Raw genomic sequence first — 60,948 nt, 5'->3', positions numbered from 1 at the left:
AACTCTTTGCTGTGCTGCAACCAATACCTCGCCTGACCCAAAACATTCCACAGTTAATTAGTTCCTGCAGATTCCTTCGGATAACAGATAAAGTTCAAGGTGGAATTTGTGTGGCAGAACGCGTGTATTACAACATACTTTATGGCTTTTATAATAAGGCAAATATGCAGATAAGGAGAAGGCTTGCAATTATCTCTCTGAATAGCTGCAAGGCATTCTCTTATATTAAAGGAAATGGGAAAAGACTCGATAGACACGCTGGTTCTGCATTCTTTCTTTATGGTTAGCACAGTTCAGTAAGTCACTGTCTAATTTTCCCCTTTTGTGGAGAGCTGCAGACATGGTTTAGGCTGTGGGATAAAAAGGAATTTATTAACTTTGTGTAATTTTAATTTTTGCATGACTATTTTGGAACCTTGGGATATCCAGTTGCAAATTTTGTGTTTACGGGCACTACTCGGGATGCGGGTTTTTGTGTGAAAACTCAAGCGGCACTCATCACGTCTGCTAATTCTACCCGGCGATGTGGTTTGGCACCTTCCCCAAGCCTCTTCTAGCCACCTCGGTTTCCACCTCTGGAAACCATCCCTTGGCAGCAGTTGCATCCAGGGCATCGGGCTTGGTGGGACAAAGCAACCGGCTCCCGAGATGAAAACAAATCTCGTTCAACTCTGAGACGCGCTTCCCACAGCGTTGGTGAGGAGACAATGCGTCCCCGAGCCCACACACTTCCTTCAGGCTTCCAACAAAATTGGTGCTTAGAAAATGTTTTTTTCCAGATGGGACCTGTAAAACCTGGACCCAGAAATAGCGGGTGTGGAGAAGGTGCTGTTTCCAGGCTTTTCCTAGAGAAGCGGCAGGGCCACGCGGGGCCGAGGCCCTGTCAGGCCTCACAGGGGGGGACGCTGAACACGGCTGGAGGAGGAAGCTCGCTGCGTGCGAGCCACCCGTCCACCCGCAGCGGAACTAGGGAAGCCGGGTTTCCTCAGAACCACCTCGGGCTTTATTCGTGAGCACCGCACACGACGGAGGAGCGGGCAACCCGCTGAGGGGGACCACGCTCCCCTTCCCGACCGTTGGGGCCGTTAACCGCCGCCTCAGCCGCGCGCACCCCTCCCACCCCCCGCGACCACCGGACCGTCCGCTCCACATTCTCCCCCCCCACGTGCCTCCCGCCGTCCAATCAGCGGCGACAGCGCGGGGAGCGGAGCGGCGCCGCTCCTCCCGCCCTCCCCGCTCGGCGCTTGCGCGCTCCTGGGCGGCGGCGGCCGGGCCCCGCCCCTCCCCGTGCTGTGCCCGCCCCTCCCTTCCCCTCCCTCCCTCCGCGGCGGCGGGGCGGCGGCAGGTGGGGATGCGGCCGGGCGGGCGCCCCGCGGGCGGCGGGGGCTGAGCTCGCTGCCATGGCCGCGCCGGGGAGCGGCGGCCGGGAGGAGCCGGTCCCGGTGGCGGCGGCCCCGCTGTGGACGGCGCTGTACGACTACGAGGCGAGCGGCGAGGACGAGCTGAGCCTGCGGCGGGGGGACGTGGTGGAGGTGCTGTCGCAGGACGCGGCCGTGTCCGGCGACGACGGGTGGTGGGCGGGGAAGATCCGGCAGCGCCTCGGCATCTTCCCCGCCAACTACGTGAGCCGCCGGCCGGGCACTGGCGGAGGAGGAGAAGGAGGCGGAGGGGAGGCGGCGGCGGCGGCGGTGGGGGGCAGCCCGCCCGAGATCGACTTCGAGCACCTGCAGCTGCGGGAGGTGATCGGCGTCGGGGGCTTCGGCAAGGTGTACCGGGCTACCTGGCGGGGCCGCGAGGTGGCCGTGAAGGCGGCGCGCCGGGACCCCGACGAGGACATCACGGCCACGGCGGAGAGCGTGCGGCGGGAGGCCAGGCTGTTCGCCATGCTGAGGCACCCCAACATCATCGCCCTGCACGGGGTGTGCCTGCGGGAGCCCAACCTCTGCCTCGTCATGGAGTTCGCCCGCGGAGGGTCCCTCAACAGGGCCCTCGCCGCCGCCGCCGCTTCCTCCTCGTCTTCCTCGTCCTCGTCTTCCTCCTCGGCCGCGCCCGGGGCTGCCCGCATCCCCCCGCACGTCCTGGTGAACTGGGCGGTGCAGATCGCCCGCGGCATGCTCTACCTGCACGACCAGGCCATCGTCCCCATCCTGCACCGCGACCTCAAGTCCAGCAACGGTGAGTCCTGCTGCCGGATGGCCACAGGCCTCCGGGCATGGCACTGCAGTCGCTTGCCCACCAAGCTGGCCTGGGCACAGTTCCCCCGTCCCACTTCTCCCAGAGAGGTGTCACAGCCTGGGGGACTCTGCCAGTGCTGTCCCAGAAGCTGGCTGCAAACCCAGCCGGGTAGGTTGAGGAGAAGAAGGACTCGCTGGAAAAATACGCGGAGCAAAGTCCTGGTCTCTCGGGCGGGAGCTCGCTCAGAAGGGAAGCGGGATGCAATCTTTGCACAGTCACGGCTGCAGATTCACGAGACTCCTTTGCTCGCTCGCACACGTTTGGTACTTCTGCTTTCACAAGACCTTGGCTTACTATAACTTCTGAAGGCAGGTTTCACAAAGTTATCGCTTGTGAACACTTGCACGTGTTTTGTTTTACGTTCTGTGTTTCTAGCTTTGATAAAACTCACCTGCATAGGGAGCGTTGACACAGAAGAGACAGTAGCTTAAAAACAGTAGAAACTTTTGTGCTGTTGCCAGGTTGGCTTTCAGCCTCTGGCATGGACAAGAGCACCTGAAAGAGTGAGGGAGTTACTCAGTTCGTGCCTAGTGAATCCTTCATCCAGCTGCTGGAGCTGAGACAGGAGCATCTAAGAGAGTTGTGCTTGAACAGTGGTTCGCTGGGATAGAGGTGTTTATGGCTTGCCATTACAGTTGTTTCAAATTAGCTACCAGAAAGTAGAAATCGTAGTCCGTACAGAAATGGCTGAAGCAGTCTCTGCTGCCTTTCCTTTTTGTTCTGAACAGCCCAAATGTGCGGCAGTGTTACTTTTTTTTTTCAGTTGGGCATCCTTAAGTAGTTAAGTCAAAATGAAAAAGCTTCATTCAAGTTTGAAGCACTTTGTTTAAAAGGCTTTTGCAGTATGCCTTGAAGGTCATCATGCATGGGTTGTTAAGACAAGGCTCAGTCATGGGACTGTTCCCGAGAGTACTTTCACTATTTGTTTGATAAAGAAAGGACCTAGCTCAGCTGTATTTGTGGTTCTGTTTGTAGTGCAAGATGATGAACTCCTGGAACATTGCTTTAGGACCTGGCAGACGTCACGACCAACGCCTTAAATCATATGCAGCTGACAGCAGGCAGCTTGTGTCCTCCTAGTTTGCTGCTGTGCTCAGTCTGAGCTGTTTCTCCTTTCGTATGTCTGCCTCTCCTTAGACAGAATGGGTTGCTATACGCTACCCTCCTAATTTGACGGTGGCAAAGTCCGTATCTGAAATGCATAACCCTGTGGTTTAGCATAGCGCTTAGAGCTGAGCTGGTGACTGCTGTGAACTGATTACCATTATCATCTATGTGCATGTAGATAATGGCAGAGCATTTTAAAAATGTGCTTTTAATTACAACCTCAGTATACGCGCTTATTCACTTCTTTCATTATTAACCACTGTTGCACATGCAATTAACTTTAGCCACTTAGTTTTCTCACCCACGTTTCTTTATCTTGGTGAAGCTTGAAGACAGCCTTGATCATCCACCTAAAAGATAACACTGGAAGTCAGTAGGATGCTAGTGATACTGTAGTCATTACGTTCAACAATTTTAAATGAAATTAAAACGACTGCGAGTCCTGACTGTGTACTGCTACATCCCTTGTCCTTTCATCCAGGATTTCACTTGGTTCTGTTACCATCACCTTTTCCAGCCTTACATGCTGGGAGTAGAAAGCTGCAGAGGTGACTGGCTGACTTGCCTGGCATGGATGGCAGCGGCTTAGCGATGGCTGTAGCCACAGGCAGGGCTCTGCTGCAGGATCTGGCTGCTCATCGCTGCTTTCTGTGGACTGCTAGACGTGGGGTTCAGTGCTCTCCATTAGGTAATGCCAGGTACTGTGCCAACATGTCCATTTCGTGCTAGCTTACTGATTTCCACTGAGAAGGGATTTTTTCTTCCCTTGACAAGAGATTGGAAAAATGAACTCCCTTAATATGGTGTGCTACAGGATGCTCACCAAACTCTTTCACTACCAAATAAGAACTATGTTTTCTAGCCCCTTCCATCAGTGTATTTGATCCAGAAAGGATATATGTCTGGACTTGTGGTTGGAAGGCAACAGACAAAGGCAAGCATGTGATTTCTCTCCAAGCCATTTCCAGGATTTGGGATCTGTAGGACAGTATATCTAGTGGTGTTCACTGACACCAAACTGACACGACAGTTTAGAGAAGGTGCCATAGTCTTCATAGTAGTAATAAGAACAGCAGATTTTTATTACTTATATATCTTAGACATTAGTGCCCAGCTAGGTTAGTATACACAGGTTTCTTTGGGGTCCCCTTAGGAGATGGGAAAAGGTTTTTGTTTCTGTCAAAGCAATAAATGAATACACATGCAAATGTTTCCAATATTTGGAATAAAAACTAGCAAGGTTCATGAGGGCTGAACAAGGGATTAAGGGGGTAACTCCTGGCTTTTGTTAGTATCAGAGTTTCCTCAGTTCTGGAGTTCCTTACTTAGTGGTTATTCAGAAGTAGACAAAACAAAGATGTAAAGACCACTCAGCTTTTAATAGGTCTGATGAAATTAAATATAGTAAGCATAGACGTGGCCATTAATGGTGATTTGCAAATTAGTTGTGGGTGCTCTATAAAAACTTGTGCAGGTGACAAGGTGAGAAGTTTCTCTGGAAAAGAACAGAGTCTATTTTGAGAACATAGTCTATGTCTTCCTAATAAGCAGTTCTTATGTTCTTAGATATAGTTTACAGGTTACGGAGATGATCTAAAAGAAGGGTGAAAAGGAGAACTTTACCTATCCAAAGAAAAAAATTAAAGGAAAAACTGAGGTTTTCCAAATGAGCATTGATAGTCAAGGAATTCTGAATTAAAGAATAAATTGAATGAAATACAGGTATCTTAAGCTGTGAAAAATACAAAAAACTTGAACATTCTTAACTGTATCTCCTAGGTACAAGTATAATCTCAATTAAGTGTGCCAGTTGATCATGAAGAAGTTGCTTTACTGAAAATAAAATCACTCATGTACAAGACTGGATGCTAGTAGTAACATGGGGATTGTTTTGGAGGGTTGCACTTCTCAGTGGGTTTGCTGACTCTTTCAAAGGGCAACTTTTTTGTTAACTGGGGTTGTTTAGAGACTTGGTGCCACCTCTTCTGATGCTTTTCTTGGAGTTTGAATAAAGCTACTGGTATGTTCAGGTAAAACGAGCTAGGCTTCACCTTCTGAAATGTAGCATAGAGAATGCAGAAGTTTGTGGTTTGGGGATTGATTTCAGATTGTGCAGTACTTCTGCCTAAAAAATGTGTTTTATCTCTAGTACAGCAGCTTTGTGTACTTGCAGAAAGCATTACAAAAAGTTCAGAATATCTTGGTTATGGCATGGACACATCCATGAGTACAAGGTAAAGCACGAAGTTGATTAGGTGCGGATTCAGTGTACTAGCATAATACTGATAAGTCCTCTGTATTAGTTTGTTATAGATGGGTATGAAAGGAAGGTTTGGTTTGCTGTGACTTCCACTAGTGCTTCCAGAGTCCCAGGGTCCACTGCAGTCCTCGCTTCTCTGAAGTGTGCTGTGTTTGTATTGCTTTTAGAAACGTCAAGAACAGCTTGATTTGCAAGGATTATTGAATAAGGCTGTGGATGTGACAGTGCTAATGAAAGCAGTACTTGAAATCTGAAGGAATCAAATGTACAACAATAGCGAAACTGCAACCGGACAATCCACTTTAATGTAGCATTCTTCAAACTAATCTCGTGGAATAAATTTGATGAGGGAAGGTGTACTGGAATTTGAGGAAAAGCAAGGACGAATAACCTCTGGTTCTTTGTTATAGGTTATTTACAGTGGAATTGCTTGCATCTTGCTGCTAAAAACTCCCTTAAAATAAGATGGAGATGTTTTCAAGAATCTGCAACATCTACTTTCCCTTTAACTTTATCCAGCAATGTTATGCTAGCTGCTGGGTGAGGGGATGAAAAGCTTTACATCAAATTTCTATTTGGTATCTTAATCAATTTTATTCAGAAATCATTGGGGTGCATAATTTGTCTCCTGGCTCTGTTTTGAAGAGGGAAGGCTTGTGACATCACAAGTAAAGCTGTAAGGATTGCTTATACATTAGAGTGCTTGAATATGCAGTGTCTTCTAAGGAACAGTTACGAAGAAAAATCCAAATGAAATTATTATAGCTGGTTCTGGTAGTTTTGAGGGAGAAGAGGACTCTTTTCTGCAGATTCGAGCTTCAACCCAACTTTCTATGTCTGGAAATAAAGTCCCAAGATGTCTTCTAATGCCAGCAAAACTTGGAGTTGTTTCTGTCTTTAGCCATGAGCCAATTACTGCTCACCTGATATATTATGTTTTTTTTTTTTTTTAAAGTGGTTTTGAGTTTTCTGTGGGCATGTGCTCTCCATCTCCCTCACCTCCCTGTGATGCTCTCAGTCATGGTAGTTTTGCTCCTCTGCTCCCTGGGATTTTCTTGGTGTCCCTGCTGGGCTAGCCATAGCTGTCACAGGGTACGAGGGCCTTCCTGCTGCCTCCTGTAGCAGCCTGCATCTGCTGTCATCAGTTTGAAAACACCTCGTGTAGCCTTGCTACCTGCTCAGCTGGCAATTCTGGCTGGCATCTGTCTCTAAGGTCTGGAGGGGAAAGAGCATTTCTCTGGTGGACTTGATGGATGTTCCTGTTCCATAAGATGGCTGACGTCCATGAAAACCCAAAGGGACCTGATGGCTCCAAGAACATGGCTGTGCTTTCAGTATTTTATCTGACAGGCAAATAAAATAGTGGGGCCAAAAGTTACTGGGGCACGGGGGAAGGACCAACAGATTTTTCTTCAGGAATGCTGGCATAAAGAAGACCCTTAGCGCACAGGTAGTGGTCTGCTGTTCCTAGGTCACGTGCTGGATCGTCCTCTGGTTAGGAAGATGCTCATTATATAGATACTTCTGTAGATGCTTTGTGAGCCACTTATTTGTTAGCAGTTTAAAATTCTTCTGCCTTAGTGTTCAGTGCTGTGCTCATATAGGAAGTCATGGTAATTAAATGCTACTGTTCTTAATTGCTTAAATTACATAAAGCTTAGAAACTGTTCCAGGTATACCAGCTTCCTAGCCCATCTGTATGAGCTTAAGTAGCCCTGCCTTGTGCTGTGCTGTAAAGATAATGCTGCTGCATTGCAACAGAAAAAACTGGTCATGCATCCTGGATATGTGGAGCAGGAAGGAGCTCTGGTTTTAGCAATCTTGTCTGATTAAGTATTCTTAAAAAATACCCTCGTGCAAACTGTAGGATTGCCGGATTTCATCAGCTTTGAAAACAGCATCTCTTTCGAAGGTTATGAACTATAAAAGTTAGCGTGTCATTGAATTCAAGTTCGTTTTTCTCTTTGGTATCGTTGTATCGATTGAAAGCGTTCTGCTTTGTTTCATAAAACCTTGCTCCCAGTATTCGATGTGCTCTGACTGTTGTAGATAGGGATTTTATTTTCTGTATTTTTAGAGGACCTGATGGCCTGCTGGGTTCTGTGGGAGCAGCAAAGGCTTAGCAGCCTTGAGACACAGTCTATCAAAAGAAATGTTTTGTGTTATGCCCATTACATTTTCACTTGATACATTTACTTGCCGCATGTAAATACCTTCTATCTTTTGTGTTCAGAAAGAGATACTGGAATTCAAGAAAGAACGATTTTAAATAGCTGGTTACTGTGGCTTTCACCATCTGCAGTAGAAATAGCTAGTGCTAAAATGTCATAGAGGTTAACTTCCAGCTGAAGGATGTGTTTTGGCATTTAAAAATAATAAACTGTTTCTTTCTCTTATTTGGTGTTAAGATTCTGCTCCTTCAACAGGCAGTATAGTTAACAAACAATAATGCTATTTTGATTTCATTCTGCATCTCACTTGGTTCTTCATGGCTTTCTCCTCTCCCTGTCTATTTTCTATTTTCTGTCTCCTGCTGTAAGACACCAGATGAGCTGTTTTACAGCTGTTGAAGTCTTTCTCCTCCTGCTCCTTGTTGGACTCCTCCCTGGGAGGATTCTACAAGAGGCTCATTTGGGCCAAGGTTTCTGGAGACCTCTTGTTGCCCGGCATGGGCAGTCACATCCTAGTCTGCATCTCGCAGATTTTCTGATTTTTTCTGAAATGACTGTTTTGGGGGTGGCATTACATTTAGAGATGCAGGACTTTGAATAACAGTGTTTGTAATAAATACCAGTATATTAAAAAGGACTTGAAGCATTACGTAGCTGGATTATTTTTTTTAAAGCTGGTGCCCTAGGATGTGGTCGCATACCTACCTGTGAAATGGTACTGAGCAAGCAACTCATTTCATTAGAAGTCAGTGGAAAAACAGGCAGCTTAATAGCTCCCATATGATGTTGAAATACTTGTACAATTTTGTTTGTTCCCCTAAACACTGGGAAAACAAATTTGCATGATGAGTGTAATGTTTGTGCGAAGAGGTATTGTATTAAATAAACATAATGCAAAAATGTAACTGAGATTTGGGCGTTGATAGTGTTAGCCAACGTTAGAAACATGTGAGAGGTAACTGAATTTTCAGTTCCAGCTGTGTTTCTCCCCACCGCCTTTTGGGTCTGCAAGCACAGTGCATGTGTTTGGACCCTCTGACTAAATATTGTAAGTTCATAGTTATGTTCTGCAAACTCAAAAGAATGGAGAAGTAACACATCATTGAACTGAACTTGAATGTCGAACGCTATTTTGTGGTTTCTTTGACCTTAGAAGATAATGGCTTTTTGTTTGCAGCCTTTTATTTTTCTTATCAGAAAGCATAAACTTTCTTCTAAACATGCTTCAGTGTTTCAAGTTTTGTGGCCTTGTAGAATGAACGTTTGCAAGGAGTATTTGCAACATGGATGACTTCTGCCCTTGATTTTTTTATTTCTGATTATCTGTTTAAATTTGAAACATTGAACCTCAGTTCAGTGGTCTTCAGTAGTAATGCTTATAAAAAGTGCAGTGATTTGTTTTTTAAGCTTTTTTTTTTCTTGTTAGAGGTAAAATTATGGCATTGAAGTCAATAAAATTGTAAATGAAAGTATATTGAAGACCAAATGACTTATCTGTCTATGGTAGCAGTACCAAACTAATAACTGGTGTCATAAATTTATGTTCCTGGTTGGACTGTTTAGAACTAATTTCACCATTTTTACCTTGCTTCACCATGTTACCAGAGCTTTACTCTAAACCAGTAGCTGCCAGTAAATGGTTTTATAAATTTTGACCCACTTTAGTGCCTCTGAAAGTCATGGGTTTATATATAAAACAAATTTGCATATAAGTATAAATAAAAAATACTGTATAATGTCACCACATAAGTATTCTTCCTGCCAGGTATAACCTTTTTTTTTTTTGTATGGGGTCATAGCTCCAGTTAAATCAATCCTAGACATGCCAGTGTTGGCTATATAATCATGCTTTGTTCTCTTCATAGCTACTAAAATCTGTGTTTTGGCAGGTGTGCTATTAACTTGGAGCTGATAAGCTGGCCCTCCCTCTGAAAAATGCAGGAGTAAGTGCTTTGTTTCTGTGGTTTGTTATAGGACAAAGTAACTCCTGGAACTGGATGTATTTTGGTCCTGTATGTTTGGGTTGTTTTTTCTCTTTCTTTTCTACTAGGATTAGATGTCATTGTTCTTCCTGAAACTAATTGTATTTCTTTTCTCCTATTGTATTATATAAAAAGGAAAAGTTATCATTTTAAACTTGTTGCTGAATCTACACTGAGACAAAAGAGTGGGTTTTCCCTTCCATTTTCTCTTCCCAAGAGAAAGAGTGCTGCCAAACGTGCAAAGTACTCATTTTAAATTACACATTTTGCCTTTACTATTAAAGAAGATTAGAGCTCTTGGAAACACACAGTTGTGAGAGGCTGTTCCTCAGCTCTCAGAAGAAGCTGCAAGGATTTAACAAACACTTGTTATATTTTTTCTGTCAAGTTTTGTATTTAGAAAAATAAAGAGGTGGGCTCAAAAATTCTTTTTTTCTGATTTATTTTGAAACAGGCTGAGTTTAGCAAAAAAAAAAAAACAAAAACCTCTTTCAAATGTTCTTTAAAATAAATTGCTTTAATTCTCAGATGAAACTGACAACCGAAGTCTCAGACCTTTATGGAATGTAGGTTATTAAAATCTCTCATAGAAATGACATTAAAGGGGTTTCATTTGAAGTGATGAGTTTCTCAGGGAACTCAGTGACTACACTTGACAAAGTGTCTACAACCAGAGTTTGTTTGGATTCTTGGACTAATTTTTCATAGTGTAGGCATCTTCAAAGGGAGAGGGAAAAATTATTTTGTCTTGAGTTTATTCAGCTGATTCTTTTCAATAGTAAATTTCATCCAAGATGATTTTATAATAGAATCCAGCTTTGCTGCTTTTTCCATCTTTACACCTTTGAATAAAACTAGTTGTAAAAGAGTTGGATCTACTAACTCTGAAATAGATGAGGGACCATAACTGAAGAGGAGTTTAAGGTATGTATTTTAGTGATAGCTAGTTCTTACAGTCTTGTTTTTGACATCAGCCTACACCCTTATACTTCAGTTTGGTTAGTAAGTCACCTTTATAGATAGAATGTGTTTTGAGTTGATTTATTTTTTAGTGTGTATGTCTATACATTTACTTAAAACTTTTCTAACCAATCTTTGATTTCAAAGTGGTACTTTCGTGCATAAAATATCCTAAAACAAGCACAACAAATGCAACTTCATACGGGTCACAAAAAGTAAAGTAACAAGGAAGTACATAATTGACAAGTATAATGTGTTACAATCAGGAAAAGTATGTCAACTATGTAAATACTTCCATGTATTCAGAAGCTGTGTATTTTCCTGATTAGCTTGAAATAAAATATATAGCAAGTGATCTTCTATTTACTGGAAGAAAATCTAAATCCAAAAGAACTTTGAATTAAATATTCTTGCTTTTTAAAATTAAGTATTGAGCAGGTGATTTGACTAATGATAGCTAAGTTAATTTGTTAGCTTGGTTCTGAAGAAAGGTAACCTCTTGCTTCTGGATGTTATTTCTGAGATTATAAACCTCAGCTGCATTGGCCTTCTGAATTTGGTATGTTGCATAGCATGCATTAGTTTACTTTGAAGGGAATGTCCAGGTCGTGATTTTGGAGTAAGGGAGGTATTAGCACATTCTCTGAAAATTTATTTTGGAGAAAATGGTACCTCATGAATTAAGTACTGTCTATGACTCTCCTTTTGCAGTTTGAGTATAATAGCTCTGGTTTGGCCTTTTTTTTTTTTTTTTTTTTTTTAATAGGAAGGAATTGCTTAAGAAAAATAAAATAAATTATTCACTATTTCCTAACAAAGATGATTATCTTTAAGGAATGCATAATCACCCACTCTACTTTGTAGAGCTTGAAACTAAAAGAATCCTATAGTCAGGAATGACTGATTTACCACCAAACTATTGCTCCTAGTTGCTCTTAACATTTCTTTCTAATCTCCCTGCATTTTGGTCACTGTTTTTATTGCATAGCTGCCTTTTATAAACTAGTAACAAGCAAAAAAGAAAGACCTTAAAAGCTCACTTGAAAACAAAGTAATTGATGTATTTCACATAAGTATGGAATTTGCTGGTAGGTACAGTGTAAATGAGTGCTGTGAGTTTTAAAAGTAAGCTTCAGTGTAGACTGATTTCTATGGAATTATAAAATTGTGGAGGAATTGCTGTAGTGAAGTAACTCTTAAGTGCAAAATTTAAATAGAATTAATCCTGGTATTTTACTAAACAAAGAACTTGAATGTTTAGTGTACAATCTGCTTTTTTTTTTTTTTCCTAGTGCAACATCCAAATCCTCCATTTTCAGAATTTACTTTTTAAACTGGTAATTATTTGAATGTCTAATTATAAATGCTTGTTACCTCTGGTACTTCCTCTTAAGGCATAACAGAAATTTCTGTTTTGTGTTGCAGAACTATCAGAATAGCAGGTAAAGTACAGATGGCAGGCAGGAAAATAACTCGCAGCATCTGCGGTGTGTGCCAATAACTTGTTAAAACTCCTTCTTTCTCTCAAGTTTCCATTTGCCCAAAGTTGCTTTAATAATGGTTATTAAAGACGTGAAGGGGAAGCAAAAAAAATGGTGATGCAAGGTATGTTGCAGCCGTTGAAATCACTTCACTCCTCTCTCTTCTCCTTTCTTCCAGACACTCAGGCGAGTCTTTGTCGTTCTAATGGTTTGCCTGTTTTTTTTGGTGCCACATGTCCCTCTATGGGATATGTTTTTCTTATGTGGTTGGTGTGTATTTGTAAATCCTTGCTATCAAGGACATTTTCTGTCAAGTCAAGTCTTGTTTTGGCTTTCCAGCTGGGAACACTTTGTTCAGGACTTCTTAAATATATGTTGGCTTGTGTGAGGTAGATTTTTCTTTTTAAGCTAGATGTTTTTAAATAAATATATTTAAGAACAAATTATTGAGCTGCTTTCAATTCAGTATGAAAATTAAGAAATTATTAACTTCTTAATTAAAGAATGTATGTAGCGACAAGGCATATAGGATAGTGGAGCACAGTATCCTTATAATCACAGAATCATGGAATGATTTGGGTTAGAAGGGACTTCAAAGACCTCCCAGTTCCAGCCCCCTGCCAGGGGCAGGGACACCTCCCACCAGACCAGGTTGCTCCAAGCCCCATCCAGCCTGGCCTTGAGCACCTCCAGGGATGGGGCATCCACAGCTTCTCCGGGTAGCCTGTGCCAGGCCCTATAAGGGAAGAATTTCTTCCTAATATCTAAACTAAATCTACCCTCTTTTAGCTTAAAATCATTACTCCTTGTCCTGTTATTACATGCCCTTGTAAAAAGTCACTCAGTTTTCCTGTAAGCCTGGAAGTTGAGTGCTGGAAAGCCACTATAAGGTCACCCTGGAGCTTTCTGTTCTCCAGGCTGAGCAAGCCCAACTCCCTCCGTCTGTCTTTGTAGCAGTGGTGCTCCAGCCCTCTGAGCATCCTCATGGACCTACTCTAACAGGTCCACGTCCTTCTTGTGTTGGGGGAACTCAGCAGAATGTGGTACTCCAGGTGGAGTCTCACAATAAGAGGTAGAGAAATGCCTCCTGCATATGTAATCTTTATGTAAAGGATGAAATTATTTTGCTCATGGTGAGCTCTAAACTTTATCCAGTGAGGTGATCACAATCGGACTGATACTGGCTGCAGAGGTGAGGGGCTTAGCTCCTAACAGTTATATTAAGAACTCACAGGAGAAAAGCAAGTTGTCTAAGAAGCAGTGCTGTGTAGACAAATGTATCACCTTTTGTATGCATTGAAGATGTCCTGATCAGTTAATGCTTTCACACTGATAGTTAATTTGCAGTTGAAACACTCAGTAGAGCTGGACATGGCATCTACAAACAGTGCTGAAATTTTAATTTCAAATTGCAATTGGAACCAATTAACAGCTAGAAGGAATGGAGGTGGGTCTCTTAATATTGACAAGGTAGTGTGCTTTATAAGCTGAATATGCAACATGATTAATAAAGATTTATTTATTTATTTATTTATTCTTCTTGTTAATTCCCAGGTAAAGATACAAGGTTGCCCTGCTGGTTTTGATACATGTTGATTTAGTGAATTAACAGGAACCGGATTAATTTACAATGAGATGGAGAGGGAACTGACTGGGGGCATGGGGGGACAACAGTAGCAGCATTGTCTACACAATCTTCACTTAGAAGTGTATACTGCGACCTATTTATTTTCTGTTTTGTATTCTTGAAGAATGACTTAATCGGTGTTAAATATAGTGGCATGTAGGCACTCAACCTGTAATCATATTAACTTAAATAGCTATAATATTAAATAGTTTATATTTGCAAAAAGCATAATGAACTTTTCAGAGAACTGTGGATAAATTGGCAAGACAAGGTGGCAAGTAACTACTAATTGAAGAAAGTAAGATTGCTTAGCACTGTATTCTTAATAGCAACAAAACAGATGCTGAAGAGAGTGTAGTAGAAACTACAAAGAAGGTAAAGAAGATAGGAGTAATCCAAAGAAGTAGAGCATTTCAGGTTATTTTTGTAAATCTAAGCATTAAAAGTGCATCTAAGTTTCCTATGTGTGTTTAATCCTTTGACTTGGCTTCTCTAAGAATGCCTTGTTTAGCACCTTAAACCAATTGTGTAACCCAGAACGGTCTGCTGAAAGTGTTGGAATGCATTATGAAATTAAAATGGATTTAATTGCATAAGTCTTTGGATTTCAAGAAGCTTGTCAAATTCGAGATTGTATTAAATGGGAGCTTTCAGATAGTTAACAAGGTTGGAGAAATATAATGATCTATGTTTAGTAACAAAAAGAAAACTTAAGACTGTAGGAAATAACATTAAAAGAATAGTGTTGAAGATCTTAGTGCTAGGTGGAAGTTTCCTGGTTATGCTGCCAACTAAAAGGTCTGTCCAGGCTTCCCTCAGGCTTGCTTTAAATACTGTTACTTAAACTACATGAATTTAAAAATAAAAAATAAAAAGGGGAGAAAGTGAGCTTGTTGTGTCGAGTTATGCTTTAAACAAAATGCTTGTGATTAAACAAATGGTTTCAATTACTCTTTAGAGTTTCAGCTTAGTACTGGAGGTAGCACTGGGGTTGTTGCCCTAGGTCTGAGTTTGTGTGCACCCCAGGAATCTGACTTGTCTAAATATGCTCTTTCCCATTATTTCTTAACCACTTACAGCCAGTCTTGTAGCCAGGAAGTATCTGATGGCAGTAATACTTGGTGCCTTCAGAAAAAAAAGACCTGGGTCCCTTCTCCCCATTTGTGTAACCAGTTGGTTCCTCTCATGTTCTTTGTTCTTTTTTTAGCATGTAGCAGAGCCCTGCGCCAAACTTTCAGTTCTCTTTTCCGTGGAACACAGCATCTATGTCCTGCCTCACACTTTTTTTTTTTTTCCTCAGAAAGATTTTCAACTCAAGCTCACCAAAAAGAGAGTAGAGCAGAGAAAGCAGCTCTTGTTTAAATGTGGCCAAACCTGGACTGCCACTTTGTGCATCTCTAACTGTTGCTGCTGTGGTTCATGTCTTACCTCTTGCACTCAGTAGATCAAAGCTAGCGTTATCGCTGGAGGTGAGCGAGTTTCAAGATAAAGCAGAGAAAAGGGGGGATGCAGAAAAGGGAATTGGTGAAGGGAAACAGAGAGAAGACTGGGTGCATGTGGGTGGAATGTTACTGGGACTTCTGCCTCCTTTTCAAGCCTGAATTCTGTTCCGTTCCTGATGGATGACAGCTGTATGGGAACAATAGTGGTTCTGTGGAGGTGCTGCCAGTCTATGTTTAATTGGAGAAATGCTGAGCTAGCTGGTGCTTTCCAATTCTGCAAGTCCAGTTATAAAAAGTACAGAACAACTTATCTGCATACTGCTACACCTTGAAATATTTGCAGTATGCAATGAGTAGAAAAAGACTCCAGCTGTAACTATGATAATGCAGAAACCAAGTGGGACAGTTTTAATGGAATTGGTATTTTAGCAACCAGGTTTGACAGGAAGATTGTCAGATATTGTGACTTTTTTGAGGAGCAAGCCAGAAGGGGTTGGTGGGAGAACCGAAGCAATATCTTGGAATCTGGTATGAATCTCTCACCTCCCCTGTAGTTCCAGTTATAAAACTAAGTTTAGTTATGAGCATGCGAGTAAGATGGGCTGGGCAGGGCACCAGGGAGAGCATGGTATTGATAAGAGCACCGATGCTTTAGACCTGCATCCTATTTGTAGACACAGCTGATTTCTGTTCTCAGCCTTGGTTTAGCATAGTGAAGAGGACAAGCTCTGCTGACTTATCTAAATTAAAGGTATTACAGGCTCCTAATTATTCTGTTTTCTGCATCTACCCCAGTTTAGGTTACTGTTGTTGAACATACATATGCAGTTCTAGTCATCCAGTATTTCACGTGAGGTCTTATGCCTTGTACAATTCTAATGATACTTCCCTTTTTTTAGTGCCTCTTAGAATTGCATGAGCTACTTCTGCAACTCTGTGCAGCTGCTGTTTTGGTTCTGCTTCTGTTAGCTAGAATAGCCAGACCTTTCTTCTTCCTTCACCTCTGCTTTATAGCTGTAGAGTTAGGTATCGATCACTTCTACCTTTGTGTGTTTTTCTAGCATGATAACGTGGCCTTCCTCGGAGTGGGGAGTATTTTCTGACTTTGCTGTCCATTCTTGACGTGCACTTTGTATTTTTCATCAGATTGCTAATTGGCACGTGAAGCAAACTTGCTTCCTAATAAATTCAGTGATGACTTCTTTTCATCTTGGTAACTAACCTGTCTTTTGAGATCTTCCTTTATATGGCACTTGTGTAGAATTATTTTATTAGTTCTTACTCTGTCTTTATGATTAAACTTCGTAAAAGGCCCTCACATCTGCTCAGGTCTGCTACCTTATCCCTCTCTTAAAAACTATTTAGCAGGAAAAAAGGGAATTAGCGTGATGTGAGCTGTCTGTAATATAACTGCTGTAATTTTGTTCTGTTCTGTATGCCTCAGTGTCCTTAATTATTGTCCTGAACTAGCGTTCTTCAAAGTCTATTTCAAAATGTCATTTAAGTCAAATTAATGTCTATAGTTGAGCAAATATAGATCTTTACTTTTATTCTGTCATAGACTGCCATAACTTTACAGAGTCATAAAAAGAATTGATGGTAGATGTACATTTTTAACATTAACCCTGCTCTAAGTGGGGCGTTTGACTTTGAGATCCATTTCAACCTAAAATATTTCATAATTCTGTGAGCTACTTCCTTTAGTGATTTAGAATGAGTAATGCTTGGATTTACAGTTTTTCTTTAGTAACGTTAGATAGCTCAAGAGTGTAAGTTCTTCTTATCTGTACGGTTAATTAGAAATCATCTAGGGATGCTGTTACAACCCTTGTGCCTGCTTGCTGCACTGTCAAAAAATTCTTTAATTCTTAGGACATATACTATATCATAGCCTCCAATTTTAATACTGCTCAGCCATGTAGCATTTGTATTTTTTCATTTTTCTCTCTAAGGACTTTTTTGCATTTATCTTCAACCTATTGATTTATATTTCATGGAATTATTGAAAATAGCATGCAGTGACATCTCTGTTCCCCAGCTGTAAATAGTTCTGGGCACGTGCTGTTTCTTATATTCAAGCAATGCCTGGTGTATGGCACCCAAACCTCTGGTGCTGTGATGTGAATAAATTTATTTTCTTCATCATCTCGCTGCAGAAGGGCAAAGTCATGATGGACGGTGTGTTAAACTCAGAATTGAGTTGAAAACACTGTAACCAGGAGGAAAAATATGCAGCTTTAAAATATTTAGTTAAATGTTTATTTCTTTCTGTAGTATGTGTGATGTTTGAATAACAATCCGAGATATTAGTGTGACTGATGCAAAGCGTTCTTACCACATCTGACTTAGTCTCCTTCTCTTAGGTTTTGAATCGTTTGGAAATAGTCACAGTCTCTGGTTTTGCTTGTAAAAGCCTGAACTTTACTCTTTGTGGAAAGCATCAAGTCTGAAAAATGTTAAGCTAGGGAGTGCTAAGCTGGCTGTCTCCTAGCTCCGCATCAGAGGTGCGCAGGAGCCTGGCAGGATAACTTGAGGGGTTTGGAGGAGTGGTAAGCGGGGGCTGCGTGAGCCGGGCCAGCCCAGGGCTGCCCGAGTGACTTCGGACAGACAGACCGGAGGCTGGTGAGGGCTGTGAGGCCGCAATGGACGAGGGGCCGAAGGCTGCCATGCGGGAAGCAGCACGGCTCGGCTGTGCTGCCAGGCTGTGTGCCGTGGGGCTGCTCGCCGGACCCCGCAGGAAACGGAAGCACGGCTTGCTGAGGAACGTGGTCCCTTCCTAGGATGAAACCTGGCCGTCGGCCAGTTATTACCTGTTGCAAGACTGACTGTTTTTGGTTTCGGTCACATTGACTGACAAGGAATGTCAGGAATTCTGCTGAGCATGTTTGAAATGGAAGAGCAAACAATAGGTCTTTCATTGAAGTATAAAAGTTATAAAAACTCATGCATGAATTTAGCCTGTTCTGGAGGTGCTGGCTTTGAGCTCGTGGTTTGTCTGTACCATTTTGGCCTTCATTTCTTCCACTCTGTGTTAAGAAGCTTACTGAAAACAGAATGTGGGCTGTCTTTTTTAATCTGGATTTGACATCATTTTTCTGAAATGCTCGTAAGAGTGCAATTAATCTATACCAGTAAAAACGATTTCTTGCAAATGCAAATATAGGCTCGTCAGTTTTTCCTCTGCAGGGCAAGGTCATTTTTCATCTGCTTTTTCTTAGTGGGTTCCCTTGAACTGTGCTTTGCACTCCATACACTTGTAAAACACATGCATTGCTGATTCTTCTTATTTGCAATTCAACTTATGATCTTTGGCCCAGGAGATCATTTGAGCAGAAAATTAAAACTGAGTTACTACCGTTGATGGTGACAGAGGCACTGAATATGAATTACAGTTGTACTGTGTTAATGATTCCTTTGCACCTATTGGTACCTATTGACTTTCTCTTCGTCAGCTCTAGCACAGTAAACCCATTCTTTCCTTCTAAGGCTTTTTTAAGAAGCTGTATTACAGCGTTGCCAATACTCTTGGTTTAAGATGGTGAGTACACAAGCTGTATGAGATAGCACCAAAAAGAAAGATAATTTGCCAATTCACCTTGAACAGGCATGAAGTTACAGTGGATATAACACAATATGGATTTGATCCAAGTCCAGGGACTTGCAAGCTAACCTCCCTGGTATAATTTCCCAACCTCTAGTGATCTGTGGCCTGGGGATTTCTTGAACCTAAACTCCTGTGTTTTTTTTTTAATGTAATTGCTCTTGATGGAGTTGTCTCTTGTGAATTTGTGTAGGTGCCTTTTAAATGTAAGTGAAATAATAGTATTCACACACTATGCCAAAAATTCCAAAGTACACCTACAGTGTTGTGTGAACAACTGCCGCGTGTGTTTGATTCTTATCGGCTAATTTTGTTTGATGTTGTCCAGGTCTCGTGTTGAGAAGCTGTGAACAATTGTTACCTGTAGCTTGCTTCACTCCCTGACTGTTATCAGAGACTCTTTTCTCAGCTGTTTCTTTCCCCTGCTCACAAGCACCAGTTTATCAACCATCCCTCGTAACTGAGGGCACGCTTCTCGGAGCACCCCCAGTTGCATCTATTTGTGTCTCTCAGTTTTATGACACACTTCTTGAGATGATGAACCAGGATTGAGTGTAGCATTAGGGGTGTATTTTTAATGGTGATATACTGTTTCCTATTTTGTTGAGAAGAATTCTTAACATCCATCTTTGTTTTACTACTGCTGCTGTTTTTACTACTTCAGAATCTTGTTCCAAAGTGAATACAATTTTCATGGCCTGTCATCATCTGTGAGATGGTAGCATTCTGTGCTTTCTTAAACTTAAGTGCTTTGCTTTACATCTCTTTCCACTGGGTTTCATATACTAGCTTAATGTGTACTCACACAATTGCAGAAAGTGCTCATGACACTGTAGGTATTTCTCCCTTTCATTGCTCATAGTAGGTTAGAATTATCAGTAACCTTTTTCATTTTTATATAAAATTGCAGTAATTTCACAGCATTTATATTAAACAGTTATTTGCAAACTTCAAGTTGTATGTGAAATTAATAACAAGACTAGATATGTTGGTTTGATTCCAATTCAACTAATTTACAAACTCCATCTTTTGCAGTTTTGTTGCTAGAGAAGATGGAACATGATGACATTTGCAATAAAACTTTGAAGATTACGGACTTTGGTCTGGCTAGAGAATGGCACAGAACAACCAAAATGAGTGCAGCAGGGACTTACGCGTGGATGGCTCCCGAAGTTATCAAGTCCTCCCTGTTCTCTAAAGGAAGTGATATTTGGAGGTAAGAAGTTCGTCTGTTGAAGACCGTGTTCAGCAGAAATATGTTGATGGTTTTGGATGAATTTTTATTTCATTTTTTTTTCATTGGTTGTTCTAAGTTACTTTCTCATTATATAGCAAGTATAGCTGTTTTAAGAAAAATATTAATATCTCAGCCTGTACTTCACTTCATTTACCTGTGACTTACAAATTTGGAGGAAGGAGAGGGAAAATAAGCAGAAAAACATTTTTTAAGGTCTCATTAAGAGAAGCCTTTTAAAATACCTGTTGGTTAAGATACTCAAGTAATCTATCTGGAGTATTAATATAAAATGCTCTTGATATACTACTGCATGATCAGTTTCATAATGGTATGTTTGCTCTGTATCAGATGTCTGAAAAGTCTCATTGTGCATAAAGAAATGCAACCAGCCAGCTACTACCTTGCCATGTCTGATAAACAAAACTAACTGACAGAACTTTGCCAGATGTTAACTGAAATTAGTGCTGCTTTCTAGGAATCTAGAACATGGTTATGCATAAAACTAACCAGATCTGAGTTTTTATGTTCATAGGGATTTTACTTCCAGTAACTGGAGTGAGGAGAGAGTGTTTTCACAAAACTGTTTTAACCTACTGTATAATTTGGAAAGTGAGGAACTGCCTATGTTAAGTTTTTGAATTTCTCATTACAGACATTATGGTAGATCATTAATAAATAATGTCTCTCAAAACTGATGCTATTTTTGAGTGGTGTATAGGAAACATGTATCACAGAAAGGTGATATAGACTTCAGTTTCAGTTTAGTTTGTGAATGGGGAAGAGTTGTGATTGCACAACAGGCTTTAAAAGCTGCAATGCCTCACCCTGAAAAGTCTGCATTTCTTTTTTAAAATGGTTTCTCTGTGAAGGATCTATGGTAGCTATTTAGGGAAGGAGGGGAGGACTTTAATCTGTTTTTTTATGCCTTTTATGCATGCTCAGTGTTGTATAGTTCTTAAACAGAGTCCTATTTTATGTAGATGCCTGATATTCTACAATATGAAGTAATACTTCTGGTATTCTCAGGATTATTCTGTATCTGCACTGCTGTTTCGTGACAACCATTTGTTTTGACCTGATTTTTCAGCATGTTGTGTACATCAGTCTGAGTTGATGACCAGTTGAGAAACATCATTGGCTTCATTCTTTTTTTCCATTCTTTCTTCCTTTTTTCTCTTTTTTTTTTTTTTGTGGGGTGGAGGTTGGGTGTAGGCGTTTCCCTAATCAGCTGTATTCCATGCTTAATTACAGGTCCTGTCCAGTCTTGTTGCTGTGATTTTAGGTATCTGAGGGGGTATGCTTTGGTGCAATTATTTTATATTCTGCTGCAACATTAGTTTACATTTTTGGAACCTACAGTATTTCTCTTCTCCGCCTTCTCTCCTGCACGCCTCTCTTGTAAAAATGTAAGTATTTAGTTCAATGATGGGCTTCTAACAGGAGAGGTTTTTAAGTATAAAGGCTCTGTTGTACAGTATAGTTTAGTCCTCCTTGGCTTCTAAAGATTTTCTGCTTACTGCACCTTGATCTATTCTGTTGCTTACCTTTACTCTTTCTTCAAAAGAAAACCAAATAATGAATGTTGTAAATCTTGTAATGCTCTGGTTATGGGAGTGTTTTTTATTTTAAAACACATTCAGGTTATAAATTTAAGTCTGTGTCTCTCTACGGCAGTAACACATACTTTGTGAAAGTTCTAAGAAGTTTTACATACTGAGTCTCCAGAAAATGTCTCTATGCCTTTTAATAAAAGAATAAAAAAAAAAAAGGCAGGGAAGAAGTCATGAGCAGTTGAGATGGCTCACCATGATTGCATTTGCATGTAGGCTCTCAGAATCAGCCAGTGCTGGGAATTATTAATTATTCTGTCAGTGTTTTCACGCATAGTCTTCCAGGCAGCATTTTCTCAGGTGTCATCCTAAGTAGCAGAATGGGTGCTTTCTAGGCCCTGCATATGTATCCTTTTGCTTCCCAAACCAGAATTATAACTACTGTTTTTATTATTTTTGGTGTATAGTTCCAAATTCCCAACGAAGAGTTCCACTCCTTCACTCCCACCCCTCCATCATTTATCATGTTTTTCAGACTTGGTATGTCAGTCTTGTTTTTGTGTATGTAGCCTGAAAGTGCAAATGCATTCACAGATTTCCAAGTGATGATGGTGTTCTTCAGCAGTGGTTTTCATAATAACTCATGTCTCCATTGTACAAGCTCTTGACCATGTGAGGAGCACTCGCTGAATAGCGGAATTAGTAGCTGCTTTTGCCTTTCACATTCATATAATTTTGAAGGGATTTGTGTAGTAATGCTTAGGGACCTCTGCTTTAGATGGGTTGTAGAGTAAAATAAACTTTGAGAACTTTACCTAACTTTTGATCAGCTTTTAAAATATGTAAAAACTGCAAGGTATTGCTGTAACGGGATAGAGGAAGGCTTAAATTACATTTGACAGCAGGAGAATAAATTTTAATAATGCAAATATTTAAAGGATATCTTACTGAAAGTGTATTAGGTTATGTGGTCTTACTGTATATTTCAAGCATATAATGCCTGCTTTTTTTTCCCCTGAAGATGTAAAAGGAGATATTTTTTGCTCTTAAAAAAATATATATTTCTTCAAAGCTTTGACCGTATACTTAGGATGGCTATATGTGGGCAGGTGAGATTTAATGCATGAAGTAGCAACATCCGTAGTTGAAAGAGTTAATAAGTAGTTGTTGTCCTACATAATGATAGGCTAGTACCTCTGAAAACCTCCACCACAGTAGGAATAGAACATCTGTAGGGTTCCTTTCCACCCTATACTGGCTCTTGGTACTTGAGGTTAAGACTTTGCATTCATTAAAAAAGGTACTTTAGGCTGTTATGATGTTGGTCTGTTAAAATTTTGCAAGTTCTTCTTTGGTACTGTTGAAAGTTACCTAGCATTAAAGGCCAAAATTGTAAATATAACTAAAGGTAATGTTGTGACACAGGTTTTAATTAAATATTATTTCTTTTTAGTTAGTTTTATTATTGTTCTGCTTAACTTTATAATTCATACTAAAATACATACAGAATAGTCTGAACAAGGAAACTTTGAATTAAGAACAATCAGTGCTTGCAGGGAGAAGCATAAGATCGTTTTTAATGCTTTGTCTAAAAACACAGATGAGATGTACTTAAGTAGAATTCCTTCCTCATATATAAAATTTGTATGTACTGCAGAAATTCATTATTGTCAAAAGTACCACTGTTTTAAAACAAAATAGGAATTTTTGGTTTTATCATCCTTTGAGCGTGCAAGGAAGTACAAAGATTAGACTGAAAAAATTGTGGTGAAGTTATTAAGAAGCCCAAGACTTTTCTATTTCTTTTCAATTTTTAGGAATAGACCATATTCCTTAGCTTTTGATTAATTGTTACAAAACTAATGAATGAATTCACAGTTACAAGATTTTATGATAGGCAAAACTTCTTAGATAAACAATGCATTGGTATTTATTTCAAATTTCTTCCTATGTAGTTACCATACTTGTAAAAACCGTAAGTTCTGTTTGTGCTTGTATTTAGATTACTGTGCTTTTTATTTATTCAAGTGATGTAAGGTCTTGTACAATGCTAAATGGCTTTCTCATTAAGAAGACAGTGAAAGAAAAACGTGACTAGTGTGTGTGCTTCTCCCTGTCACGTCTACAATAGTTGGGGTTGTATTTCTAGTACTAAGGTTTACCTGGGTGCAAAGAAGGGTTGTTGAGTGTTAAGGGATGCATAGCCCTTACCTCACCAGTGCTGCGTGTATTTCTCCACCTGTAGGAGAGTTGAATTCAGTCCTGCAGAACTTACAGATGGTTTCTTCACACACTATATTAGAATACTTTGTATTCTAATTTTTTGCCTACTCACTTTGCTATTCAAAAGCAGTAATAGGTTGTCCTTTGTATCCTTGTTCTACAGATAGTGGTTCCCTGGCAGGAAGAGAAGGAAAAAAAATGAGAAGTCCACTTTAGGCTTACATTCTACAAGGAGTAATTCCTGCTTCCACAAAAATGACTGTAGAAGTCATCAGTTTCAGTGGTATTGGAATGGGAGCTCTAAAACAACATCAGCTAGTGTCCTGTCCCAGAGTTTTGTAGAGGGTTGGATTGTTCAACAAGCATGGGGTATACAAACCCAAAGAACGTAAAAGCAACACCCAACCTTTCTTCTAGAGTGAAGAGCATAGCAGAAATTCTTATGGTTAATGTTGCTGCAATAGGAATTCCTATGATTCTTGATTTCCATATGAAGAGATCTCTTTCATTGCAGACAATGCTATTTTTTTCTAGAATGAAGAAATTAGTTTATGTAGCCCTTTCTTAATCTTGTAGCATCTGTTGGAAAAGTTAAACAGGCCTTTATATATAATCCCTTGTCTATACATGAATATATAGAAGTGCAAACTTCTAAACAAAGCTGTCTTCTTTCCTCTCTCTTTTTTTTTAAATGTACATCTAGGTAAATTGTGAAAGGTTTGGAAAGTTGTATGGTCTGGATGTTCTGCCAAGGTTTTCTTTCTCATTCTGTTTGGTTTTGGCAGGGAGAGGGTTGCTTGTTTTCCTGTGGTTCAGACTTGCATCGTAGGTGAGATTTACGTGAGACAAGCATTAATGTACAAGTGACTTCAGGTAACATTTGGAGTAGGAGTCCTTCGTGTCATTTCATAGCTGAAAAAAATATTGACAATGAGTAAGATGTGAGCAAGTCTTAGTTGATCCAATTTGGCTAATCACTATTAGTGGAAAGGTGTGAGATGACTGAAGCAGAGTCAACTCTTGAAGGCACTTTTGACACAGGAAATCCTCATAAATTTCAGTACGTGGTTGGACAGGTACTTGTTTGTTCTTAAGTAAATAATGTGTCAGTATTCTGAAAATAACTGTTTTTAAAAAATTACCTTTTTGTAGTTATGGAGTGTTGCTGTGGGAACTGCTTACAGGAGAAGTTCCTTACCGTGGCATTGATGGCCTTGCTGTGGCTTATGGAGTTGCTGTCAATAAGCTTACTTTGCCCATTCCATCCACCTGTCCTGAACCATTTGCAAAACTAATGAAAGGTATCTATGTTGTTTCTTCCTATGTATTTAAATAATTATGGTTTGTGGGTATGTATCCTTGCCTGTAATAATCATAGGAGTTAAAATAAACACCTTATTTGATAATGCACAGCATACAAAAGTATTTTGTTCTTTTTTTTGACAGCAGTCTGATGTTACAGACAATTGAATGCGTTTCTGAGCAAGTCATACAGTATTGTGGTATACCACTTAGCTTTTCAGTGGAGGCAGTGTACATTTTGTCTGTTTATGGCTCTATTTTTACTGATTTCTTTTTACACTCAAGTAGTATTAATTTCCATAAAATACATGTCAGTACAAGATAAATATGACAAAATCCCAAGGGGAAGAACTGCAAATGACTTTTTTATCTCATATTTTTTTCTGAGTGTCAAAAATGTTTTTGAAATACTCTGGAGAGAAATAAATGTTGCTAATGGCTATTTACTCATGTGTAATGAATTTTTTTTACCCTTTGATAAGTATCACTTGTATGCAGTAGTGCTGGTTTTGCTATTTAAGATCCTAAAGATAGAGATGAAAAAAATCTGACTATAAACAAAAACAGTCCTCTGAATACAGGTATGTAGATATAGCTTATGAACATGGAAATAGGAAAGCCATGCAGATGAAGGTAATGTATTATATAACTTGAAGTACAGTAGCAAATACCTCGAAATTTAATTTAGTTCTTCAGAGAGGCCTATGTATTATTAAGTACTGATGAGATTCTAATAAATTCTAGAATGCTGGGAGCAGGACCCTCATATCCGACCATCGTTTGCCTTGATTCTTGAACAGCTTACTGCCATTGAAGGGGCAGTTATGACGGAAATGCCTCAAGAGTCTTTCCATTCTATGCAAGATGACTGGAAACTAGAAATTCAGCAGATATTCAATGAATTGAGGACCAAGGAAAAAGTAAGTTCATATACCTGTTGCATGGCAGTGAATGAAGGGTGTATGTTTGTGATACAGTAGTTTTGAACTTTTGAGTTGTGGTTTATCAAAATAATACTAGAAACCTGATTTAGTTGCGGAGACACACTTGAGAGGATAAACTACATGGAGGAGAGGATTTACTCTCATTAAAACAGGTTATTATTTTTGTTTCCTATTTTTGCTGGTGGATGTACTATTCTTAAATTCCAATAATTTGTTTCTGAACAGTATTTTAAGGTAGTATTTTAAGCTTACATAAGAAAAAATGGTTTAATTACTGGTTTTCTCAAATTTCAGGCAAGGCTGATTTTCTCCTTTCTTTTGTAATAAAAACAATAGTCTTGAATGCCGAGGCTGTTGTTAGAAGTACTTAAGTTGAAGTGAAATGTTAAGTTTGACAGAAAGCATAATGTTGTTATTAATAACTGGAGGTTATCATGTGAGTAAGTCATTCAATTCCAATGATTGAAAAGGTAACATATCCCCATCTGTCTTCCCAAAGAAAACAGTTTGTAGATCTGTAAATGTAGCATGTAGGCTTTTTAGCATGTTATTTTTTTCTGAATATTTGAGTTATCACATATCAAACAAGCCGGAGTTTATTTACTCCTTACCTAATTTTTATAACCACTGCAAATTTTCATGGTTTTCTTTTTTGTTCTGTAAATTTAATATGCTGTGGGTAAAAAGCAGGGTTTTTTTTTTGTTTGTTTGTTTTGTTTTGTTTTTTTTTTTCCCGTGAGGTCACTCTGTTGATAGCTCAATTTAATGTAAACTTTCTAGTTAAGATTATACTTTTGAGCTATAGTAGCTGGCCAGTCTATTCCTTTTCCATATTATTTAGAATCTAGGGCGATACCAAATACAAGAACTTACTCAGCTGTACAAAATAATTTTATTAACAAATATTGTCTTAATTAGCTAGACTTGTATCCTTCTTAAAAATAATAAAAAAAAAGTTTTAGATCTTTTTAGATCTAATTTTCTTATAGGCATGCTGACTGGCCTTAATTATATTGTTCTTTAATTTTTCATATCAGCCAGTGCACTGTTATATGTGAGATGTCAACCTGGCAGATGTATAGTTGCTTATTATCCTATTTACCTATTATCTATCCTGTTTTATTTTTTCCCCCCTCCTGAATCTTATTAAACATTAAGGTCACCAATCCAGAATCCTTTGGCTGTCTCTCTTCAAAACTCTGGGGTGAAGCTTCTGAATCTGTTAGTCTTCATGTTTTGCTTTCAGCAGCAACATTTTGCTGCTGAATTCTAGTGAACCTTCTCTTCAGTTGTTGGAATGAAAAGCTTCTCATCCTGTTATATGACTGTATCATGCAGCTTCCTTTCCAAAAAGGGGAAAGCCCTTTTCTCTCTTCTTCTTCCTGAATGAACTTAAAATATTGATCTTTCAGTATTGTAGTTCTTGAAATCTTCTTGCCAGATATAAGATTAGATTCGTTTTATACTCATGAATCAGTGAATCAAGTTTCTCCTGTTTATTATCTAGATTCCTGTTACTGATCTTCTTTACATGTTCTCATATTATGGTATGTTCATGCTAAATGAGCCCTCACAATTAGTTTTGTTTGTCCTCTCCTTTAGTTACCTCAGCATATTTCTTAATCACCATGAGGTTTATATTTTCCTTTAGACATCTTGATACAGATAACAGCTGGAATAGGCCAGTTGTCCTTTCCAGTCACTGTTAGAAACACTTCTAGCAGAAAGGGATTCCTTTTTTGCAGGGTTCTTGCAGTGTAATTATTGTCTGGTATGTATCATTATTTTTTGTGAAGTAGTAATAGGTCAGGAAGAAGACAACTGAGATACAGGGACTTACAGAAGAAATTTTATAAAAGACTTAGTCACTTAAACTTTGATACAATCAAAACCAAAACTTGCATCTTGCAAGTCATTGTCAGCTGTCCATGCCCCTTGTGTCTTCTCACCAAACATCACAAATGGCTATTTATGGGGCTAATGCCTGGTGGTGGGCCTGACCATATGGCTCCCCTGTAGTAATATAAGTGCATGTGGTTATCAGAATTTGTTGATCACCACTAAATTCGTATGTCCTCAGTAATAATCTTCCTTCTTTCCAATCTGCGTTTTCCCTCTTCCATTTTGCTTTACAGACCTGGACATGTTTGTCTGCAACGGGCATACAGATTGCTACAGCTGGGCTACATGCCTCTCTAGCTGTCAGTTTTCTTCCTTTCCAGATGAGTTATAGTCCCTCTACAGAGGGTAAAGGCTCCTTTTTCCTTGTTGTGGGGTCACCAGCCACTGCCAAAACCTGCCGTAGGGCCTCGCGCTTTTCCTCCCCTCCAGCAACTGCTCAAACAACCATTTTCTCCTTTTTACTGTGGGAGTAATTGTTACGAGAACAGGCATTCCCATTCATGTTTGTTTGTTTATTTTCTGTAGGCATTAGTCATTTGAGATCATCTTCTGAAGAAAACCTCACTGACCAAATTAAGCTGAGGATTAGATGTTAGTGCAAAGCTCTCTGAGAAGAGTCATATTTTTGGTGTAAAAGTGAATTACACTTAATTAGGGAGGGAAAAATATAAAATGAAACTTACTTCTCATGTGCCAAAGTAAATCTCCAAAGGCATCTGCCCTAATTAGGTAAACTTGTTGAAGAATGAAAGCATGTAACTTTGACTTAGACAAGGCTTTCAGAAGTTTGTGCTTATTTTAATTTGGCACATTATCAATTCTACTGACAGGTACTAGGGAGAAACTCATGTCTCTGAAGTATTTATAATAATAAAATGAAGAAACAAAACAACAACAACCCTGTGTGGAGTCTTGCTCTCTGTGCAAGAGGAACTTCTGTAGCTGGAGGAATTTCCTCAAGGGCTTGCTCTAAATGAGGGATGGTGACACCCACTCCAGGAGAAGATCACAATCTTTTGATGAGCATTCTTGAGCAACTTAAATATAGAACTCCTTTCCTAGCTTCCTTATAATGGGTGTTTTAATTGTAGAGTGGTGTAGAAACATTGCATAACTAATTGCAGTAAGTCTATCTTTAATTAGTTTATTTGGAAAAGAGTAAATACTAAAACCCTCAATGAAGAAACACTTCCATTTTCCAGATTGTCTACATTTTCAGTATCTTTTCCTTGTAACCTGGAGCTTTATGTAACCTGCCTTTGAGGACAAGATGTGAATAATAAACAATATCTCCTAATGCTTCACAGTAATAAACATATTTTCTATTTAAAATCTGAAGTACCTTTATTCTAAATTTGAAGTCATGTGGCTGCTGCTTCCAACCCTTGTTTTAGTTTGTCTAGTTTTGACTGGACAGGAGAAGGAGGAAAGTGCGAATTTGCAGTAATTTCTAAACTGTGATGAAATTTCTTTTAAAATAAAATAAAAAAACAACACTTAAACCTGTACTTTCTGGCATAAAGACAGGCTCCTTTGAATTCTTAAGAGATACAATTACCTTTTGCTGAGGCATGTGTGTAGAGCAGATTGGTTTTAAGAGGGGAAGAAAAAGTTTTTTTTAAAAAAAAAATTCTGTTGAAACAAGTCCACTTAAAATTAACAAACCGTATGAAATGTGTCAATCATTTAAATTAAATTTGAAAACAGTGATAAGCAATGTGCATATGTTAGTTGTAAAGGGAAAAAATAGCTTTCAGAGGAACAGATACTTCTCGCTGAACCAGAGTTTGATTCAGTGCTAACCTCTTTTTGACATCCATAGTTTTTTAGGCAAGAACAGAGTTTGGTGGTTTTTTTTGTTTGTTTGTTTGTTTTTTCCTTGAAAATACCAAAGTGATACTGCTCAGAAACTACCTTATTCAAAGCAAAGTGGGAGATGAAAGAACAGAATATTTGTTCTATGCTTTTGGTATTTGAATAAAAGCTCGGCATGAGATAAGGGTCTGTGCTAGCATGTGACGTTGGTAGATACTGATGACCAGAAGTAGGCAGTCTGCTCTTAAAATAGAAGACTGTACAATGACAAATGAAGGAATTTAAGTAGAACTTTTAGCATAATCGCATAATCTGATTTCTAATAATGTTTTTTTTTTTTTTTTTTTCAATTGAATTTTGATTTCAATCCAGGCAGAATTTACACAATCATATGTTAAAATTAAAAAAACCTCTCTAGTGAGAAACATGGTATCAATCACATTGTAGCTTCTCCTTTACTCGTAGTCTCTTAAATTTCGGATATATTTATAACAAATTTCTTACGTTGAAGATTAAGATAGCTGTAAACCTACCATCTTAAAGTTGTTTACCCTTGAGAATTTATTTACACTAAAAATTAACAAGCTTCCTCACTCTTCGGGGAGGAGAAGGGGGAAGAGGGAGGACAAAAGAACAACTATTTTATGGGTTTAATAGTTGGAGAGCCCATGTGGTGTAATTCAGTGGTTAGTCGTTTGATGTTATACAGATACCTGCTGGATTTTAATTAAGAAACAGCTGTCTTCTGTCTTATGACTTGGTTTATCCTATTACACTAATTTTCATTCATTATAATACTGATTGCTTTTCCAGATAGAAAAGTTTTACCTAATACACAGCTGAAAAACAGGAAAGGGTAGGAAAACTAAGATAAATGCATTCACTTGTGTCTTCATCAGGTCATTCTTTATTGTTTAGTGTGTAGAAGCAACCCTCATGCAATGAGAGAGTCTGACGTGACGCAGTTAGAGCACACTTTCTGCTAGGCTGTAAGCTGATAATCTTTGGTTGGTTGTGTTGTTCCCATTGCAAGTGCTTACCTAGCTTAAGTAAAGTGACTCAGGTTAAATGCTTGAAAGGAAATCTGTATAATGCTTGTTTGTGTCCTGATGCAGAATCTTGGCTTATGCAGAATGGAAAAAGGTCAGGTCATACGTGCATGTGAAATATATATAGTGCATCATGAAAACAGATCAGAAAGTACAACCTTTCTACACTTGACGTTTCATTTAATACAGCCTTCACATTGTTACTTAGTTTCACTTGTGTAAATCTTATTTTCAGGAGCTTCGATCACGAGAAGAGGAGTTGACAAGAGCAGCTCTTCAGCAAAAATCTCAAGAAGAACTACTTAAGCGCCGTGAGCAACAGTTAGCAGAACGCGAGATTGATGTACTGGAGCGTGAACTGAATATCATGATATTCCAGTTAAATCAAGAGAAACCCAATGTAAAGAAGAGGAAGGGCAAATTCAAAAGAAGCCGGTTAAAACTTAAAGATGGACACAGAATTAGTTTGCCTTCAGGTTTGCAGTTTTTTTCTACTTCACAGTATATATGAAGTTAAATATGCAGGCTTCAATTCCAAGGTTAAAATTTTCATTAGTGGATGCTATTTTAATTCATTTCTATGCTCTTCTACCCTAATAGTGCAATGGATATGTGAGATATTTTTTTTCTTAAAATAACCACTTTCACATGCTGTATTTTGTGGAGTAGTCCTTATTTCAGTTAGAAGAATCTTTCACCTGATTCAGATTGAAATCCTCTGAATCCAGAGGAAAAGCAAATTAGGAGGGAAAATCAAAAGATTTGAGGCTGATCTGAAGTTCAGATTTGGCTGTCATTGTGCTGATAGAAAAGTACCTTTTTATTACATCACAGAACTTTGTAAAATGATCACATATTACTGTTTGCCTTGAACTTGCAAATACTTGGTGGAAAAAGAGCAGTTCATAGAGACAAGAAGTGTAAGGAGGTCCAAATCTGTTGAAATACAACTTGCAAAGGTGGTAGAAGGTCACACTCACTGTTCTATTGTCACGGACTGTTCGTTTCCCCTTACTAAGGCTGCCACACGATGGCAATAGAGAAACTCAAGCTTATGCCTGTGATTGGCATGTCTTCACAAGTGGTACTGGTGTCAGTGAACTGTGTTCCTTTCAGTGGTTTCTAGGTCTGTCAGTTTATTGCTAATGCAGTGAGTAACTAATTCCATGTTGTCACAGCATGGATCAAATCATACACCTGGAAGCTGAAAAGAGACACGTGCATGAATATTTAGAGCAGTTTCAGCTCTAGTGAATACACTTATTTTACCTAGTTTAAAAATGATAATAAAAACAAAAACAAAAAATTCACACTACAGAATCTTAGACAAGCATGTCAGCTTCTTCAAAACTTGTTTTCAGATGTTGCTTTAGGCTGGATCACAAGCTTAAACTAAACATTTGCTCTTTTTTTTTTTCTGGCTTTTCCCATTATTTAATTTGAAAAAAAGTGAGAAAATAAACAGTTTTTCCAGAATACCACTTAGTTCTTTGTTGTCAAGAATCATTCAAATGAACTTGTCCTTGGGACAGTTCTGTTGTAACAATAGCATACAAACTAATTGCATTGTTGATGGGAATTAGGGAAGAGCATATGGTCAAACTTAATTTTGTAACATTTTTCCTGCTTTCCAATATTTATTTTTAATACATTGGTAGAAATATTTCAAATTCTGTATTTTGGTGTTTTGTCTGATGTGTTGATGTGTGTGACTTCTTTGTTAATACTACCTTCTATGTTGTATATGAATTACATGTTAAAAAGAAAAAAACATAAGTTTCATTGCTGTGGATAGTGCCCATCCTCTGTCTATATAATTCAAACATATAGTGTATTTAACATCAAGATTAGCACAGTCAGCCACCTTTGCCTAACGATCATCTCAGAATTATATGAATCTAAATTTTGAAATGTTCATTGAATATTGATTGATTTGAGATGAAATACTGCAGAATGTCTGTTTAGCTTTTCTTTCCCACTGTGACAACCAAAAAGATTAAATGATGGCTTGCCATCTGGATATGTCACAGTTTGGGTCCAGTTGGATGTAACTACATTTTTTTTGTATTACTGCAAATTACTGTATTACTTGTGTTAAGGGTCAGAGTTTGTCAGCATTTGAAGTATGAACATCTCTTGTGCAGTCAAGTCTAGCTTACTTCATAGCTTTAATTGGCTTAAGTAGTACAGTGGTATAATCTCCTACATATTGTTTATTTAGAACGTTAACACTTCTTTTAATTCTCTCTAATAGATTTCCAGCACAAAATAACAGTGCAGGCATCCCCTAATCTGGATAAGAGGAGGAGTTTAAACAGTAACAGTTCTAGTCCATCAAGTAGCCCCACAATAATTCCTCGTCTTCGAGCTATACAATGTAAGTCTCCAATATTTCCGTTTGTTCACTTGGTCAATAAAGAATGTTTGTTTTATATACTCACTGAAACACTGGTGGTAGGATCAGATTTCAGACAGGTTTCTGATTTCCAGGTCACTTAACTTGTTCTAACTTTTGAAAGTTGTTGTTTGGTGAAAGGGATAATCTTGCTAAAATGCTTACTAACTTTCAATAATTCAAAATTATTGTGAATGCTTTGAATCATTTATTTTCTTAATAACTTCAGTAACTCATTTGTAAACTGATGTGGATAAAACACTAACAAATCAAAATTTATAATAGCAAAAGGAAAAATATCACGTTTAGAACCCATGTAAGACAGAAAAGAAATTTTTATTAGATTTATTAGAGTTGCAAAGTTAAATCAATTGTGGACTGTCAAAAAAAAAGTTCAGAGAATGTGGTGGTCTTGTAAGGTGGAAAGGCCAAAGAATAACCAGTAACTCACCTTGCTCAGGAGAAAAGAAGTAAGCTGTAAGCAAATACAAAAAATGGAAGCAAATAAGGAAGGAATCGTACATTAGTTTTGTTTTTTTTTTTCCTGCAGACAAGGTAAACAAACAAAATCAAAACTAATGGTGCTTGTGTTTGCAGGTCTACATTATTCCCTGTATACTGATGCCAGAAGGGAATCTGTTTAAGTTAATGTAGTGGAGGTAGCTGTTATGAATTTGGAAGAAAACTTGTCATATTATTATAGTAAAGCCAACACTTATCTCTACGTATGGCATTCCCAAATATGGGTTGATTTTATACTTTTTAATCTGTTGCACGAAGTAGATTGTCTGATTATCCATTTTGAAATTGAATGTTACACGAGAGGAAAAGCCTTCCAAGTTTCTGTCTTTATAAAACCAGTGAAACACAATTCAGCTGACTGCTTATGGATACTGGCTGTCTGGCATTGCCAGAGTAGTTTTCTCTGAAGGAAATTATTTGAGAATCTGGGCTGTATCAGAGATGATCAAGGAGGAGGACAAATCAAAATTTACTTTTTATTTGAAACCAACCTGAAGCTTTGTTTAAAACTTGGGTAGAAACCACATCTCTCTTCTTGTTTGGAATATCTATGCTTTATGTAGTCTTTCTCATTAATTACTGTCTAAAGGTAAAATGGTGTCTTTTCTGACAATAGTAACTTACCAGTATTTGCTGAACTGTAACTCATCCTGGCCAAAGACTGTTACTACCCATATATTGTGAGTAATGGAAAGAGGTGGACAAACCCCATCTTACTTTTCTTTAAGAAAATTTGAGATTGAAACAAAGTAAATTTTGTGTTGTTTTTTGTTTGTTTGTTTTGTTTTGTTTTGTTCTGTTTTCTTCCAAGAAGTTAGCTGACACAGTAACTGTGTTTATAATGGTTCCTCCCACCACTTCAAAGTGCCCTGGCTGTGGTGGTTTTCCATGCTTTTTTTTGTGGATTTTTGTTTTTGTTTTCTTATCTTTCTGCAGTAAGAAAAAAGGATTTCTGTTTTGAAATATCATAATTAAATGTAAACAAGAATGTCTTGTTTTATCTTTGGTTCTCCTTGCTCTGTATGGCAGTTGGAAATGAAGTTTCAGGTATTGGCACAATACTCAAGGTGGTGTTTTTTTTTTTTTGTTTGTTTGTTTGTTTGTTTGTTTTTAATTCATAGTCTGTGCATAGCAGTGCCAGTCTAAATCCTAGCATGTGTGCTACGTGCCACTGGAGGTTTTTTTTTTTTTTTTCTTTGAGCAGGCATTGGTATTTGTAGGACTAAAACATACAGGACAACATAAAGGCTCTCCTTTAAAAGAAGCACTCTTCTACTTTTGAATGTGAATCCCTAGGCTTTACCTAAAAGCTTATCAGATCTATCAGGAGTATCTAGGTGAAACAATTTAGCATCCACACCCATCTGCACCTGTGCAAAATAAATTTTCTTTCCCACAATAATGTTTTATCTTGATTTCACTTCAAAGCGTCTTTGTTTCAAGAAGACTTACTCAAATACAGGTGATTTGAACAAGCATTTCTAACACTTGGTTGCTTGATTACTTTGCTTTGTCATCAGTGATTCTAACTTCCAAATCTAAATGCTTTTTATTTTAAAATAAAAATGTAGTCAATTGTAAATCTTGTCATAAAACCAAATCCAGCTACTTCTGAAAGCCATTTGAATTGGGAAGGAGAACCTGTAAGATATATGTTCCATAGGCCCCAGAATTACAGTTGAAATAGGGGAGTTTAAAGAAGACAAGTAGTCTGTTGTACTACACAAGAAGTTGTGCTGGTGAAAAGGTGTATGGGAAGGGTGGAGGAGAATACTCAGCAGCGGTGCAGGAGTGTCAGAAGACCTGGCTTGTAAATGTCTGCCTCATTATGCTGTTACAACAAGCGAAGTTGTTTTTCTCTTGTCTCCATCATAGCTGTAACTGTGCTACATTGATAGGAGTTTACTTCTCCAGTTGGCTGCATACCAAAATGTTCTTGCTTGGGGCTGGTCCTAGAAAGAGGACCCTGTAAACCTTACAGTAAAAACCCTCTATCAAAAGACGCTCAGTGCCTTTTTAGACCCAGACTTTGACCAAAGCTAAAAAAATAAATAAAAAAGGAAACAGATCCCTGTCTGAAATTAGCTTGACTAAGATTTCTACTACATTCTCTTAATTTTTCCTCAGTGATTCCCAAAACAGATACACACACAACTAATGGCCGAAGAAACAGTGTATATGTGTACCAGCAAGATGTAGATATCACAAGTGAATATGAACTTCCCAGTGGGGTTATGAAAAAAGGCAAGATTTCATTATGTTTCAAAGGTGCTGGTTCTGTTAAATTTCACAGCTGACCTGAAGTGACAGACTAAGCATTTAATGAAGAATTGACACTTTAAAAATATGGTCTGTTTGGATGTAATGAGAAAGAAAGCATTAATCTTTCTCACATTGGAATATCCTGTTTCACTTGATAACAGCTGTTCCACAGCATATATTCTCTTCATTGGAATTTAAGTGCTCAGTCTAATTCACTTGTCTGAATTACCTAAATATAAGGCTCTCAGTTAAAGGAAGCATGGAAAATATGATCATCTTGTGGCTTTGTCTTTAATTTGGGTGTCTTCTCAGCTTATAAATTACTTTTCTTGCTTGCTCATCTTTTTGCTTCACTGCAGCTTGCGTGGTGGTTTTTGTAAAAGAAGAAAGTCTCAAATTTTGTTTACTCCTCTTTGCGTTACTGTGTCAGAACAATTTTGCAGTAAAGAAGAGTTCTGTCAAAATATTTTTTAATAACACTACTTGCGTGGGTGTTTTTTTTTTTTTGTAGAGTCTAGTTTTATTTTATTTTTTAATCCAAACTCTAGTAACTTCAGATGAAAGTAACAGAACCTGGGGAAGGAGCACAACTTATCACCAAGAAGAGTTTGAAGAGGTGAAGAGAAACTTTAAAAAGAGAGGTTGTACATGGGGACCAAGTTCGGTTCAAACAAAGGATCGTGCAGATTGTAAGGACAAGTATGTCTACTACATTTTGTTTGATAATACCGTGTCCGTGGGAACTGAATCACTAATGTAGGTAGTGAGCAAGTTCTACACCCTGTAGCTAAAACTCAGTCCTACCTATTTTTTAATTTATAAACTACAATAATGATGAGTTGCTCTCCCAGGTGGAGTTGAGGATAAAATGTTTACTTGTCTTAATGTTTTTGCGGCTCTTATGTATAATCCTTTATCTGTAGTTTTTGAGACAGAACATACTGGGATGCTGAACTACTAATGCATACAAGGCGTTCGTGGCTTCTCTTTCTCGCCCTTCCTCAGACTGGCTTGAGGAACTGCAAGCATAGCACCCAGTGGGCTCTTCCAATACAATTAAGTAAGAGTGACTTTGTGTACCTGAAGCACAATGCACACGAGCAGCATCATTCACACTGACAAATGTAGGGTGAAAGAGTTCTAAAAATCAGTTGAATGTTTTTACTTAATTTTCTCTCATTGCTGAAAACAGGAGGTTAGCTGTTTTCTAATGAGAGAGATCCTTTTGCTTCTAGCATGTATAATTACTTCAATGCATCTTTTCTGTGGAGTCATACGCTCATTTACCTGGTTGCTAACCTGGTTGGTTCCAGACCATCTATTGAAACTGGCTTTATGATATTTTTGTTTCTTTGAAACAAAAGAAACAAATGTATATGTGTAATGTATAATGTATACATTATACATTATAATGTATAATCTATGTATAATAAATTTATGATATTTGTGTCAGTTTGAGACAGTGAGCATGATGTCCCAGTTTTCACCAACTTTTGTTCTTTGTTAGGTAGCCAGGGCCCATTTTTCATTGTTTTTATCTTTTGGAGCTATTATGCCCTGAAATTTTCATGTTAGAATAAATTCCTGATCCTAAGTTCTATATCAATTTATAGTCATATGACTGTGCTATTTATTCCTTTTTTTTTTTGGGGGGGGGGAGCTTTACTGTTTTCAAGTTGTGTACTACATGTTCGTAGTTTAAAGAGAAAGATATTGTAGCGCTTTTCTGTCCAAGTATATATAAGCATGATATCTTCTGTAATATCAAAATAACTATTGTTATTTCAGAGTAAGACCCCTTTCAGATGGCAGCAACCCTTGGTCAACCCTTGTAATGAAAAATCAGAAAGGTGTTCCTTTAGCTTCACTATTTGTGGACCAAGGTAAGAGCTATTTTTGAAAAAGTGGAAGTTGCCATATGATGGTGTTAAGTCTGTCTTCAGTGGTATAGAGCCCATTGTTCAAGTTCCTCAAGGATTATGCAGATTATTAAGGGTTTGTCATGCTACAGATACTATTCCTGTGCAAATAAATAAAAATAATAATAATAAAAAAACACATCTATAACAACACTAAGTGGTATAATCTTTACCTTTTCATCATTAGCCAGCATATAAATACAGGTTGGTGAGATCTGCCTTATCACAGAATTTTTTCCAAGATTTTGAGTCAATAGGCTGATTTGTGTGTTAGGTATGTGGTCACTACTTTGTAGCTTCTTTTGTAAAGAAATACTTAAATCAGTAACTGTCTTGACATTTAAATGATCATTAATTACTTTTTTTTTATTGTTGGGGGCCTCTGCATAGGCAGGGAAAAAATGCAGTACGTTAAAACCTAGTAGCCATGATATATTTCCAGATATTTGTTACCTGTTTGTTTTTTTTTTTTTTAATGATGGTTATTCTCTAAGTTTTCATGAAAAAATATGTGGATTTTAAATCTCAGTCATTTAGGCAACACTTCGGGATTTCCTGTAAATCCCAAGGAAAAATCAAGGACATAACATTTAATATAAGCAAAGTGTTGCTTTTTATGTCTGTTCCTATAGTGTGCTGTACTTATACAATATTCATAATCATTTTCATGCTTGCACATACTTTCTATAATACAGATTCTCTTCACTGAGAAAATTGTTACCACTGTTGTGTGGGGAAAAACCCAACAAACTGTGATATAACTTGGTGTCCATAGCAGCTGGTAGATTTGTACCAGCTGGAAGTGGAAATGGCAAGCTGCTTGGACATTGCTTTTCTCCTTAGAAAAAAGGCATTTTCATCTTCCTGTTTACTGGTAGGGGTATAAAACAAGGCATCACATATAGCAATTTAAAAATTTTATTAGCTTACTGTTAAACCCCTACACACGGAGAAGGTTATACAAGTTTACATATTTGCATTTCAAATGTTTCTGTGTTTATTCTCTACTGTTCAGTAGTTTACAATGAAATAACGCATGTAAGTCAAATTACACCTTTCTTTTTATTTGTCATTAGATGTGAAATGTCAAATTTGCTCTTCAGATCACCATGACCTAATGAATTAATTGGAAAAATTCAATTGATTTTGTAACACAGCTCAATTGAAAGTGTTGTAAAGAAATTGTTGAAGCTCTCATCTGTCAGTTTGTGTATATTAAATCACTTTACTGTAAAGTATACACAGGAATGTTTTTCATGTTGCTTGAAAAGCACTACCAAAGCTGTGCAAACACAGTATCTCCTTTTCAACTGTTTTATAACTTTTGGAAGATGTATTTTGCCTTTTTAAAAATAAATCTCAGTCTATCAATTCTGGAAAACACAATTTCTTCACAATTAGCTTATGTACTCAGGAAGATTTGGTTGCAAGTTTCTTATACTAGGGTTTGCTTTTGAGTTGGTGAAAGTATGGCATTATAGTGAAATGGTACTTCTGCTGTTTTAAAGACTATCCAGAGAACCTGAAAAGGTTAGGCTAAGGATGTATTTTTGAGTGAATGTTACAATGTAAGTCTCTGAACTTCTGACCACATCTAAAGGGGGCGTACGGTGTATCTCAAGATTAATACTTGCGAGTAATAGAAAATCCTAGTGTACGTATGCAGGCATGCATAATAGCTGAATTGTATTCTTAAAGTATATTGTAATGTTTTTAGGTGTATGTACTGATAAGAGACTTCTTCCTGAAGGTTTGGACAGTAAAAGATCAAAGCCAATTAAGCTGCCAAATCAGGCCTATATTAATCTACCTCTTTGGAAGGATGATCAAGGAGAGAATACAGCAGAGCATGAGAGCTTTGAAGAAGGAACCTCCGCTAGTTCTACAAATAGTACTCCTCAAATGACACCTACAAACAGTCTGAGCAGAACGATACAGAAAAAGAAGACTGATTCGGTGCTTTATGGGTGTGCAGTCCTCCTTGCATCTGTTGCCCTGGGCTTGGATATTAGAGAATTGAACAAGTCGCAGGGTCCAGATGAGCTCTTGCCTAAAGATGAAAAGAAGAAACGTGATGGACTATTTCAGCGTGCTTCAAAATTTCGCAGGAGTGCCAGCCCTACAAGACTGCAGTCCAAGAAAGAGGAAACAAGTATTCCATCCTTAAATCCAGCTGTAAATACTGTGAATCTTCTCTCTATGCCCTCCATTTCCACAAAATGCCTACTTCAGTCTGACAGTGAAGATGCGTTTATAAGCAATGTGCTTGGTGATTGCAATCCACGTAGTTCTAATGTTGACTTTTCATCTGAAACTTACGAAAGTAAGAGAGAACAGAGAATGCAGCTGGCTCCTAACACAGTTTCTACACGATTAAAAAATCGGCCTTTCAATCTGTGTCTGCAACAAGAATCTGAAAATGCGCCAAATGATTCCTCAACAAAGTTACGTGTGTTGGGTCACAGACGAACCTTATCAGATGGGAACAATTTTCAGACCACAGGTGGGTAATTGAGAATTTCAAATGCGGGGAATTGTTAAGTATAGAAACAGAAAACATCTGGAAACTAACCGTTTAGTAATGAGTCACTAGATCTTTATTACATTGTCAAGTGTTAGCTGACCAGTCATTACTGCATGTGCATAAGTCCTCAGTGTCTGAACCCTGTGTTAAGCTACCTGCCTTGGAATAGGATCCTAATACATTGTTGGTAATGTGGAGGTTTCACTGGAAAAGATGCTTTATTTTTCTCAAGTATTGCAAAAGTAAGTTTCATTAGTCTGTTTATGTCAGTGATAACCCACTCTTTGTGAAAAGTACAATGACAGCGTTATTTCACAATGGTGAAATGAACTGAAGTTGTCAGCTGCATGCATTATGTGGTTTGGGGACTTCATGAGACTGAGAAACATATACTTGTTTCACAGTCTGTATAAGTGAGGGAATTCTCATCATTTTAACATTACACATTTTTAACTTCAAGAAAAGCAAATCTGGTAAGTTTTGAGTTGCTTGCTTCACCTAGGAATTCTGTCACATACTCCAGAAATCCTTAAGTTAAGATGTTAATAAAAGTAGAAGGGGGAAAAAAAAAGTCTTTTAATTTGCTTACTATGTCAATAGTTAAGGTCATGATTAATGACTTTGAAAATAACAGAAGTTCTGAATTTCAATAGGCATGTTCTGTAGTGGCTTAAGTGTAATATTCTTTATGGTGCTCTATACATATGTAATTATTCATAATAACTTGACAGATTTGGAGGGCTGTATTCCACTATTAATATTCATCCAATTAGTGGATGTTTTAATACTTCTTCTTTATTTTGTAACAGTGAAATATAAATTGTTATGGCCTGTAGCAGAAAGTATAGATGGAAGAGTTAACTGAGTAATGCTGATCCTTTCAAGAGTTTCCCCACAAATGTATATGAGCTTCTTAATCTTTCTTGATGGGGGGGGAAAACCCACACTAATGCTTATGGTAACCCAGTTTTACAAATGTCAAAGAAATCAAGGAGACACGTGGTTTAAATTCTTTTTTGTGTGTGTTTGTTTGGCCTTTCCATTCCGCTAGCTAATGGATTTGCTTCAACCAATGATGTCTCCAAGTTGCCCATTCTGTCAGTTACTGGAACTCTACATTCTCCATCTCTTCAACGAAGAAGCAATCACAGTGGTATTTCAATAGAAAAACAAAGAGCTATCAATATTATACCAAGGCCTCGACCTTCTTCTATAAGAAGTAAAATTGATTCATGGCAGATTATTCCACGTATTAATAAACCAAACTGTAAAGACCCTGAATGTTCAGAAGGCAATACAGATCCAGATGTTAACTTCTTGCCAGATACTGAGGAAAGAACTAACAGCCACATGCCTTCATTACTTGATATTGATGTGGAAGGTCAAAATAGAGACTGTACTGTACCTTTATGTAGAATGAAGAGCAAAACTTGCCGGCCATCTATATATGAACTGGAAAGAGAGTTTCTGTCTTAAGTGCCTTTTTAAAATGTTTGCTTTTTAAAGGAGAACAAATATAAAATTCTTGTCCATCTAATGCTTTGTGCTGCTGTTTTCTGATGTACTGTGACAAGTAGTACCAAAATTTATTAAAATGGGCAGCTAATTAAGAAAGTAGAATAGGTACCTTTTTCAAATATTCCTTGGAATCCCAACTAGTAATTCTACAAGCACAGTGCTGCAAAATAGTTTTCTAGATGAAGTTGCTGAGCATATTCTGAATGATTAAAATAATGTATCCACCTCCTTTTGCAGTGTCACATACATTTTCCTTCCTTTTTGAATTTCTTATTAGAAATTTAACTTTTGCACATTGAAAAACTGAACAGCATACAATAACATATTCAGTCAAAAAGCGTTTCACATAAATGGGGATTATCTGCAGCTAGCCTCTAGGCCCTGCAGAATTTGGGAAGGGGGCAGGGATTAAGATGCCAGTGTAGAGTTCACTCTATTAAATGCCTCCTTTCTTTTTAGCCTGAAATGCCTCATTTCTTTTTAGCCTGAATTGCTTAAGGACCAGCAGCTGCATTTGCAGTCTTTGTCCTTGGTTTTTGAGAGAACTTTCAACTGTGTGCATTAGTTTCTCCAGAAAGCTGTACTGCTTGTATAAACACTTAAGTTTCAGCCACCATATCAATTTGAGAGGGTAAACTTTAGTATTTTGATTGGATTAAAGGTATTTGACATACTTTCTAATGTGAAACAACATTCCTGGTAGGTAAGGATACACTGGAATGTAAATATTTGTACTCTTAACTTTTTGAAGATTGCAGTGTTTGCACTGAAAAAAATATTCTTGGTTTGGGATTTTTCTTTTTGTTTGTGATGGAGGGGATTGTGCACCCCTTTCCGCCCTCCCCCCACCCCTTAAAAAAAAAAAATGCTGCACTTTGTATTGGGAAAAGTCGATGGGGTTAAGGATGACTGTTTTTTGCTTTTAAGTGATATAACTGCATTTTACTGCACTCAGATTTTAGAGCAGTGAAAACAAATTAAATTAAACTGAAAATAATATTACCTCAAGTTACGACTGATTGCCCAGTTATTCATATTTAGGAATTAAAGGGCAGAAAGAGATGTTCTTAACTGTTTTTCAGGGATAGAAGGGTTCCAGAAAGTTCCAGGTTGTTAATTGCGGTGGGAGGGACTGTTAACCTTGATTTAAAAAAAAAAAAAAAAAAAAGTTTTTTTTTCAGTTTCACTAAGTGAATAAGTAAAACCAAGTGTATGGTCTACTTTGTCTCATGAATGCATTTATAGAATTAAAGGAATATCCCTTATATTCCAGTATTTGAAATCTTAATTTTGCATATCATTTCACAAATGGTTTTCATAAATAAAGTTAGATCATGTTAGAATAAAACTAACAATGATCTCCTCAGAACAGTGTTTTGCTGAGGCCCTTGTTTTCTATGTTCTTTGCTCTGGGGTCTGGGAGTTCAGATGTTAAATAGAATACACAATTACTTAAAAGTTTCAAAGCCAAGGAATTAAAAAATAAAGTTTCTATTCTAAGACTAGTATGCAGTATGCTGATTACCTTGAGAATGACGGGTAAAATTGCACATACAAACTCATGCATTCTTAATCATGCAGAGCAGAACACAGACGTGTAACTTCCCAGGTCTCAAAGTGAGAATAGAAAAGGATTTCCTTAAAGTATTATTTTTACTAAAGTAAAGACATAACCACTAGTTGTCTGTAAAGCTAGATGCATGCATAGCAGATTAAGTTATTACACTCTGTTCAAACATGTTTTTATTTCAGTAATCTTAGTTCATTGTCAACATGATTCAAGTTGCATGCTGTTCTTTGACTTTTCTTTAAACTCAGTTTCATCAGACTACTTAGTAGATGAGATCTATTCCAATTATAATACAAAATGTTTTCATAAAGCAGTCAATTATGTAATGCACATGGATCAAATCTTAAATATAGTTTGCTTGCAGATTTATCTTCAGGGCATAATTAGAAATGTGGAACACTGTGTATTTCAACTCTCTTGATCAATTATTCCGATGCAACACTGAGAGAAAAGGAGTTGATTGTATTACATGTTTCTGAAGGAAGTATCTAGGTTTGGCTTTCTACAGGAAAATCTCAGGCGCTGAAGTAATTTTGACCTGTAAACTTTTGTTCTCTACTTTAAAAGGTTTATATCACTTTGTGGAATTTTGCACCCTACATCTTGTAATCAGTAGTATCAGCATAAAAAGCCTGTTGTGGAATCTATTGTTTTCACTTATCAGTGGCTTATCTCTTTTGTTATTAAACAGAAATTTCTATTTCTGTTCCGTGGATAATTTTGCCTGAGAACGGCTCATACGTTATGACCGGTCCAGCATATTTTATATAATTTAGAAATATGTATTCCACCTCTCATTCTGAGAGAGTTTAGGTAAGCCATCTCAAATGTGTTTCTTTTGTTATATAGCCTTTTTAAGCTATCATTGTTTTTCATAGTTTTATAGGCCAGTCTTCACGGAAATTAAAAAAGAGAAAAAACATTGCAATCGTTGTTTAGCAGTCTGTTTCACTTGTCACCAGAGAAACTTTTTGTAAAGGTATGGTAATCTGGTGTGCATTAAGTGATCTGTCTTGGTTAAAGGTGTATTTATTTCAACGTAGGTTAATAGTCTGACCAAATAATAAACTGTGTTGATTGTTCTAGCTTAAAACCGAAGGTGCTAGTGCAACAAAGATGAACACTTGACATGCTGTTTTATAAGACCTGATGATTTAAATGTTTTTATTTAAAAAAAAAATAAAATGTTTTGTAGCTACTGTATTGCAAAATGACCTGGATTTTCTTGAAAAAGATATTTTAATGCTATCTTAACTTGTACAAAGAAGTTCTCCAGGGAGTAACCAGGAACTGAAGACTCTGGCCAGCCTGTTCTTGGAACATTTGAATGCGATTGTTACTTAAAGATTAATTATCCAGCACAGCAATGTGAATGTTCCTGTAATTTCTTGCAGTTGGTGTGGGCAGAATCATTTGGTGTATGCTTGTTCTTTCTTTTGTGTGAACATACTTCTTTTGATGCTTTTACAATGGTGGCTGGGTATCTTAGAAACATTAAGGCTGGAAAAAACCTCCAAGATCATCTGGTCCAGTCATCATCCTACTACCAATGTCACCCACTAAACCATGTCCCTAAGCACCATGTCCAACCCTTAGAGGAGGTATGGCAGTAGATGTAAATAAATTCTGCATCTGATTCAGCATCAAGAGTACAGGTAAGAATATTTATTTATTTAAGAAAAAAAAAGGCTTTTTTTTTTTTTTGTAATAGTTTCTATTGCTACCTTTTAACTTCCTTTTTCCTTTTCCCCGTGGGCTTATTAGCCCATCTTTGGGTAGATCCCCTCACCTCCCATCTTTGGGAGGTGAGGAAGTATCTGTTTGCACAGTAGCAACAGGCACCATAATAATAAAGTCTAGCGATGCAGTGAAATTCAAAGTTTTAAGGCCCGTCTTACAAACACATGCCTGTGTGATTTCAGTGAGGCTGCCTAGGTAACAAATATTCACATGGCCAGTGAGTGTCAGTATAGAGTCCAGAGGGGCATACTTACAAGCCAAGCTGCACAGGCTATTTATTTTATAGGCAGTGTTACGACAGTAATATTAAGATCTGCATACAAGAGTGTGACAAGGAAAAAGATCCTGTCTCTCATTAGCCACCTCTTAATATAACTGGTTAGATTACTACAGTGCATGCAGCATGATACTTTATCTAGTACATTTTTTGATGTGAGTTAAGGTTGCTTAATGTTTTGTAGCTTTAGATATTCTAAACTAATGTCAGAGAGTCCTTGCAAGTATGTAACAGGCTTTTTCCTGATCCTAAGTGAAAATGAGCAAACCAAACTTGAGTTAAACATCTCAATGCTGTTGAAAATCTAGTATCTATGATCTGTTAGTTGATAGCTTTCTTTCATAGAATCACAGAATATCCTGAGTTGGAAGGGACCCACAAGGATCATTGAGTCCAACTCCTGACCCTACACAGGACCACCCAAAAATCAGATCGTATCTCTGAGAGCGTTGTCCAAATGTTTGAACTCCAGCAGGCTTGGTGCTGTGACTGCTGCCTTGGGGAGCCTATTCAGGCTTTTTCTTCTGGTAGCATGGAGAACAGATACACAGAGATAGGTGAGTAGGTTGGATTTACTCATCTGTTTCACAGAACCACAGAATTGCTTATGTTGGAAGAGGCCTCTGGAGATAATATAGTCTGCCCTCACCCCCTGCTCAAGTAGGATCAGCTTGAGCAGGTTGCTCAGGACCATGCCTAGTCGAGTTTTGAATATCTCTACAGATGGAGACTTAAGAACCTCTCCACAAAGAGAAAGAATAGGACTATTCATTCCCCTCGCAGTTCTGTAAAGCATGTGAATCATTCAAAAGTTCCTAACCTCCTTTTTATGGCAGACAGGATTAGGCAATAAAATTTTATGAAGCCTTTTTACTCTTCTGCCTTCCACATTAAAAGTAATGTTTGTTGTTTCTGTTACCAGGCAGAAAAAATGGCATCTAAATGCTATCAACAGTCAGAGGGGCACAAGATTTTCCCAGGTGTGATGGAGAGGTAGTTGTGCTAGGAAGCAGCTGGATCAAACATCAAGTATATCTGCCAGCGGTCTAGGTAAGTCAAAGACATCACGTATATTGTCCAGTGACATTAAGTTATTTTGAGTGTGTTGTTCCTGAAAGTGCTGGATTATCTCTTACCGGCTATTTCTAGGGATATTCACCCAAAGGCAATATACTGGTCAGATGCACTCTTGACTTTTAGAGAAATTAATATGCCTCTCCTGCATATGCAAGTTCCATCTGAAATGTTTAAGGCAGAGCTGATAGCAGTGTTTCTATCAGCCATGGTAGTTCTCATGAAAATGCCTACTCTTCTCACTGAAGAACCCCTGAAATTATTCCTATTGCTCCCGTCTTAGTAGTGAAAATCTTCATCACCAAGGCCCTGGTTGCTTCTCATGTGGGGTGCAGCTACCTGATGGCTGGCTCCTGGCACTGCAGCAGAGACACTCTGTTTTACCCACTTGTTAGACAGATGTTTGCAAGCCTTGTCTTATCACAAGGAAACTGTTTTTCTCTCCAATAGCTAGAAGTTTTCTGCTTCTAGCTATTAATGGGGTTAGGATTTTTGATTGTACCTTAGCCAATTTAGACCCAGCAGAAGTGTATTCTTTAGGTGCTTTGGGGGGATTTTTTTTATCACGGGTGCCCTCCTGTGGTTAAGCAAATACTGCTGTTTTTATAGATCTAGACCACTAAGAGAGATAACTGTACTGATGTTACCTCTATCTAGACTATCTAGAAGATCTAAAGAACAGGTATTGTCCACAATAATATCATGTTGGATAACTGACTGTGCAAGGCATATTAAGGGTGTCATAGCATGTGGCTACCACCTATGATGTCTTTAGCAAGTTGGAGGTCTCTACAGAATATATTCTCTCAAGCCTGCAGAGTTGCCATGTGAAACTCTTTCCAGAGTTATGCTATGAATTAGTGGATTTAGGAGAAAAATGTGCCTGAGACCATTTATTTATGTATTAGGGATTCTGAATCCCTTCCAGGCTTTCTGGGGTACTCTGTGGTTGTGCATTATATGTTTGTAGATACTAAAAGGAAAGATTCTCCTTTACCTGTAAATATTCTCCTAGATGCTTTTTAGGTATTTTTCTCCCTTTGCCTTTAAAACCTGTTAAGACTTTCAGGACTTTGAAGGAAGAAGGATGGGTGGACACCGGACACTTTGAAGGAAGAAGGATGCACCCTATCTGGCTGCATATGAGCCAAACAGAGGGGTCTAGCTTATGCGTCCCCAACAAATATTGCTGAAGGTAGTTCTCTAACAAAAAGCAGTATGTAAAGGTCTCTGTAGTATGAAAATTTAATTTCAGATTGTGGACAGTGCCAGAAGATGTTCTGCAGACACCATCTGATGATGTTCAGGGTATTTACGCTGATGTAGTTGTCACACCAAGGGGTAGCAAAATGTGTTCTCTCCCTGTCCTCTGCTTGTATATGTACTGTGTCACTCTTGACTCAAATCTGCTCTTCTTAGCAAATTCTGATGTGTTTCCTAGGTCTTTTTCTTTACCAGTTTCTCTGAAGTCTGTTTCTTTCTATTTCTGGAGGTATGCCCAGGAATTTGGTTCAGGACTTCTTAGGATGGATTGATCCCATAGATCAATCTGCTTTCATCAAACAGCTCTGTTTCTGTGGTAGGAGGCACCACTGAGATGTTTACTTATTTTTGTTTTAACAGTGGTGCCCCTACTGTAAGAAACACATTAGCTCTCCCATGTTTACAGACAGACTTATCATATTCCACTTCAGCCTTTTCTTTACTAGGGAAAGCCATCCTTCAGTCCTTCCTCCTGAACAACATCCTAGAACTTAGATCCCTCTCTGGGCTCTCTAATGCTTTCAGAGTTTGGGAGGGAGGCAAAGCAGTGTCCAAAAATCTCTAGCTGAGACCTTTATTGGCATCATCTTTGACAACGTCAACAGCCTTGTCGTGGTCAAAATAAGCCTGCTACTTCTCCCATTGCCAGATGGTTTGTTATCCTGTTGTAAGAAGAAATTAGGTTAATTTGTCAAGTCTTGTCAAACACTGGAGCTGCCACTTGTCACCTCTGAGGCGCTTCCAGAGCGTCCTGATTGGTTTGGGGTTGTGGGGTGGTTTTTAATTTTTGTTTTTTAATGGAACAGGTACATTACAAACTAGGTAGCTCACTCTGTTTTCTCAAGTGTTTGAAAAAACAACAAACAAAAACCCCACCATCTGTTATTTTCTACAGTCTTTCTTTTCTGTGGTTCTTAGAAATGACTGCTCCAATCAGATCAGCTAAGTTCATCAAGCCCAACTAATTAGGAAATTATTTTTCCCCACTTTTGAAGCTTTCCCTAGCCTGCTTTTTACCTACTTACACTGAAGCCTTACTTTTACTTGCTGGTTTTAATTGTGATAGGAGCTGCTTAACATCGGATCCATTTTAGAAAAGAATGATTCAAACAAGATCACAAAGACTTACGATTTCTTGGGATCAACTAATGAGGTGATGGCTTTGTCTGACTGCTGGGAATTATAGCATCACTTTCCTGGTGGTGGTGGTGGTGGTGGTGGTTGATTGGTTTTATTCCTACTGTATTTATAAAATCACTTTTTTTCGTCCAGTTTCACATTGTTTTTTTTTTTTTTTTTTCCTCTATGTGCTTTTACCATTTTTCTAAACTTCCTTTTCTTCGGCCATGTATTTTTAATTGGTAAAAGAAAAAGCACAATTTACCCAAGTTATCAGTCTTCTGTGGTTTCATTTCTCTCTCAAACTGAAGGAGTTTGAAGCCATGTCCTTGATCCAAGGATTCTAATTTTTTTCACTTACACTTTTCAGCCTGTGCTCAGGTCCTTCAGGTATTTTTGTTAGTCTGGAGGAGGTAGACTGAGTGTATCCTTTTGGAGTAAATTCAGAGACTTTCAATATCTGTGGTTCTTCCTATATTTTGGACTACCGAGCGAGCATATGAAGATTTTGATAACTAAACTGAAGTCTCCATATGTTTTTTATTCTTGAATCTTTGTATTTTATTATTTGTATTCTGGTTATGATACTTCTCATAAATTGTGTGAATGGACTAATTATTGTATTAAGACTTTCAGCTCTGCCTTATCCTCACTGGGGTGTTATACAACCATCTAATACCAGTTTTATTCACTCTTTTCTCTCCCCTTGCTTTATTGTGTCCATATTCATAAATAAATGTGTTCTGTCTCATTTTTATGTCAACATCAAGGATGCCTTACTATTTCCCTGCATGTTAAGGAATCAACGTACTAGAAGGAATCTAAGAGCTTGTCTAAGTAGGCTTGTACCTAATGGTGTCTGATACCAAAGAGTTAAAAACACTATATCTAAATGTTATCAATTCAGTGACCTCTCCCATGCCACTTTCAGCAATAATTAACAGTGCTGTTTCAAGAGAGTTTTCACAAATGTGCCTATGTAATTAAGTTGGATCAGTGCAGCCAACTTAGTTTGCTTTTGGGGTAGTAAGATTTCAGTACTTCAGGAGTTATACAAATGTTTTAGAAGGTCAATTAGACTTAAGCTTTTAAGAACTTTTACTTACATTTGATTAAATGCTGTCGTCTTGCTTTGATATTTAATATTTAGCTGGACAGCAGCTTTTAAAATAGGTTTACTCCTCTGTTTTTCAGTGCAGTGAGTTCAGGGAAGTTGTAACTACAGGCAGTACAACCTGGAGATAAGGCCACAGTTCCAGGGCAGGTTTGGCATTTGATCTTGGTTGAGCCAATTCACTTATTTGTAGCTTGTAATCTCTGGCTCTGGTCAGTAAGACAAACATAATTATTTCATCCTTTTCTGTAAAGCACTTAGTGAACTGCAGCCAAAGTCACCATGTTTCGCTGGTAAACAGCAGCTACAGCAGAGTTAATACCTTAACTTTACACACACAGTAGCACTAATTCTTAGCCTGGGAACTGAATACACAGCCAGGTGTACATACTTTTCTTTCAAAGCACAGGTTCCTAGAAGTTAAACTTTAACTTTGTTAAGGAATGCTTCCAATAAAAACTGTCTGCAATGATTTAACCAGTAATTGTCACGTTAGGGAAATAATTACACAAAGTTTAGTGGTTTAAGATTCTAATGATTGGTCAAAGTTACTAAAATTTAGCATTGATTTCTTGTTTCATAAAACAAATGCTGTTTTGTAGTTGCCCCTATCCCAAATCCACTAAAATACGAGGTCTGTCTTTTGTCTGAATCAAAGGACTCTGTTTCAACTACTGCTGCTTAATACTACTCTTGTAAAAGCTTCATCATCTAATTGCTCCCCACTTCTGAGAGGGCAGGGAATAAGAAAGTCTTCCTAAAGAAGAATGATGTTACAGCCTATTGGCCTAAATGTCAGGAGGAGTTCCCCACACTGTTCTTCACAGTAGCACTTCTCTCTTGGAACCATTCTTTACCTTGGAGATGGGATTTAATAAATTAATGTGAAACATAAGGATGAGGGAGGAGAAGAGTTACTCCATTATCCAGATTGAGGCATCTGACTGTACACAAATAAGTACCTACTGTAAATTGGAAGAAGTAAGAGCTCTGAATGGGTCTCTGGAGGCTCTGTTGAGGGTATAGAAAGGCTTGGCTTATAACTGAGCTACAGAAATTGAATGCCTAAGGCTACAGTGTAAATCTCATCTCTCTAAAGTACAGATTGTGCAGTAGTGTATTGCAGAGCTAGTGGAGGAACAGCTCATTACTACCAACACTCACCGCCACAGTATCTGTATGCCATAACGGTATGAATATGAGATATGAGGTTTAGGGTCCTCCAGCTTCAAATTCTAAAGGAAAGCTATTGATGGAAGAGCAACTACACAACAGCACTGCATGATGACAAGAGTCGGTTCTTAAAAACAAGCTGAAAGTAGGGTTCTCTGCATTTTAAAGCTACTACGAAGACTTCAACAGTTGTTTTCTTCAAAGCCTGTACTGATGAATTGTCTTTTCTTATCTTTACTTCTGAGCACACAGCCTTTGGTGTTACTGTGGCTATTACCTTCTTGCCATGTTTGTATACAAGTGGTGTGATGTTTGGAAGCAATCAGGGATCTATGGGAAATCACTGTGGCGACTGCCAGCCATTCTGTTTTCTTTCAATTGTATGTTGCTTTTAGTTGTTTAGATACAGAGCTGGGTGAGACTTCTCAATAATGCTTTTTCAAAAAAAAAAAAAAAAAAGGAAAGAAAACCAAAATTGCCAAAGCCAGAACTCTGTGAAAGTCTGTGTTTTCGATGATGTCGATTCATCTTCAGTTTATCTCTAGGATCCCAAAGGTTTCTCATCACTGGAAAAACTGTAAGCTCCTTTATTAAACTAGAGGTGTACTGACATGACACCTTGTATTTACTTGGGCTTCATGTATCACCTTGGATTTCTTACATTTAGATGATTTTCTTATTAGTACAATATTTTTGAAGTAGTGTTCATCACACACAAGCTTGAAACATATAAGTGTCAAAAGCTCTGATTTTTTTTTTAATTTTTCTTTTTTCACACAAGACAGAATAATTCCTAAGAGGAATCTTCTTCTTCGAGAGAATGTATTTTGAATAAGATGCTAAAAAACAACCACCTAAGCTCTTTTTCTTAATGGTAGAAAGCCAGAACTCAAATCCTGGCCAGATTCCAGCATGCCTTTAAATACCACTGATCACAAACAAACTCTACTCTTTTTACTCTGGACTATTGTGCAGAACTGTTAGCTGAGACCTCATATTGCAAGGCACACCTGATCACATTTCCGCAACTACTGTTGTCACTCCTCTGTGCCCTTAGTCTTGTACATTTGTCTTAGGATTGTAAAGGATGCTATAAATGCCTTTTGGAAGGTGTCATGGAAGCCTAAGATTTTCTAGATTTAATAAGGTTTAATTTGTTCACTCTTTGGTGTGCTGGATGTGATCCTTCGACTGAAAAGTATGCTAGTTCTTATAAGACCTGTAATCTAAAATCCTCCTGTAAACCTCAAATCGAACTTGAATCATCATGCGATGAATAGAAGAGAAATAGTAAATGAAAAGTGCTATCTTATAAACTCATGGAATTCAGAGCAGGTGCTAGAGATGAAGTTTGTCCGGTGGCACTTTGCACATCAGATAATTTGCTAAGAGACTATGGAGGAAATCAAGATTTAGTCACCTATTTAGACACCTATGGCCAAAATCAAAGTCTCAGAAGTCTTAATCATGTTCTTACTCTGGTGATCAGCTGTATTCTTTTGAGTAAGAATGATAGAGAGCAAAAGGTCTTTTGAACAACTTAAATGCATGCAAGAAGTGCGTATTATCTGCTCTCACAAAATTAGCATGCATCTGCTTCCCTCAGTTGAGAACTGAAATACCAAAATAAATACATTCCCTTTACCAGCTTTTTTCACTCATGATGGCTGTTTAAAACTCTGATTTTCTGGTACCAGGGCTGCAAGAAGAGGTAAAAGCTGCCTTCTCTTCCATCTGGCCCATGCTGATAGTGGCAGCAGCAGAGTGGAGCTGATTCCTATTCAGATATAAATATTTGACACCTGCTTGTTCCTACTGATTATGAGGAAAAATGAACTTCAACCCATTCACTTAGCGAACCTAGTTAGACTTCTAATTCCTCCGGCAACAGTGGGAATGTGAACGCTGCCAAATCCATCTGCTGCTCACAGTGATCAAGTTAGAAACAGCAAAATCAGCTGAGGGAAAAGGTTGTCTTTAATTGGAAACATAAGGATCACCTTGCAGATTAGTTTCAGTATAGAATGTTGAACCTCATGCTCCTAATTAACTATTTAAGCATTTAACTGTAAGGTAAGGATCCTGACAGAGTTACCTATTGATAGTTATATACAAGCATTTAGAGAAAACACTGAATTCCTTTACCCTGGCATCATTAATCTGCATGATGATGTGAATGCAGCAATGCAGCAGGTTTATTAATTAATTCCACATTTACAAGTGGGATAATTAAGCAACCTAGCATTGCATTATAAACATAGTAGAACTAATTGCCTTAAAAACTTTTTTGATTTGCTATTCAAAGCTCTCAGGGGTGTCTTCCTGCTCCTGCAGTATGGTGCGATAGGATTTGCTGGGGGCAATTATTCCTGAGCTTCCTTAAGGCCTCCTTCATGGTAATCACAGCTGGCTGAACCAGGGCGTTTGTGGGTGGAAAGTAGGCCTTAGGATGACTCTAAAAGAGAAACTCTGCAGCATTAGTTTAGCGTCTCTTCACTGGGGTTGTATGGGGTAGAAGTATATTGCAAGCAAATGGGGGAGGCAAGAAATGGAGGTTCACTGGGTTCAGTTCCCATATGACACCCTAACAATGCAGACCACAGGCTGAAGGATCATCTGCTGTCGGGGTTGGCCAGAGGGGACATAGGGGCCTGACTCTGAAGTGGGATTCTCTTGAATCCTGGGAAGCGATATAAACAATTTACCCACATTCTCTCTCTTGTCTAAGCTAACTGAGCCAATTTTCATTCCAGCGTCTTACAGGTCTCCAAAGGAAAGCAAGGGGAGAAAGACTGGAAGCAACCAGAGCTGGGAAGGAAACACCGAGAAATTGCCCTTGGTCCTTGCCAGCAGAATGGGTCCTGTAGAGGTACTTGAGTTTATCACTTAACAAAAGACTAGGTTAACAAATAAGCTATGTAGTTTCATTTCTCAGATGTTGTTAAATCAAAATACTTAACAAAAACCCAACCTTGTGGGAAAAGCACCAACTCAAATGATGAGCTTAATTGCTTTTAGTTACTATCTCTCATCTGAAGGGGCTTAGCCCACTTGAATCTGTTGAATCTGTTTCTACAGGCAGAAGGTACGTGCAAATATACTTGCAAATAGCATAATTTCACAGCAGACAAATCAATGCTCTTTGACAGTGTTGCAGACTAATTTTCTTCCTGGAGAGCCTGCAATTTTAAAATCACTTGTGATATACTAGATTGCTTGTAATTCTGGAAGACTGTCGTGAGGACTTGTCAGCAATGTGTCCTGGTGTGAAAAAGGAGAGAAAGCAAGGAATAGCTGGCTCTTTGGAATATAGCTTGGCATCTGGAGGAGCTTACCACCACAGATGTTAGGTTTGCATTCAGGTTAGTGATCTCATGCCAATGCAGAAATTAAACTCATGAGGTTGAAGGGAAAAAAAAATGTAGATACAGCATAGGTCAAATTATTTACATGCTGAATTGTTCAGAACGTGGCTTGATCTTTTTGTTAAGCTTTTTGTGCCCACTAGATGTCACCAACGTATGCTGTTCTTACTAAAACTTCTGTCCTTGTATGAGAGACCTGGGTTAACTGGAAGATTTGTTAAAATTTGTGGTGGTGGAAGGGTTGGTGCTTTTTGATAAGCGAGCAGGTAGTGGATAAAACCAGGTTAGTCAGAGGGGAGTTGCATGGAACAGAAAGAATATATTATTGTTTTGAGTGGGGAAGTGATTCTTTTCATCGGATTAGCCTCTGCCAAATGCTTTGTAAAATTCTTCCGTTTCTTCCCTAATTCTTCCCCAGGGCATTCACCAATTAGCATAATCAAAACTGATTTCCTGCATGCTCCTGATTATCCAGAACTGGATGAGGCAGGACACGTATAGATTTGAAGAGGGTTCACACACTTACAGATTTTTACCATTGCTTTATACAGTATTGAGTAGTGATGCTAACTAGTTGTAGCAATGACTGGTTACAAGCTGTAAAACTTGAGAAGTGTTACAGACTGAATCACATACATAGCAAAGCTGTAGTCTTGGGCAAATTCCTCTATGCTTTAGCTGTATCCTCCAGAGATTAAGGATGGTTTGCAGAGATGCTGTGAGATTTAATTATCTCCGATTTTCCAATTTGTTTCCCTTTGATTTAAAAAGAACTAGCATTAGTCTTAAAGGTAGTAAAGGGCTTTTAAATATGAACGGCAATGTTAAATCATAAATATTTTTATTTGATGGAGCAAAAAGAAAGCAGAAAATGTCAGAACTAGCCTCTTTCATGTACATTTCTTCAAGTGAAGACTTTTTCTTACTGCTTCTTAGTGAAGGAGAAAGCGGTTATCTTGCTGGAGCTCCAGCCTGAAACACAGGAGATTTGGGTTTACTTCAACTTTATATATGACTTTGGGGGCGAGGTTCAAGAAGAAGACTTTACATAACAGCTTACAGGAGAGAAGAACTTAGCAAGGGTCTGTTTGAGAAAACTGTGCACAGACCATTTTCTCTTCCAGACCTTATCTACATATTTTTCCATTCTACCAACAGCAAACTGTCCAATGTTACTGTTGTATTACAAAAGTCTCTCAGCTATGCAGACTGCTTATCAGTGCTCATTGTGCACTGCAGGTACTTCCATATGTCCTGGTTCCTGCCAGAGACGTATTTTTCTCTCTCCTGATTGTTGTTGCTTTCAACTCCTTTAGGGCTTTTGCAAGGCTTTCAGATTTGCTTCATTTTGGGGGAGATATTGAAAATATCCTCCATGTCCTTGCTTCTAGAAGGAAGAGGATGCAAACGCTTCTGTTAGATCACAGTCCTAGCCTGTCTTATGTTTTTTCCTGTGCTGAAGTTTCACATGGGTTGACAAAGAAAACTGAGTACTGTTCAGTATTGTAAATCCCATGGGTTTTTTTGTGAGTTTTGTGTACCACTGTGACCTTCATGTGTCCTCAGAAGCAAGCAGGTCAGGGTGTAATGCCACTCGCAGCACTTTCCTCACACCCTTAAAAAGCAAGCCAGCAATTACAGCAAGCCATGGTAATTTGAATTGGTAATATAGTCTTGGTATATAATTCCACAATTCCACAGCCACCCAGGAGAGCAAGGCTTAATGGCTTACTGCAGCTATTTCATCTTTTATTATCACTCCTGTAATGCGCTCCACATTGTTTCCATGACTAGCTAATTCCTGCACACACAAGTTACACACCTCTGTCGTTCTTTGTATTGTTCTGGAGAATAGACTGCTCTGGTGCTCAGGAGCGTGTCTGCCATCAGCGCCTAATGTTCTTGTGGATGCGGTGCTGGCGAGCCATCCCGTAACAGTTTAAAAAAGCCTTTTTTTTCAAGGCATAATTCTTCTGTATGTATGCAGTCTTGTCACCGTCAATTCTTAGCAAAACTGGTCTCCACTGAATTATGTCTTTGAGCCTGTGAGCAGCAACCCTCTGTTTCAGTAAGCATTCTGGAGGCTTGTGTCACCTAACATTCATCATGCCCAACATTCATCATGTTCTAGCATGGATACCAGGTGTTATGTTGCCTTTTGAGGTGTCTGTAGAAAACTTGATCTATCTTTTGTTGTAAAAGCATGCAAGGATGGAAGCTCCGTTTTTAAACCTTTTAAAGCAGACAAGTCCCTTCTCGAGAGGATGTTGCAGCTCCTTTTCTCAGTACGAGGATATGGAGATGAGCACAGGCTGACAAGACCGATAGGAACATTCCTCCGGAGTTCACTGTGCCTGCATGCCCCTCTGCATTAGTTGTACCTTATTTTCAGCCTTTCTCCGAGTAATGCTATTTCTATGACCTTCAAGTTCTCTGTTGAATTTCCATTCTGCTCTTTGAGCCCTATTGGATACTCCCTGCAGCCTTTCATTCTGATTTACTCTCGTCCTTTCAGTACACTGTCCGTTACTTTGCCCTGTATTCCTTCAGGAATTTGTGATGCTTTCTTGGAGGGGAACGAAATACCAGGAACAGATTTTAAGCCACAAAGTAGTCTGTAACAGTATTTGCTCCCATATGGCATATTGGAAGTGCATATTGAACTCTCCTTATCTAGAGAATGTGCCAGAACCATCAAAATGTTTAAAAATATTGAGCTTCAATCATGTCAATAAAAATGTTCTGCTAGATGTAGACAGTGATATTTATTGAACATTTCAAGTCCTAAATATTTTCCTCAGTGACCTACTACTTCTTCCTGCTACTGTTGGTAAATTCACCCAGTTAGTAAACTTTTTTTTTTTTTTTTCCAATTTGTTGATTTCATGACATGTAGCATGAATTTCTGGGCAACATTACGCTAAAAAATTGATTTTCTCTGTTCAATCCTGTCCCATTAAATAAACCTGGAAATTATTTTGTGTACATTCTGGGGGTCCCTTTATTGTATGCGTTCTCTAAATCAAATCTAATCACCTGTGGTTTTTTTTAAAATCTGATATTGGCTGTTTGTTCCAGATATAACAAACTTTTCTTTTGAGCTGTGATTTTTATTCTTATTCAATTGAAAATAAAATCATAGCAGTAGTAGGAAGCGGGAAACTGGATTGTTCATACCAATTCTCCATATTTTTTTTTCCCCTCTAAATATTTTTTTCTTTTTTTTTGCAAATACTGGTTTCCTCTGAATGTAATTCTCTTCTTGTGAAAGAGTTTATCTGGACATTTCAGTTCTTGCAGAGAGCACCGCATAGATCTGTGCCCTGCCACCTGTGCTGCCACCTACCATATAGCAGCAGTGCATGTACTGTGTGGTCCTCACTGCACATGGTTGTAAACACTTGCAAAGTTATTAATTTTGTTCCAGTGCTTTCCAAATGCTGGAGATACACTTTTTCTTTTGCAATTCCTGGCAACTTGCTTTGTGAGGTGTCTTCTGAAGTTTTCTGCTCTGTGGTAACTCTGTTTTTTGGTCTCATTTTTTGCAGATGCTTCTTTCTTGCTTCACACTGGGTGTTTTCACTCTGCGCTGAAGGAGCCAGGAGCCTGACAACCCTTCTGATGGAAAAAGCTGTCCCTTTAGCCATCTGCTCTCACCAGGACTTTCTGATACGTGATTATGGAATCTGTCATATCTGACTTTAGTCACCAGTACAGAGTAAAACATGAAAAGGGCCTTTCAGTTACCGAACTTCCAGCAGCTTGCTTTCTTTCGGAAGAGAATGTTTCTGAAACTTGTTTCTGCGGGTGTCATTGCGCTGCTGGCGTTGGCTCTGTCAGCCAGCTGGTGGCTGAGCTTGTAGCAGGGATGCTTTCATTCTGTGAACTCAGTTTTCCCTGCAGGGAGGACACCCCTGTGCTCTTGCAGGTGCTGCTGCTGACCAGGCAAGCGCACCACAACCCGCCCCCCCCCCCCAGCCCCTTGGTGCCTGCAAGCCCCCGACCTAAGACCTTCAGCTCACCTCGGGGCTGTGGTTACTGCTGTGGGAAGCAAGGTGAGAAATCACTGGCAGCCTCTTTACCATCACCTGCACATTGCGAAGGTAACCTGTCCTGAGCCCAGCCCTGCTGTGTTTGTCAGGTGGTTCACTGATGAATGTAAAATAATGCTTGCACTGTTTAGTTAAATGAGGTGGCGTACAAAGCTGTTGCGAGTGTGATGGATGTGTATCAAAAGAAAATGGTCTAACGGGTAACAGCTGTACAATAGGCTGAACTAATGCTGTGACTAACGGTAAGATGAAGACAGAAATACAGCTCATCTACAAAGTTTCTTTGCAAGTTACAGTGCTTTGTGTTGTAACTGGTAAGTTTTTAGAAAGCTAATTAAAAAAATCTGCAATGCTTTTTATTTGAAAGGCTTGGGAATATTATTATTGGAGTGTTAATATTATTGAAGGTGTGCTGGAAGAAGAAAATCATTATTTTAAGAGGTTTATTTTGGGCTTTCTCCTTGGACATCCTTTTCTTCAAATGTTAGAGCCCTGCAGCCTGGTTGTACTGAGCTCCTTGTAATAGCTTTGCATGGCACCACAGCTCGGTTTTAATTTGAGATACTTTAGATGCACTGTTCCTTAATTATTAAATGGTAAATGTTTCTTGCATAACTTGCATGGTTATGTTGACAAACCACTTGGTATTTTTACTTAAACTCTGAAATTTTTCTAATAAAGTTTCAGTACAGCTACAGGCTTGTTTTTCCACAGACCTCTTTTTTTCTTACCTTTGCTGTCCTGTGTGACTTTTTTGCACCTCACTTAAAATCAGCTCGGCATCATATTGGATGTGTATGCAGCAAACAAATGATTTCTCGAACGTTGTAAAAGAATCAGTACAGAATGCAAGAAATGGTTCATCTTTAGCCCAATACTAGTGCGTTACTCTTCCTGTGGCCTGAGTGTACATTCACTTGTGTGAGAAGTTCAGCAAGATTTATTTCAAAGAGCTGAGCTTTTGCGTACAGAAGAGAAGACATTTCATGCAGAGTTGCTCAAAGCAGCCTGTGAGTGTGTAGCTAGACAGTCGGATTGCAGCAGGGGTGGGTGCAGAGCTTGTGCTCTCCCATGTTGTGGTGGTGGGCGCTAATTGGGAAACCTGCAGCTCTTTAGCTCTATTAAACTTGCATCCAAACACAAATTTGCCTGCACAGTGGGGCTCTGAGAGTCATGGGATGGGCATGGGCTGACAGGACCTGCCCTGGGGGGCTTCCATGGCCCCACTTTCATCTCATCCCCAGCAGAGGCAGCACACAGGCAGATTTCAGGGCAGAAGACCAGGTTTTGAGTGTGTTTTGCACCTGGCTCTCAGATTTGCAGCCCTGTTCCTGCTTGTCACTTCTGCTCAATTATTTTTAAGTATTACTGCTCCTGATGAGGTTTCCCTGCACATATAAAAGAGATTGTTTTACATATTTTCATAAAATAATGTCAGCTTAAGGTTTTAATGGGCCTTGCAGGCATGGAGAGGGGACAGATGGCTGTCAGCACATGTGAGCAGAACCTGTTTTCTGTGAAACTTAGTCTGCTAAAACAAAAACTAGACTACTTTCCTATGTCACAGTTCAGGCAGGTTAGAATCTGAGAAGAGTCATATAAATGAGGATAAAGGAAAACTTCCTAAAATCAGATTTTCAGCTGTCTTTGGCTATCTCTGTTTAGTGGGTATAAAGCAGGAAGGTAGGTTAAAAGGAAGAAGTCTGATAAGAAACAGTGTATTAGCTGTTAGAAAATGGAGCTCAGAAGACATTTTTAAAATGCTATGCAGAGTAATGCGAGTACATTACAGCAATTTCAGGTGCTGTGAAACAGCACAGCTTTGCTTCAGTGTTTCTACTTCTCTGTTGCAATCTCAGCAGCCAGTGGAGCTGTTGGCTCTGTCCTTCCTTGCAGCTTGCTCTCAGTAACTGCACTGTGCTGGGACTGGGCTCTCAGTGCGCTCAGTGGGCTGCGTTGCCCCAGCCTGTGATAAGCAGAAGGTGTTATCTCTTAGCTCTGTGCCCCAAAGCCCTGGTGGCATGCTACTGAGCAGCAGAGAAGATGGTAATTTTGTTGTTTAGAAATGCTATCATCTCCTCTACAAATACTGTTAGGGTTCTTTGTGAATAGAGTGAGATGCACAGAACTGGTAGGTGTTGGAGAAATGGGGACGAATAGCAGCATATTCTTT

The 60,948-nt window shown here is 38.6% G+C and overlaps 1 protein-coding gene across 3 annotated transcripts; it reads left to right on the top strand.

The window, feature by feature from the left end:
• The first annotated feature begins 1,353 nt into the window (after window positions 1-1,353).
• MAP3K21 (mitogen-activated protein kinase kinase kinase 21) lies at window positions 1,354-44,801 on the top strand. 3 transcript variants are annotated; one of them, XM_035323217.1, is made up of 11 exons: window positions 1,354-2,175; window positions 19,902-20,082; window positions 25,029-25,177; window positions 25,923-26,098; window positions 31,124-31,364; window positions 33,143-33,265; window positions 35,933-36,049; window positions 36,616-36,766; window positions 37,856-37,950; window positions 39,704-40,489; window positions 41,562-44,801. In XM_035323217.1, exons 1-11 carry the CDS (start codon window positions 1,401-1,403, stop codon window positions 41,984-41,986), a joined length of 3,219 nt encoding a protein of 1,072 aa, XP_035179108.1. In that variant the 5' UTR covers window positions 1,354-1,400; the 3' UTR covers window positions 41,987-44,801. The 3 variants fall into 3 exon arrangements, with proteins under 3 accessions (XP_035179108.1, XP_035179107.1, XP_035179109.1); XM_035323216.1 differs by having other exon boundaries at window positions 35,933-36,073; XM_035323218.1 differs by lacking the exon at window positions 35,933-36,049.
• The last annotated feature ends 16,147 nt before the right edge of the window (window positions 44,802-60,948 follow it).

Source organism: Oxyura jamaicensis, chromosome 3, assembly GCF_011077185.1.
Source record: "Oxyura jamaicensis isolate SHBP4307 breed ruddy duck chromosome 3, BPBGC_Ojam_1.0, whole genome shotgun sequence".
In the NCBI taxonomy this organism is placed as follows: Eukaryota; Metazoa; Chordata; class Aves; order Anseriformes; family Anatidae; genus Oxyura; species Oxyura jamaicensis.
Note: the sequence above shows the minus strand (reverse complement) of the source record. Positions and strands in the feature narration are given on the sequence as shown.

Excerpts from the sequence above, each read along its gene's own strand:
- MAP3K21 (XM_035323216.1), top strand. The coding sequence starts at position 1,401 with ATGGCCGCGCCGGGGAGCGGCGGCCGGGAGGAGCCGGTCCCGGTGGCG. Across the intron at positions 2,176-19,901 it reads CGACCTCAAGTCCAGCAACG|TTTTGTTGCTAGAGAAGATG; the intron begins GTGAGTCCTGCT and ends CATCTTTTGCAG. Across the intron at positions 26,099-31,123 it reads AATTGAGGACCAAGGAAAAA|GAGCTTCGATCACGAGAAGA; the intron begins GTAAGTTCATAT and ends TCTTATTTTCAG.